Source organism: Pongo pygmaeus, chromosome 13, assembly GCF_028885625.2.
Source record: "Pongo pygmaeus isolate AG05252 chromosome 13, NHGRI_mPonPyg2-v2.0_pri, whole genome shotgun sequence".
Lineage (NCBI taxonomy): Eukaryota > Metazoa > Chordata > Mammalia > Primates > Hominidae > Pongo > Pongo pygmaeus.
The window spans coordinates 26,530,648-26,602,736 of NC_072386.2; the positions used below are offsets into that span (position 1 = coordinate 26,530,648).

A 72,089-nucleotide genomic window follows, 5' to 3' on the forward strand; every position below is an offset into this window, starting at 1 on the left:
CAGCAAATTAAGCATAGACATGAACATTTTTAATCTGAAAAACCACATCAACAACAAAAAAACTGTACAACTAAAACATAAGTTACTAGAAAAATATTTAATGCTTTTCCTGTTAAATTGGGTAAAAGTCATATGTGTCCAGTATCAATATTTCTGCTTGTCACAGACCAGAGTCCTATCTAATGCAAGAAGGCAATAAAAAGAAATAGACTATTAATGCAAGAAATGCATGAAGCTGACATTCATAAACAGCTAACATAATTGTTTCATAGAAATCTAAATGATACATTATTAACAAACTAATTTAGAAAATTTGACCTGTACATAATGAATATAGAGTAGTCCCCCGCTTATTCATGGGGGATGCTTTCCAAGATCCCCAGTGAATGCCTGAAACCTTGTATAGTACTAAAACCTATATATACAATGCTTTCCTCCTATACAAATATACCTACTATAAAGTTTAATGTATAAGTTAGGAAGAGTACAAGATTAACAACAATAAATAACAATAGAACTCACAATAATACAGAAGAATTATAACAATATGCCAACATCACTACTCTTGTGCTTTGGGTCATTATTAAGTAAGATACAGGTTTCTGGAACATAAGCATTGTGATAGCGCAACAGTTAACAGATAACCAAGAAGGCTACTTAAGTGACTAAGGGGTGGTGGGTGGCTTCTACAGCATGAATATGCTGAACACAGGAAGGATTCACATCCTAGGCAGGAGGGAGCTGGATGACTTGAGAATTCATCACTCCACTCTAACAGTGTGTAATTTTAAACTTATGAGTTGTTTGCCTGCAATCTTTCATTTAATATTTTCAGACAATGGTTGCCTGTGGGTTACTGAAAACTACAACCATGAAAAGCATAACTGTGGATAAGGGGAGACTACTGTAGAAATAAATCATTGTTATATTTTTTGAGACTTTTATACTGACAAATTTAATTCCAGGCTGGATTAGAAGTTGTTGGGATTTTGGGCATGTAAACCATCAATTGATGTCCCATATGTTTACAGACTGGAAAAAAGAAAGTCAGAAGTTCTGCTACCCTCTAGGAATGCAGGTTTACCATCATCCTCTTGGGACAGTCACAAGAAGGCTAATGAGAAACAATATATTTCAGATGGAAAAACAAAGAGCCCCAACAATATTTGTATGGGGTTACTTCTCTCAGAAATTAATTTGAGCATAACAAAGAAATGTTCTCTTCCTTCAGAATAAGGGCTGTCTGGCTTTGGAATTGTTATGAACCAATGACACCTGTCTGCTTCCCTTTCTTTCCCTTTCTGAATGCAGATGCTTACTGTGATTATCCTTTGTCCTGTTGATGTGCATTGGCTGTGTGTGTAGGAAAATAATTTCTCTTTTTAGTCCATATTTCTCCATATTTAGATAAACCACATTTGTAACTTCTGTGCAGATGGTCATGACCTCTGACTTTGAGCCTGATAAGCTGATGGCAAAAGAATGTGATGGTGCCTTCTTTGGGGGGAGGTGAGGAAAACATATATTTTGAATATGAAAAGGAGGAAAATGAATATTTGTCTCCAGGAGTGTGGAAAGTGTTCTGTTGCATTCTTGACAATTTTTGACTCCATTTTTTTCAGTAATAGAATTATATAATACACTCATTGCCATGTGAGATCTTTGCCTCTCTAACTTCGGGCTTAGCCACATAATTTGCTTTGTTTATGGAACATGAGCTAAAGTGACACATTCAAGAAGAAACTTGAAGTTACATTTTGTGATTGCGCTCAGCCCTGCTTTCTTCCTTTTTGCTATGGTAATTGGCATGTTCACAATAGGGCTGCCCTCTTTCCAGAGATAAAATTCACTGGGAGCTGTGCCAAGCACTACCTGCAAAAGCTACAAGGGCAGCAGTTATAGTTGAACTGCAGATGGTGACATGTGAATTGAGCAAGAAATGACCATAATTGCAACTAGCTAAGCTTTGGGGGTTACTTATTACAAAGCAATGCTGACAAGTACATAAATCTGCCTCACAAAATGAACCATTAAATATTATCTATTCTAAACTGAGTCAGACACTCTGAGAAAGAGTTGAATATCAACAGAGAAAATGAAGCCTCTGGACTTCCAGGTTCATATAATTTACAAATATTCATTGAGTTTTAATTTTAACTAAGGAGGCATGCTGGGATATACAAATACAAATGTGATCCATTTGTGTCTTCAAATAATGTAAAATTTTAGTGTGGTGAAAATTCAGAAATATAACTGCTGCAAGATGTGATTTTGTAGTTAAAACAACGGAAGCACAATTCTGGTTGTAAGAATACTAAGAAGTGAGGAGAAGACTACCTCCAAACTTACTATCAGGTGGTGATCTCATGAAATAAAAAGGGTTTAAGAAGTGCATGAGAAAAGGTAAGAAATGCTACATGTGATGCATTTCCCTCTACTCTGTTGACTTAATTCCTTCCTTTGCTTTCTAACATTAAGCTTTACTTCCCTAATTTTTTTTGTTGTTTGTCTTTTGCCTTAGGAAACTTGTTAATAAGAAAAAGGAGACTGCTATCAGATGGAAAGAAATACTGAAGGCCAAATTGGGACTTAAACTCAAATCTTATATTGCCATTGAAAAATCATATTACACATGTCTTGAAATTCCACAGCAACTAAAACATATAAAGTAAGCTCCAAACTATTCATTATACCTAGGCACAGTTTGTTTTTTATCAGTTTAATAGTTAGTAGGGAAAAGCAAAGAAGCAAAAAAAAAAAAACTAAAACTTGATTCAGAGAAAACGTCTTTTCTTCTCAAGTTACAAAACTATATCAAATTAAAGCTCCCTGAATTGTTGAAATAATTTATAAAATATATAAATAGTTACATATTTGTATAATGTGTCAATGTAATACTGGAAATATTTAATACTGTGAAATCTATGCCCATTTCAAACAATGATACAATGTGTAACTCAACTCTCAACATCTCAGCTGAGTGTATATATCAATTTTTAAAATCGCCAAAGTCAGAACATGATTGCTTGCTTGAGTTAAACAAGTCCCTGGAATAAAACTGTGCTCAGCATAATAACTTCTTCGGGTTTATTTGGATATGTCAGGGGTTGACAAGCTAATTTACAGATTTGAAGAGTTGGAGGGTTTATTATAGACAATCTTTTACAACCACATCTCATTAGTAGTTAGGAAATTGAAGACCAGGGAGATTAAATTACTTTCTCAGAGATAGAGGTAATTAGTAATATAGCCAGGCTTCTATCTTCTAATATCATTCTCTATTCACTATACCTCAAGTGTAGATATACATACAGGCTAAGTGTTATTTTCCCTTTTTTTAAATTGTAAACCTGATAGGTCAACTCCAGCAGGTGGATGCTGACCAGGATGGCCCTGGGGAAGTTCTGTCTTTTTATATTGCTCCAAGAACCACTAGATCATGTCTGTCCTGTTCCATCTCTAGGGTAGAAGATAATTCTCCCAAAATGCTTCTGTATTCCTCTGAAAAAAAAAAAGCAGTGTGCTGTAGGAAAGCAATCTCAAAATCAGCAAATGCAATTGAATTAAAATGTTCTGTGCCCATTTATTTAAAAACAACACAATTACAGATTGTAGCTTCCCAAGAATATGTGTACACTTTCATGTATGAGTCATTGGTGTGGTAAATACCAACTTAAAGACCTTGGTTTTCTGAAGTGAAAGAAAATTTGGGGCTTTTTGGGAGTAATCAGGAATTGATATATTCAGAATACGGATATATGACTACAGTATTCATCCTCCATCACTAGGCTGTGTCTTGGTCACTGTGATAACAAATGAAATAGTGTTAGTTTGGCTCTTTAGTATTTTAGGAAACAAAAACCTCTTTCCTTTAGGTTATAAGGGCTAATTGCGAGGATATAACAGTTTGGTAAGCTGACAAGTAAATTAATTATAATTTATTTATTTCAGAGTTGAATAATAAATCTACAATATGTTTGGTTACACACATTGTTTTGTCATCCCCTCTGAACTACTCTCCTGACTCCTCCGATGTGTACTTCAGCTTCTCTCTGGGTCTTATTTTCTTCCTGCTTGTATAATTCTTTCTAAATTTGCTGCATTTCCTATGTGAATTTTATACTCAGAAATTCTTGGGAATCTGAGGCTGACTGGAAAGTCACTACATATTGGGAAGATTTACTTCACTAGACGCCTTAGTAAAAGAAGTGTATCAGTTCCCTAATCTGTCAATGGTAGTCTTTAGATAACAAGCTGATTTTGGTTTTCAATCCAATGTGGCAAGGATAACAAGGCCAGGTGATTAAATCATGTTGACAGAAATATAATTATGATAATAATAATAGGTAAACTTTTGTAAGTGCTTAATATGTGTCAGGCACATTTCAAAGCACTTTGCATATATTTGCCTATTCAATCTTAATTGCAAATCCATGAAGTTACAACCATTACTACTCCCAATTCATAAATGAAGTTCTGAAGAGTTTAGCTGTTTGTCCAAGAGAGCATAAATACTAAGGCATTACTTTTGATTTTTTTAAGACGGGAACTTTAAACTTTGCACCACCATATATTTAGCACTCTCCTGAATTCACAGGGATACAAAACTAATTAAATCACTTTGAAAACTATTACGTGATATTTGTATGTACATTATTGTTAGTAATATAGTACTCTACTACCTATGTTTGCCTTCCTAAATTGTGTAATGTCTGTGTCCACACAACTGGGATTGTTTGAAACTTCTAATAGATAAAACTAATAACAACATTTGAAGACATAATTGCTCTCTCCTGAAGATTATCTTGTCATCTCTTTTCTATGTGTAGCAGTCCTGCTTCTTTTATGAAATAATCCATTCACCACCTAGTATGGTTTTTGTTACACTGGAGGTCACATCACCACAGTGACAAGCTTGTGATTAATTCCTGGACAATCGTGTGACCTCTGGTTACACATATTGAGCTAGGAATGGACAATAAGTCCAACTTGGACCAGTCAGAGCTTTTCCCTTTGATGTTAGATATAAATAGTAGGAGAAAAGTATCTGTCATTCCTTTGAAGCAAGTATGTTAAGACAGTGCAACCTGGAGCTCCCTCTAAGCACAATCTCACATGATGCTATTATGAGAAAAACCAAGGAATGTAGCATCTCCCCAAGCAAGGACCCCCAAACTAGAGAGAAACCAAGAAAAAAAGGAATGACTCAGACAAGGCTGGCTTGCTGAGTACATGAGTTAGTTACAACTTACATACAGGGCATTACTGGGTAGCAGCAGGACAACTCCAGAGATCTGTCTCACTATCTGCCCCTAAGTTGCTTTTAAGATAATTTTTCAGCTATTCATCTGCTGTGTGTAATGAAACTATTTTTATTTTTGTTATGTTCTCAAATATGTTCTGGGATGTTTAAGTTTTTAGGGACATCTATCCCTCCTCTAGGCACCATGGCTTAGAAGGTACATTTCTCATAACTCACCATAAAAAAGAAGTGAGTCTATGGCTCTGATAATCAGCTTGATTTAATTATTACATATTATACACCTATATGGAAACATCATATTGAGTCACACAGGTATGTAAAATTATGAATTATTAATTAATATTAATAAAAAGAAAAATTAAAATTAATTCTAAAATTCTTATAGGGAGGAAAAGTTTCTATGCAGTGTATAGAATAACACAATACCTTGGAAACCAAGAAAATGAAAGTTTAATTTTGTGCTACCAGCTTACCCTGTGAGGTATTTGATGCTTGCTTGTTTTCAAGGGTACAATTCATAATTCAAATTACAGAGTAAAAAATCATTAATTAATCCATTCTTTTATTTAGATGCCTAGTTCAGTGTCCAATGTAGTAGTGAAAAACAGAATCCTAAACAAATAAGCTTTAAAATAAACTATTATAAAGAAAGCATAACTAGTGTACATCAATCAGTTAAGTAATAATACATAAAAAAATAGGAAAATGCATATGCACCTTTATTAGTTCTTCATTCAGGGATTTGTGAAGCATAAGTACAAAATAATGCAATGTATAATATCCTTTTCTGGTCCTCAATGAAGCATGCAAATATTACTTTTTTCCCTCAAGCTATTGTTTTACCACAAGGAACAATCTTATCTAATTAGTGTTCATTACTATCTAAAAGTCAATAACTATCCACGGAACTGGGACTAAAAGAATCCCCAGATTCATTTCTAGAGAATATAATCAATGAATGCAAAGATGGGAATTTGAGAATTCATCTTTCTGGCAAATAAAATTTTATCACATGTAACTCATCCACCACAAGCTTGTATAGCTAAACCCTTGACAGATTAAATGTTTATTGTCAAAAATTGATTGGGTCTGCTTTGAAAATTTAGTTGAAATCATCTCTTAATTTGATTTTAGAAATATTTGTTTTTGTTATATTCTTTCTTAATGTCATCCTATGGCACATTTAATTCCCAGTTGTATTTTTCAGATTGTCAATAATCACTATAGAATAGAATACGTTAGGCCTGATCTTAAGTTAGAATGAACTATATCTATTTCTTTTTTAATTATGTTAACTCTTTTATATTAATAAGAAATGGGTTTTATTGAAAAAATACATTAACAAAATCAGTGTTACAATACAAAATCAATGAACGTCAACTGAAAATCTTGATCTCAGACACGCTGTAGCATTTGGAGTTTTATTTCAACAAACTCTCTTACTTGTAAAAATCTAGAGGAAAACCACTGATTACCAATGTCAGTGGCTTTCTTATTCAAATGAACAGTGAAAAAAATATGCAGCCATTATTTACACAGAGCTTTCTGTCAATTAAACCATTTGCTAATTTGTTTCCTTTGAAATGGGTTTCACATTTACTCCTATGCTTAAATGTTTGCCATAAATCCTTTTTTGTTCATGCTAATTTAGGTTACCTCTCATTTTGCTTTCTTAACATCAATACCAATCAATACTGCAACTCTTGATCATTTATATTGATGAATAATATTAACACAGGCAATCTAAACCAGTGGAAAATATCATATATGGTGCTTTGGAAGACTGTCCCCACAACAATTCTCTTATGGATGCTATTTTACACAGGTGATTAAATAAATTAAGCTGCATTCCTGTGACACAGAACAGTAATATATATTGTTAAAGCAGATATGTCTCTTCGATTAGGATAGCTATTATAAAATTAAAATGGCTTGCATATGAAATACTTTTACAAAATAAAGCACTGAAAAACCTCATTCATATATGACAAACCTTGGCATAACACATAAATTTCTGAAAATACATGGTGCAAAGGAAAGAGGATATCACTTAGACCACTGAACATCTTGACATTTGCAACAGCGCTTTGTCATTCTTGTGAACTTCTAGGGAAAAGTCATATTTGATGTATCGACTCACTCCTAAATGTTCTCCTGCAGTGTTGCAGATTTCATTAAACATCATCGTAATATACATAATCCTCTGCTATAAAATAACTCTTTTTATTTTACTAAAACTCGACACTCTCAGCAGGTCTGCAATTAGGAAGGAATACAGAAATGATGTTTATGTAAATGTATCTGATTGTATCTCTACCATACTTATGACAGGTTATAAAAATTATAAGAATGATTTAAAAAATTACAAAATTATGTTATTTTTAACAGTACTGCACTGAACATTCTTATAGGTAAATATTTTTGTGTGCACTTTTTTTCTTAAAGTAACTATCTAAAGATTAATTAGATGGTTCAGATAACATAGTTTTTTTAAACTGTCTGTAATGATTATGTTCTTTTAATCCACTGGCTGGACATAAATAATTGGAATCTATCCTGACATATGGATAAACTGGCCCCTAGCGTTCTGTCAAAATAAGATTTTTGAGTTATTTTTAAATGTACAAGTTATTGTTGACCATAATCACCCTGATGGGATTATTATGCATTGTATACCTATATCAAAATATTGCATGTATTTCATAAATATATATACTACTATGTACATATAATTTTTAAATAAGATTTTTGAGACTATAGAATTTAAGATGTTGGCAAAATTATTACATTAATTCAACGGTGAGGGTAACTAGTGAGCTGATTGTCTTTTTCCAGTTAATATCTCTCTAATCTATTACATACTTTAACTGCTGAGTCTCTGTATTTGTTTGAAATGTTATATAAATTAATCATGTTATTATTAATTCTATTTTGTAGAGAGAATGTTATAAAATATCAAGGTATTTAAAATTAATTTCTCTTAAAATTATACTAGAATTTGTCATTTGCCCTCTTTGCATTTTGATTAACCTTCTACAAGTAACTCAGAGGCTTAAGTTTTTGAGGATTTACAGGATTCAAAATTACTTTACAACCTATTAATTAGAGTATAAATTAGTATTATCATTTCCGATAGCTTAAAATATATATATGCCATCTGACCCATTAATTTAATCTTTAGATAGTGATTTTAAGAAAAAAAGTGCATACAAAAATATTTACCTATAAGAATGTTCAGTACAGTACTGTTAAAAATAGGAAAATTTTAAGGAAAAAGTTCAACCAAAAAGAGTAGGTTTAAATAAATTATGACCCAAGGGACTATTTTTCAATGATAAAAGGTAAAACTATATTAATGAACTTGGATATATGAAAACATATTTTATATTTAATATTTTGTAATAATTCTAAAAAAGTAATTTTTGAAACACTATAAATATTATGAACTGGTTTAATATAAAATGTGAATATATCAATATTGGAATGTTTACTAATGTAAAGAGGAATAATTTCTAGAAGATATGTCTCCTTTTAATTATCTAATTTTTCTATAATAATTATAATTTGTTCACCATGGAATTATGCCATACCTATATTTAAATTGTACAAGTTTACTATAACTAGCTTATTCTTCAGAGATGATGGTTTTCACGTGCCTATCACAGTGAAGCATCTTACCAATGTTGGCTTGATAAATCTATCAGCCCTGATACCCCCTTTATCATTGGAATGCTAGTTATATGAAGTAACATATCCTGAGGTCTGTAGAGTTTGATGCAATTATCCAGGAAAAGAATCAAAGAAGTGTTAGGTCAGTGAGATGGTAAGGAAGATGATTCTTTGAGCAGTTAGAAGCATACAGCTGTAGCACATTAAACAAGGCAAGAAGCAGGGAAACATTTATAAAGGGCTCGATTATACAGGACTACAGAAACTAACTGAATAAATTCAGATTTCATCCAAAAAGAACCCAAAACTTCTAAAAGATTGTCAGCAAGGAAACAAAACCAAGCTGCATTAATTGACTTCTTTGTAGTGAACAATCTGGAAATCAGGACATATACAGTAGGAGTCATGTCCTGTCGTACAAGAAGAAGATATTAGGTCAGAGAAAAAAATAAAAATAAATACATATAAAAATATTAGGTTAGAGAAACTGGAAGCCATGGTGATTTAAATGCATAACTGAATTTTCAGATATATATAGAAAGAATAATCACAATGATAGATGTCTTTATTTTAGTATTTCGATAATATTTTGAAGTTTATATATTCAAAAAATTATGGTTCAATTAAATGTCAATAAAAAAGAGCATTCATTATTAGAATCCTTGAGTTCTTAATTTTGTGTTAGGGTTGAAGACAGATTTTACTTTATAATTCATTGATTAAGAATTTACTAATAAATAGGCCTAAGGACACAGAAGCAGTAATCTAGTAAATTCAAAGCTTCATGATATTTTCTTAAATAATGAGTTGCATGTTTTTTTTAATTCATTAGGTCTATTGGTATGTGAGATTGTGCATTTAATGCAGACAATTTCTGCTGCATAATGAAGGTATTTGTATTCATTTACTTTTCCTACTTCAAAAGGTAGATTGATGAGATTTTTCAATGTGATTATCATTTAATTTTTCTTCCACATCTGTGAAAATAAAAATTGAAGTTCCTACAGAACTTTAAAATAGAATTCTAGGTCACATTCTTTTCAGAGTTTTGCTTAGATTATGACATAGGATAAATGTCTAAGGCATAAATGTTTGTATAAATTAGATTTCAATGTGTTATTCTATCAAATGGTACACTAGACATTTTTTCAGCAGACTATTAACATTATTGGAATGTTGGATAAAAATATATGTATGAACGGTGTGGCAGGCTGATTGTAAAGGTAGATGCCATTATCCGAACTCCTGATGTTCGTGTTGTTGTGTGATCGTCTCCTTTTAAGGTGTGTACTTTCTGTGATGTGCTTCTAACCAATAGAATGCAGCAGAGGTATCTGATTATGCATACATAGTTATTGGTGGCATCTTGGTAGAGTGTCTTCCTTTCCTTTTGTGGCTTTAAGGAAACAAGTGGCCATGTTGAGTGATTGCTCATGTCAAGAAAATTTGGACAGCTTCTAGAAGCTGAAAGTAGCCTTCTGTTGAAAGCCAGCAAAAACCAAACAGTAACAACAACAACAACAAAAAACAAAACAAAACAAAACAAAACAAAACCAAAAAAAAGAAAACAAGCAAAAAACTAAGAAACCTTCAACACCCACAAAGAAATGAATTCTGCCAACCACCTGAGTGAACTTACAAATCTTACCATGGTGAACCTCAGCTAAGACTTCAGCCCTAGCCAACACTCAGCTACGTGGTACTCAGATTTCAAGTCACAGAAGCAGTGGGACAATGAATACCTGCTGTTTTAAGCAGGTATGTTTGGAGCAATGCTTTTGTACAGCAATAGAAACTAATAGGGATGGTTTGTGAGTATACTCAAGGGCAAATAAATGATCAGAATTCATCCTCCAAAACAGTGACTCCAACTTAATAAGGTTCCTTTGGGCTGCCAGTCTGCAGAATGTTAACAGACAAAACAAAGTTATTTTACATATGCTCCTTACATTTTCAGTTGTAATAATGAGCACTCCAAAATAGCAGGTTTGATTTCGATTGAAGTGATCCTTCCAGAAACAACTCTTTTTATTTAGCATTCTCTGGAATGAGTGGCAGTAGAAATATATTTACTTAAAGATCATTAATAAATTATTTAGATCCTATTGACAGAAACAATAGTTCTTCAAAAATGTTGGCAAATTTGTCTCTTACTACAACTATGTAAAGACAAAAATGATGTAATCAAAGTCAGAATACTTGAAGACTTATGAGAGTACTTTTTATTTGGTAACATTTCAGCTTGCACTGAGAAGAAAGGTAAATTTAGAATATAGAAGCACTGGCAGATTATCTGCCATGTGTTATTTGAGGCTTGATAATGTCTGTGTACCCCAAATATCTTCCTTCTTCCCTTGATTTTCTTTTCTCTTAAGTTAATAAAAACGTAGATAATCAGTGTGTTACCAACACTTCTTGAGATCAGTATTCACTCCATCTCTTAATTCCACTGAAATTGAGCCTTTTATCTGATCATTAATATCTAAAAGTGACGATGAACATAGAACTGGTGTCATTACATAGTCAGACCAGGGAGCCAGTCTGTGCCCTTTCCTGCAGTACAGAAGGCAGCATATTTAAGATATATATATTTTTTAATACTTCACTACACACACACGTTTTGGTATATATTGCAATTTATAATTTGAAAGCCAAACAGTCATGTAAGTTCCACCCCTCCTCGCATTGGCTTTCTACCTTTTAAGACTGTTTCCCGACTGGGTGCGGTGGCTCACGCCTGTAATCCCAGCACTTTGGGAGGCCGAGGTGGGCGGATTACCTGAGTTCAGGAGTTCGAGACCAGCCTGGGCAACACGGTGAAACCCTGTCTCTACTAAAATACAAAAAGTTGGCTGGGCATGGCAGCGTGCACCTGTAATCCCAGCTACTCGGGATGCTGAGGCAGGAGAATGGCCTGAACCCGGGAGGCGGAGCTTGCAGTGAGCCCAGATCGCACCACTGCACTCCAGCCTGGGCGACAGAGCGAGACTCCATCTCAAAAAAAAGAAAAAAGAAAAGAAAAAAAAAACGGAATGTTTTCTTACTTATGTGTTTTCTGACAATGAAAATGAACATTGTATTTTTGAAAAATACTAAAAAGGTCATTAACAAGTAAAGAAAAACAAGTTCTCTATTACTAAATTTTGGTTATCAAATCAAAGACTTGGGTAGGTAAATCAAGATAGTAAACCACTACTGTTTACAAAATCTTCTCAAGGACAAGAAAAATATTAATACCTATTATGCATCTGAAAACAAATTTAGATCTCTGTAGCCTTGTATGTAGTGTGTAATTGCAGATCTAGTTACCAATCCTAAAATACGGTTTCTTTATAATTTTAAAGTAAATTTTTATGTAACATTATAATATATCCTGAACATTTCCATATCTTTGAATTGACACATTATATTTACATATAAAATGTTTTCCAGATATTATTTGTATAAAATGTATTTAAATGTTTGTTTTTTGTCTCAGAAATTTATTTTATCTTTTTAAAATATCTAATCTTTTTATAATTTATAATGATGAATATACATACATGCACAAAGTATCGAAATTATATATTATGAGTAACTTTGTGGGAAAATGCACACATATATGTTTTGTTAATTTTGACCATTTTATGTATTTTAAAAAGTGATAATAATGAATGTACACAAAACTGTAAAGTATATTGCCAAATTTTCATGGCCTAAAGTTTTTTTTTCTTTTCTGATCATATAAATTCCTAGTCAGTTTGTGTTCTATTTAATTTATAATAAAAAATATAAAGAATTGTTTTCCTTTAATAACTAATTCTTAGTTTACTCTGACAAAATTGATTCATATTGAAACATTATTTTTAAGCTATCTTCTTTTGATTTATATGAATTTTGTATATTCAGTGACAAATTGTTCTGGTTTGCCTGGGATTGAGGAGATTCTGTTTTAAAATTAGAACAGTCTTGGGCAAAATGAGAGAATTGATCAACTTATTTCTATATGATTTTTTTTTCTCAGTATTTTGTGGCAGAAACTTCTCCCTGTTCTCTAACTTTCGGTTCCCTCTTTTTCTTGGACATACACCTGGATTATATTTTCTAGCACCTTATAGAGTTAAATGAAGCCATGTATGCATAATAAGTGAAAGTAATGTGTCCTCATCCAGGCCTTATGCATTGAAATAGCTCACACATGTTCCTTCAGGTCCTGCTTCCCTTTTGACTGACCAGGATGAAGAAAGCCAGAGTAATTGTAGAAGTCACATGTTGGGTGGCATCTTGGGCAGCCTAGATTCCTGAATGACTGTGTGGAGCTTCCCTTCTGACAAGGAACACAACTTTGGAGTGCTGTGCAAAAATAAACTTCTATTTTATTTGAACTAGTATGAATTCTGAATTAATTTGTCATAGTTACTAGAGTTAAAATGCCCAATACATTGTTTCAATATTTAACAATGTTTGCTTAGTTACAAAGGTCATCACTAAACTGCTTATGAGGTTTATGTATGTGGAGGAATGATCTGAGATTGTCATAGCTATTTTTGGAATTACATATTTTATTGAATAAAGCAAATTAAAAATATTAGGTAAAATTGGGGGGAAAAAAAAAGCTACTGAGATAATTGGAATTAGTCCAGATTTCCAAGGTTAAAAGAAGTTTTATTTTATGTGAGAGAGATTAAAAAATCACAAGGGAACTTTTGTTAGTAGTGGTGATGTTGAGAGTAATTTAATAAACTGAAATTATTGGCATCTCAGTTTTATATATTTAATATATTTATTTTTAGGATTATCCTTCACAATTCTAACTGGATCTTTTATAACTTGACTGTAAAATTAGATTTAAATTTAGTCATTCAAAACTCAAAAACAGTACCTTATTCATTTCTAAAAATAAAATTGATAAAAAGTAAAATGTGTTCTCAAAGTCTCCTGCTGAATGTCCCAGACACACCATAGCCACGGAAATTTAAAATTTAGAAAAAAAAATTCAGTGAACAAAGGAGTATCTAAAATGAATCAGAAAGTTTGTTTTGTCATTATGTGAGGAGAAAAAGGGGAAATTCATGGGTTAAAAATTAATAAAGATTATGCCGGTATACTTAACTTATGCTAGACAAAATGAAGGTATTTGTGGAGGGAATTGGCTATATTAATCTTTCAGCTTCAATTTTAATTAAATAAAAGATGTGAAATAATACAACTGTCCAAAATTAAATACAGTTGGCTGTGCTTCCAAATAATAATCAATGTTTGAACTTATTTATTAAACTTTAGGTTTAAAGTTATTATTATAAATGCAGTATTTTCCTGCTGGAAATCAGTTTAGTTTTTTTCTCCCAGATTTCTTAAGGTATAATTGACAAATAAAAATTGTATATATTTACAATGTACAAAATGATGTTTGAAAATACGTATATATTGTGAAAAGCTAACGTATACATTGTGAAAAGGTAACATATACATCATATCACATAATTACCTATTTTTTGTTTTTGAAAACACATTTAAGATCTACTGTTTTAGCAAATTCCCCATATAAGTTACAGTATTATTAACTAAATTAACCAGGCTGAATATTAGATCTCCAGAACTTATCCATTCTGCACAGCAGAAATATTAAACCCTTTATACCTCTGTACACACATACACACACACATACACACACACACTTTTTTTATTCGATCATTCATTGACGAACACATGTGTGGTTTTCATGTCTTGGCTACTGTGAATAATGCTGAAACAGATACTAATAAAAATGGGAGTGCAGCTATAAATTTGACATATTGGATTTATTTCTTTTAGAAATATATCCACCAGTGGGATCGCTGTAGCATGTAGTAGTTCTATTTTTAATTCTTTTGAGGGACATCCATACTGTTTCCATTCCCACCAACAGTGTACAAAGTTTCCTTTTAATCCACGTCCTTGTCTACATTTGTTATCATTTTTCTTTTGGATATTAACTATTCTAATAGTGTGTGGTAATATCTAGTTGTGATTTTGATTTACATTTCCATGACTATTAGTGATGTTTAGTATTTTTCATATACCAGCTGGCATTTCTGTGCCTTCTTTGGAGAAATGTCTATTCAGACTTGCCCATTTTTAAATTGGGTTATTTGCCCATTTTTAAATTGGGTTATTTGTTTTCTTACTATTGAATTGTGTGGGTTCCTTACATATTTTAAATATCAACCCCTCATTAGATGTATGGTATGCAAATGCTTTCTTTCATTCCATATGTTGTCTCTTCACTCTGTTGACTGATTCTATCGCTGTGCAGAAGCTTTTTAGTTTGATGCAGTCCCATTTGTCTATTATACCTTTTGTAGTCTGTGCTTTTGGGGTCATATCCCAAATTTATCGCCCAGCTATTGGCAAGAGGCTTTTCCACAACATTTTTTCTTTCCAGTAGTTTTACAATTTCAAGTTTTACATTTAAGTCTTTAATCCATTTTGAGTTGATTTTTGCATATGGTGTGAAACAAGTGTCCAATTTTATTCTTCTGCATATGGATATCCATTTTTCTCAATACCATTAGTTAAAGACACTACCCTTTTTCCACTGTGTCTTCTTAGCATCTTTGTCAAAGATCAGTTAACTCTAAATGCATGGATTTATTACTAGTCTCTCTGTTCTGTTACACTGGTTTACATGTCTGTTTTTATGCCAGTATCATGCTGTTTTGATTACTATAGGTTTGTAGTATATTTTGAAACCAGGCAGTGGGATGATCCCACCTTTATTCTTCTTGCTCCAGATTGCTTTGGCTATTTGGCATGTTTTGTAATTCCATGGGAATTTCAGAATTTTTTTCTACTTCTATGAAAAATGCTATCAGTATTTTGATAGGTATTTCATTGAATCTATAGATAGCTTTGGTAGAATAGAAATTTTCACAATATTACTTCTTCCAATATATGAACACAAAATATCTTTTCATTTATTTGTTTCTTATTCAATTTCTTTTATTGATGTTTAATTAATTTTAACAGTGGTTCAATTATTTAATTAACTTGATATTTCAATACTATATTTTCAACGGTTTTACATTTCTAATGTCATTAATGTGATGATCTATTTATAATTAAGAAAGAGATACAGATTCAACTTCTTTTACTTTTTAATACCCTCAGAAAGTAGAGCATTTGCTCTTCTATAGGTCTGAATTTTAGAATGCCAGGGTTCCATGGTTTCAGAACACATCTCTACTTTTATTTTTTATATTTCTTATTCCTAGTGTGTTGCCCCTTTTTCCAAGATGGTTCATCATCAAAACTTTATTCCAATGCCTTTGGAAAATCTAGGGAAATATTATTAAAAAATCGAATCAGAAAATTCCTTTAACTTTTATACTTGGTATGTAAGAACTTTAATACTTAACACTTCTTTTAACCATAAATTAGCAACACTAATAAAATACAAAGCAAAACAATACATACTGCTAGAGTTAGTGATGTTGGGGGAGAACCACTGGCAGTAAAAGTCAAAGAAATTAATACCCCTGAATAATAGCTGAGTTAGAAAATAAAAGTTTTAGAAAAAGATTCGCTTTGAATTCTCAATGAGGTACAATGTGATATTGCTCTTACAAAATAGAAGTCTAACATAAGAAGAAAGCAAGCAGGAATGCAAAGACATAAATCTGAGAAGCAGATTGCAAAAGAAAATAACTTGCTTAATTAAAAATACAATACAGAGAAATTAAAAATGCAAGAATGACTATACTTCCCATTGACAACCATAAAATCTTAAAAGGAAACTGAAGAAATGGAAATAGAAATTTTAGAAGGTAATCTTTATTAATTCCCTCAGAATTATTGCAGTAAAAGACAAATAGAAAAAGGGAAACTAATCAAAACCAAGGATTACTGAGAAGAGGACCTAACTACAAATAAAATTGTCCAATAAATACACAAAACAAACAGATAACACAAAATAAATCAAAGCTAAGACAAAACAATAATATCTCTATGCTAAAGATGACTTGAAGTTCTAAGGCAAATGCATTCATCTTATTTCTGGCAAAATTAATGCAGAACTAATGGAGCCTGGCAAGATGCTTGAATTCTGAAGATTTGAGAAATAATCCCCCATAATCACTCAAGCAGTTAAAGAGATTTAACAAACAAACAAAAGTAACAGAAGTAGAATTAATTTCCTTTTTTCTGGTAAATAGTATATTCCAGCCAGCAGTATTTACCAAAGTTTATTTTAATAGTTATAAACAAGAGACAGATAGCCTTATGTCAGTATGCAGCTACTGTTTCTACTATATCTCTGAATGTTTTCCACAAACTCTCTCAGTATGGCAATACTGGCCTTCTTGCAATGAACATGGCAAGTTTAAACATGTCAAGAGTCTTACTGCATCATGATCTTTGTATTATTTTCTTTAACTGAATCATTCTTTATACAAACAGACACATTGCTCATTCATAGCAACCATTTAGATCTTAGCACAACCAACACCTTTTGAAGACTTTCATGAACATCCATCAAAAGAGCATCACCTGTTACTCACTCATTTCTTTGTTTTATTTTTCTTCTTAGGACTTATCAATAACTAATAGCTTATTAATATTTATTTTCTGTTTTTCATAGAAGACAAATTTTGAATGTTCACAGTTACATCACCAGTTTACATAGTACTTGGGAAATAGTAAGACTCAATTAATCTTTGCTAAATAAATAAATGAACAGGAAATATATGGATGGGAGAATCCACCAAATGAATTTGAATACAGACTGATTCAGACTTCTATTTTACATAAAAAGTAAATAGATGGCCTGAAATTAAGACAGTATTCAGAACTGATACTGCTAAAGACCCTCATGATAAAAGTAAGTAAATTTGAGAATAAAATAAAGATTTATCAAATAAACCACTGACTTAGCATTGGGATATGAATCATTAAAGGCTACAATTAAGTGAATATAGGAACATTAGAAGTTAAAAACTCATCAACGAATTTTCTTCTTTTTTTTTTTTTTTGACCTTTGAACTTTTTATTGGCCTCCTGCTCCCCAAAGAGAACCTGCTTCTGCTGGCTTAATGTCTCAGAACTTTGGTGTCCTTGGTGTCCTTGGTTTCAGACATCACTTTACAATCCACTTTACAATCCAGCGGGTGGCAGTCTTTCGGATGGTTTGTATGGAGTTAGTTGTTGCTGTCCAGGGCATCACCAAGGTTAAAATCCTCGCCGTCTTCCAGCAGGGGGCGGTAGGTGGCGATCTCAGCCCCCAAATTGACCTCGATGTTCCACAGGGCCTCTTACTCCTGGGCCTGGCGCTACTCCTCTGCGCGTGTCTGTGCCAGCTCTGACTCCAGGTGCAGCAGGATCCTGTTGAGCTGCTCCTTCTGCAGGGCTTAGCGGGCTTCCACCTCCCTCGGGCTGTTGCCCCAGCTGGCCTTCGTGTTTCTCATAGAGTCCAGGTCGATCTCCAAGGACTGGACTGTATGTCTCAGTTCCATGAGCGTCACCTCGGCAGCTCCAACCTCAGCGGACTGCATGGTGACCACTGTGGTGCTCTCCTCAATCTGCTGATACCTGTACTTTTCTAGATCCTCTCGGTTCTTCTGAGCCAGCTCATCGTTATTGGGCCCGGATGTCTGCCATGATCTTAGCGAGATCCTGAGATTTCGGGCCATCTACCTCCACGGTTAACCCAGAGCTGCACTCTGGACTTGCAGGTCTTTTACTTCCTCTTCATGGTTCTTCTTCATGAAGAGCAGCTCCTCCTTGAAAGCCTCGATCTGTGTCTTCAGCTGCAGCCAAGTGACATTGGTGTCATCAATGATCTTGTGGAGCCCATTGATTTCTCTCTCCACAGACTGGTGCATGACTGTCTCTGTCTCATACTTGACTCTAAAGTCATCAGCAGTAAGACCAGCATTGTCAACCTGCAGAACAACGTGGGCATTGTCCACAGTATTTGTGAAGATCTGAGCCCTCAGGTCCTGAATGGTCTTGAAGTAATGGCCCCAGTCTCTGACTTAGGGTCTCTTCTTCTCCAGGTGCACCCCAAGTTTGCTCTCCACCCTCCGGTTCTTGGTCTCGAGGCTCCTCGCTCTGTCCAGGTAGGAGGCCAGGTGGTGGTTCAGGCTTTGCATGGTCTCCTTCTCCTTCTGGAAGCCTCCCATTCCTGCCAGATCCCCCCGGCCATCCACATGGCCAGGCCCCCGGGTCCCAAGCCACCCTGGAAGCTGGTGGAGCGGGACACAGAGTTCTGGGAACCAGTGGCCCCAGCACCTGCATAGACGCTGAGCGCCTTAGCTGGGTGCCTGGACAGAACCCAGGGATGGGTAGTTGGTGAAAGTGGAGCAAGTGGTGAAGCTCATGTTGCCTGGGGAGGAGAGCGACGGACCCCAGGCTTTGCTGATGACCAAATTTCCTGTCTTTTTTTAGTATGCGAGTTTTGTTGTTGTTTAGTGAAAGGATGTTGAATTACATCAAATTGCTTTTTGCATTTAAGTTGGTTATATAATTTTTCATCCTCACATTGTGCATTAAATGTCTTTATTTTCTGTTTTTAAACTGTTTTAGTTACCTTGTAAAGCTGGACATGCGATTCAGTAATAACATTATTAAGTGTATTCTGTATTCTGGAAAAATGATTGTCTATGTGCCCCTGGCAATGTGCACAGTAATGTTCACTAACGTTTATACATAATCACTTCTCTGCAAAAGTGTGGAAAACAGTTTGCACATTTATCAAACGTGAAATGGAAAAACACAATTTTGTTATTGTTACACAATGAAACACTAAATCTGTACGAACTACAGTTACATGTGTAGAAGTGGAGAAATTGCAAACATATTATTAAGCACATCTAGCTAATTGCTGAATAACACATATACTATGATTTATCTTTATAATTTTTAAAGTTAGTGATGCTAAGCAAGTAGGTAGCAAAATTATAAAGAGTTGTAATAAGATTATAAAAATATTTGCAATAACATTTAACTTTGGGAAGGGAAAGGAGGTAATACTCGAAGGGCAGGGCAGAGAGGGCTGAAGGCATGTACTGGTGATCTTCTAATTCTTAAGCTGGATATAAGTGATAATTTTATTGTCTTTGAACCATTCCTATACACTTATACACTTTTAAAAATTAAAGATATATATCACAATTAAATACTTTAAAGAATAAATGTATATATAGTTGACTACACTAAAGCAAAATTGTATTTCCATTAGGAAAGAAAAAATGCAGATACTGTAGAAAACTAACATTTTAAAAATATATAGACACTTTTTTTGCAGGAATAATCCATTCTAACTTTTTCTTTGACATTTTATTATGGGGCTATTATATATCATTTATTTATTACTTGCTTTTGCCAGTCTCCTTCAACACAGTATACTCAGCCCACAGTATATTGCCTGCTAAATAGTATTTGCTCAATAAATATTTGTACATTAATGAATGGGATAATGCACGAAAAATGGTGAAATGCAGGTGGAAAATGGAGAACTTACATAATATCTTCAATTTACCCTTACTTTGAGCCTCACACAACATTATTTAGGAATATTTAATTTTTTCTAACCAAGGACATATGTGATACAAGCAAACTGCATTGCATCCTGTAGTCACAAAATGAGCAACACCAACAAAAATCAAAAATATTTTGGGAATAAACTGAAAGAATAAGCTTACTTATTTGGCTGACTCTTTGCAGATGCATTTCATAGTTCTCTTTGAATTATAGCCCAATTTAAAGGAGACATTAGCTTTCTGCAATGTCTGCAAAAATGTCTTTCTGCCATAAAACATTAAAACATCCCACATTTTCCTGGGGGAAATATTATTTCTCAATTTGTTACTGCAATAACAGAGACCATAGCTATGAGTGATAATCTCAGAATGGGGAATAAAATTACTGATACTTTTTTAAAATTTCCTGTGATGATAAATGCCTTGCCAGTAGAGTGGTTTTATCCCCTTTCAACAGAAGCATCAACTTGTTGCACTGCTTATCTTTGTCAGAAATATTCAAATGGCATCTGCACATATACTATACTTTCAGTTTGGAATCTCAATGAAAAACATAGCTTCATTTAGTTCTGGCAATGGTTAAATAGCTATGATACAATTTCAGAAAGGTTATTCCATAATGCATTCTTTAGTTTTGTATTAAGGGTTCTTCACTCTCTCTAAACCGGTAAAGAAGAAACCACAGCTTAAGTATACTTTTCAACCTTCCTCTCTGCCTTACAGCAAATAATGAACTAAAGTACTGTGAATTGAACTGCCAAGAATTTGAAAGCCGCTTGCAACTGCCACATTAACATCAATATTACCAGGAATGAAAAGGCAAATATAAATAAACCTGGCCACATTATGCTAATTACATATTTTCTAAATATACCAAAGCATTAGTGTCATGTTACTTTTATATATCACAAGGCACTTATCCCATCTTCAAGAAGGCTTGCTGACTTATATAATGTAGATGAGAGATATGACCATAGATTCTGGTATTGAGTATTGATGGCTAACCTAAGCTAGCCTACATGAGGAGGTAGAAAATGAATATCTAGTGAACTGGTAGTGAACATGCTCTTCTCCCTCTGGTCATTCCCTTGTTTGAGTTTATGCAATATGTAGGCTGGTGCAAAAGTAATTGCGGTGTTTGTCACTAAAAGTAATTGCAAAAACTGCAATTACTTTTGCACCAATCTAATAAATTTTCAAATATTTATTTAGAGGGCAGCCAGGGAGAACATGATGGTGTCTCTTTCTAAGCAACTCCATCAAATAGATTTGACTCTTTGTAGGGAAGACTTTAAATAAAGGCTGAGAGAAGTATTTTAATAAAAAGCATTCTAAGACTCCAGGAATCCAAAGGAGTGTTTCAGAGTCTAACAGAAGAACCAAGAACATTAAGTAACAACCCAGCATTTTGAGGCTTTTCTAATTCTTGACCTGCCTAACCCAATGGTTCTACCCATAGCCTTGCAGACATCTCACAGTGAAAATAAAGCTAGAGGACAAGAGCATACTTGAGCCCCTGAGCTTATAGGAAACCAATACGGGCCTCCCACAAAAAAATAGCTAAAGAGGAAGAAGTAATATATGTTTGATTAGAACTGAGGTCTCACATAAATGCAGACAAAAGTTACTGGTAAACTTGGGCTGCTGTGGCATGAGGGAATTTGTGTTGCACTTACATTATTATGTATAACCATATTCATATTCAAATGCTATTAAACCAGGCTACAGTAATTAAAAGTTTATAATAATTGGTTATACTTGAATTTTACTACAGTTTAAATATATATTTTTTATCTGAAAATAATGCAAATTCATGCAACACATTAAACATTGGAGATTTGTAGACTTTAAGCAAATTTTCTTCATCATACATAAGGATTTTCTTTACACTTTTGGAGGATTCAAGAATATTTCAAACATACAGAAAAGGATATAAAATAATATAAAAACATCTTTGTACTCACAGCTAAAATTTTTCAAATATGTATGTATTAACTTCAGATCTATTTTGTAAAACAATAAAAATACAGGGATTCCATTAAAATATATGGAACCTTTTTCTCCATCCTTTCTCCCCAGAGTTAACTATCATTTTAAAGTAAGTAAACTTCCTGCAATCTTTTTATGTTATCCATATTCCTATATTTCTGTAAATAATATACAGCATTGGGATACTTGCTTTAAAGTGTTGCCTAGGTGACAGATACCTTGGTCTTTCTGCTTTTATTTGGAAAAGGCATTTTCCGTTCATAGAAAAGGATTGAGCTCATCCATCAGCTGGAAGTCCTGAAGACTTGATACCCCTAGAGCAACCCTAAACAAATGGGAAGTGGGTGTTGGTAGAAAACACAAGGTTTAGTCACTCTTTAGATTTTGAGTCATATTCCACAACAGTTCTGTAGGCACCCAGAGGAAGTGAGTGAGAGTTGGCTACAGCAGTAACACATACACTTAACATACCTCATATTGGTTTTCTTCCCTTTTATTCTTTCTTATATCCCCACTCTTTCTTCTTTCTGTGTGTATCTTTCAAGCAAACTACTTGCCCCCCAATTTTTGTTTGATGGTTTACCTTTGGGGTACCCCTACTCTGAAACGTGAGGTCTAACAGGCCCTTTATGCATTTATTGCCTTGATTTTTTCTAGTACTTGTTTCATCCCAGGGTGAACAAAAGTTCTCTGAGAAGTAATTTGGAGGAAAGACACTATATTCCAGTGAACAATTTGAAAACCAAGAAGACGCAGCCTTTGGTGTAAAATCAAGGTGCATTCTAGAAAAAAAGAAGAGGGCTTGCGTTTTACACCGAAAGTTCCTGCCTAGGTTTCCAATCAACTTCATTTACGGAAAAGAATTGAAACTCACTTAATACTAATTGTTCAGCACAGCTGAGTTCTAATCGGTTGGCTTCCATGGCTCAAACCAAAAGTCTTTGTCAGATTTTTCTTTCAAACAACCCATGTGGATGGGGGAGTTCTGGGCTCAGTTTATCTCGGCACCAACGAAACAGCAACTGATTTGTCTTGATTGTAGAAATGGAGGTCCTGTGATACTTTTACAATGTCCTTCTGAGAACACAAAGTATGTGACCACTTCCTCACTCAGACATGGCCACCTAGGTCTGCTTTTACTTTGAGCACCTTAGTTAGCCAAGAGAAGTCCATTTTGTCTGTTGGCCAGGTGGCACACTTTAACACAAAGACACAAAAATAGCAATCGCACTGACTCATTTGATATTCTGGGATGAGGGATGTTAATTTACATCTCTATGCTTGGTCTGATCTCACATATACTCTCTGTCGCCTTCCTCCATGACGTGTACTTTATCAGACATGGCATGCTCTCACCCCCATGCCTTTGCCCATGCTGTTGCTGTTACCTCTTGCCCGGAATGATCTTTACTACTGTCACTGCAGTCCTACTCCTCTTTCAAGATTCTGTTCAAAAGTTAACTCCTGAGACTTTCCTTGATAACCTACTCTCAAATCTGAATTATAATCTCTTCAAAATTTCCGTAATACTTTTTCAACTATTAGGACTGACCAGAATGTTTGGTTTGAAATACTACCACTTGATTACATATCTATGCTTAGTTTATCAATTAATTGATAGCATAAGCTGTGCCTTGGTGATACTTGTCTGTATAATTATTGTCTATGTTATATAAATGTTTGTATAATAAACCAGTAATAATCAAATAAAATTAAATCTATTTTTAAAGTTTGTAAATCAATTTTGTAAACTAGAATTAACTAAGTAGACTTGATAGATAAATTGTGATCAAAGCTTTGGAATTGTATACAGTACTTTTTAGTTATTCTGAAAAAGTGACATGGTAAAATGTAAATCATATTGTTTGCACAACAGATAAATATGGTAGATTGTAAAACTGTCTGCAATTGCTCATCTTTTCCAATAGCCACACTCCACACCCCTGTTTTTGCTTTGTCAGGTGCACAGAGTGCATCCTCATTCCTAGATCATAGATTTAGCTAAGTTATTGGCTTTGGACAAAGGCATCTGTGTAAAAATGACAATGAACTAGTTAAGCAGCAAGGCCATAAGAGGACACACGTAATTCTGGTGTGTTTGTGTATGTATGTGTTTGTGTGTGCTTGTGCATGTGCACTTTTGCCATTACCACCAAAACAGTCCCCTTTGGATAATTGCCATTCCAGGCCCTGAAGGAGACACATGGAAAAGACAAAAGGTATTTAGACCCGTATTCTGGAGAAGAGAAACCCCAGCTAAGAGCAGGCTGTCAAGCTTCATCTCCAGGAGAAATCCTAGTAGTAGTTCCTATCATGTAAAAAAATGTGAGTCCAAAAATATAGCATGATACAAGAATAAGTTAATTGTTAATACTATTTTCCTAATTTTATTTTTTTTCAATTTTACATTATAATTTAAATTGTCTGTAGGTTCGAAGCTGTCAGCCAGGTTGTATTTTCACTGTTTTGACACAGACCCTCAAAAATGATGAATTATGAGCTTCAATGACTTCCACCTACAGTTGAATTCAATGAAAACAATAATTTTTTAAAAATCCAGGTACTAGGGGAAAGGAAAAGTATCAATTATTTCCCGTTGACCTACAATTATGAGCTTATCAAAAAACCAGCTGCATTCCACTCAAATAATTTAGACATGCCTCTGGCACTAAAAACTAATTACCCTTTTTTTACACTTAATAAATCACATAAATCATAATGTTTAATTTTGCAGCAGAATATTTCATCTCATACTTGGTAAAAAAAATGTAACTTTCCTCAGCAGGAAAATAACAGAACTAGTATTAGTAAATAAGAAGTCACTCATCTCTACATTCACAATATTAGATTATTTTATTGTTTTGGTCACTTGAGTTTTATGTTTACAAACTCTACATCTTTCTTTCAGGTACACTTCTTTATTAAAAGCAGGATGTAACTATACTTCAAAAATGAAAGCATAGAAACATTTAAGACATATACTCAATTCAAGCCAAAAAATACTGTTCAACTTGGTCTCTGTAGACTCATTTCTGCATTTCAAAATAAGGCAACCATAGACCTTTAAAACATAGTTTTGAGAAACTGGCAGTCAGGCTTTTAAAATCCTCTATGAAGGAAGCTGAGTCTATAGTTTTTGCTACTTGGGTTTCATATGAGTTTGAAAGATATACCATCATGTAAGGTTATTGTGAAATTTCAAACTATTTTTACTAAAAATCTAGAAATACTTCAGTTTGGGTTGTCTTCTTCTTATTGTTTATATTCACTATTTTAGAAAATATTTATAATTACTCAAAATAAAATTTGTTATTGCTGAAAGACTATATACGATCCTAGCATCTTGGGGCTGCAGAACATGTAACAGGTTATATTATGAAGTTTTAACACATTTTTCTATCCCAGTGGTCAGCAAACTACAGCCTGCAGACCAAATCTAGGCCACTCCCTGTTTTAGTCAAGTATTAAGGGAATACAACCATAACTATTAAGTTATGCGTTTTCTACGGCTGCTTTTGTACTTCAGTGGCTCAGATGAGTGGCTGCAACAGAGACTGAATGTCCTGCAAAACCTACAGTATTATTGTCTGGCCTTTTACAGAACACATTTACTGAGCCCTGTTATATTTAATAATACTTAATATGCATACTTGCTGTATAGTAGAAGAGAGGTGGGGGAGGTGCTACACACTTTTAAACAACCAGGTCTCATGAGAACTCACTCACTATAAAGACACTATCATGACACAGCACCATGAGGGAAATCTACCCTCATGATCCAATCACCTTACACCAAGCCCCACCTCCAACATTGGGGATTACCACTCCAGATAAGATTCGGGCAGGAACAGAGATTTAAATAATATCAAATCAAATATATAAATTGAGAAAGCATAAATGGAAATTTGGAGAAATACAATTGAAGTGTACATTTTTTAAAAATTTTTCTTTGCTTCTATTATTTTCTTTGTGATCTAAGATGTGTTGTTATCTCTTTAAAATAACCTGCTATATCTGTTATATGCTTTTTGTAAGCCTCATGGTAACTGAAGCATAAGCACCTGTAATAGATTTGCTAAAAATAGAGTAATAAATTAAAATATAGTACCAGAAAACCACTTAACCACAGAAAAAGTCAGCAAAAAAAAGGAAAAAAGAAAGAGTGGAGTTAATACACAAACAGAAAACAGACAACAAAAATGTCTTACTTATTATTAATTACACAGTGTATATGGACTGAGTTTTCTGATTAAAAGACATACAGTGGTTGAATGGATATAAATATGCAAAATTATATGCTGCCTACAAGAAACCCACTGTACCTATAAAGACACAAATTAAATAAAAATGAAGGTGTGGGAAAAGATATTCCAAGCAACTTAAAGCCAAAAAAGAGCAGAATTAGCTATACTTATAGTTGATAAAATAGGTTGCAAATCAATGTGTGATTCACCTTATAAACAGAATTAAAAATAAAAACCATATGATTATCTCAATAGATGCAGAAAAAAGCATTTAATTAAATGCAACATCCCTTCATGATAAAAACCTTCAACAAACTAGGCATTGAAGGAATATACCTCAAAGTAACAAGAGCTATCTATCAAAAACCCACTGCCAATATCATACTTAATGGGAAAAAAAGCATATCCTTTGATGACAGACACAAGACAAGGATGCCCACTCTCACCACTCTTATTCAACATAGTACTGGAAGTTGTAGGCAGAGCATTTAGGGAAGAGAAAGAAATCAAAGACCTGTAAATAGGAAAAAAAATGAGTCAAATGATCTCTTTTTTGCTGACAATGTGATTCCATATCTAGCAATTTTTTGTAGTTTTCTGATGGGAGCAGAAAGTCAGCTGCTTCTAAACCATCACTTTGCAATCAGCCTTTTAAAATAAATCCTGAAGAGCAAATGAGAATTTCTAAATAGAAAACAAAGGATAAAGTATGTGAAGAAAAGTTAGAGAAGGGAATTCTATTCTCAAGAAACAAGCATGTGCAAACTCATGGGGTGTGGTCTATACTGGAAATAAAAGGGTGTCAACAATATTGAATTATGTGGGATGAAGACAGTTGGGAATCAGAGACTCAGACACTAGACTGAGTTCAAAATGATAGAGACATTCTAAATGTCACGGTAAGGTCTTGAGGTGTTATTGTATGGGTGGTGAGGAGGCAGTGAATATTTTAGAGTGGAATACTGACATGATTTATTTTAAATATGTTACTTCAAAAAACATAAGTTCTGTCAGTTATGTATATTATAGAGTACCTTGAGAGACAGAGAGATTGGCTAGAGGAGACATCTGATATGGTTGGAGAACCATAGGTTACAAAGGACAAGACACTGAGTCTGAGGAGTAAGAGACTGGAAAGTCACAGGTGGTGAACATACAGAGCTTGTAGTTTATCAATTCAGCTATCTTGACAAAGCAGAAACCTTTGACTAGAAAGTTCACTGCTCCACCAATATGCCCATTTCCTACTTATTCTTCAAAATGTGGAGGGCTTTTGCTTCTGGGAGGAGGTGTTCTCTGGCAAAACCCACACCCCCAGCCATGAGTCTATATTTGGGCCCAGCTCACTATGTGCTCCTTACAGCAGTATATATGTCTGGTTATCTTTCGTGTTACATTATGCTGTAAGTAATTTGAGTAAAGTGTCTGTGTGTTGTGTTATAATCTCTCCTTATAATACCAAAACCTGCAGTCTGGAGTAGAAGTTAAATTAATGGATAAATAGAAAGAAGGACTGATAAAGTAACGGTGGTAGGAATGAGACACAAGATAGTTAATATAACTGGAATAATTATTTTCTTTTAAATCTTTCCAACTCTGACTGCTTTTCTACTATTTTGCTTCAATAATTTGAGATAACGCTTCCTTTCATGATTAACTTTACAAAATACAATATTAATTTTTATTTATGAAGACACATATTGTGCTTTAAGTACTACATCATCAAAAACCTGATATAGATTCAGTCACAAAAAGTTAATTAAATTTTTTCTCATAAAAGTTATTTCATATTATTCTACACAATATAGCTGTATAATTGGAGAGCACAGTGAAATTGTGGTAGAGATTTTCAGTCAGTTGAAATATAACAAAAAACAAAATGAAAATGTAAAAACACAATTTGTTCAATTATTATTAATTAAAATTAGGAAAAATGTACATTTCACAAACTATTAGCACATAAATCATATCTACATATTTCAGCTTATAGGCTTAAACATCTCAATATATAAAACTATGAAATGATATTTAATTTATTGATTTTTAATCTACCAAATGTTTAACTTTATGAACTTCATCTGCTAAAAGAGGATTAATTATGCCAATTGTTAATAAACCCTCGGCTTGTATCACTATCTGTTCTCCATGGGTCTTTTCCAGTAACACTTAAGTAAGTACCATTTCTAATATATCTAACATATCACTGTTTCATACATCTCTCAGTTCTACCCATCTTGAACACCATATGGTCAATTTAGTAATATTTGTGTTTTCTTAATAATAAAAATTATGCGTATTTTATAACATTTAAAAACTAAATTGTGGGTCAGCAAATAGAAACTCACTCGATTTTTGAGAAAGGATAAATTATTAGTTTTTAGCTAATTTAAAAAATATCTACATCTTTTCATACCAACTGTTGATATAGAGGAGCTGGACTGGTATACTGCTGGTGGAAGTTTAAAATAATACAACCAGTTAAGAAAATGATATTTTAAAAAGTTAGGCTATATATGAAAATATTTGTTTAATTAAAATCAATACAATTTGCACTGCTCTTATATTCATATATAGACAATTTATTATTTATCTGTTTTCATATTGGTTTTATATTTTTATAACACATGAATCATTTGTTTCTTTACATGTTAAAATATATACATAAAAGGTGACCCATTCCACAGCACAGTTTGAGTACAATATCCTCTATGTATGGCAATATTCATGGAAAAAGTCTTAATGATCTGAAAATATTATTTGGTTAACACAATTTTCAATAATAAAAACAATAAATTGTCTAGCATCTAGCCAAATATGAAATAGTAACCACAGATTTGAAATATAATAATTATTAAATGATCTTAAAATTATTAAATGATCTTAAAATGTTAGCCTCAAGCTAGTAAATGAAGTACATAGCAAAGTGACTGTTCTAGTCTCCAAAGAATGTAAAGGGCTCTGCCCTCAATATTACTAAAGAACGCCATTCTAGAGTGGCATAATTCTCATCCAACCCAGCTGTGCCAACATCCGTTTGCCAGTTCTCTGAGGAAGAATAAATGTAGAAGATAAAATGAGAATGAATAGAATGCCTACTCAGAAAATGTGCAAGATAAATGGATATGAGCACCAAAAGAAATCCTTTTTCAATGGGAATTTCAATAGTTTTATCAATTGGTGTTAGTAACTGATTTGAGCTATTTTCTACTGTTTAAAAATATACAAGGCACACATTTTCTTCTTGATTTTACGATGCATATTAAGCTGTCACATTTTTGCTTAACCCAAACTCTACCTTAGTGACAAGTTCTATAATATTAGTGGTATTTTTTAAAAAAAAGACATAAAAATTATTCACAATCAAAATATATTTTGTATACCAAATGGTGGACACTGTATGGGTAGATAACTAGACTTACAAAAATAAAATAATATATATCTAAAATTAGATTTACTTCAAATACACATTGATAGTTTTCAACACATATCATGTTTAATCTTTAAATATATACTGAAACTAAATATAATATTTAATATGAACTTAGCAAGATATGGTTTTAATAAAAATAGCTTACCATCATATAAAACACTATAGCAATAATTAAACCATATAGCAAATGTAAAACTTAATGTCAAGAAGAATTGCATCTTGCTGGCTTAAACATTATCCTACAATTTGAAATTCACAAGAGATAATAACAATGATTATCACTCTTAAAAGCATCATTGCATCACTATATTTAGCATTGCCAATTTATATTTGTCAATACGTAAGACAATGTTATCTGTGAACAACCTATAAAACCAATTCAGAGGTCTGAATTCACTCTATTAGTTTACTAGTTTACCACTTCTCAGCAATAGGGATAAGAATAATACAAAGCAAATGCTGCAGATTTTCATTTTCCTGTGACTTCCTGGCCCGTTGCTGTGATCTATATATAGATGAATAATAGGTCAAGTCTCTCTGATCCACAGCAAAGACCTCAGCATGCTACATCATAAAAAGTGCATAGCTTTCTTACAGCACACTTATTTTAAATTAACATTCATTAGCTTCTGAATATTTGGCACAAAGAAAAAGTGAATGTGAAAGTCAGTTGCAAATAAATGCCATTATATCCTCATTAGCATACTCACATTCACTAATGCAAAATAGATGATGACAAATAGGCCAGATTCTAACCATTCTCAACTGGATACTAGGAGATAAACAACCTGAATTTCATCCTGAGAAATAAGTTAGTTTGTGCAAATAAGGTATAGTTCTTAACCATAAATAGGGAATAAAATATCTTAAGAAATAAAATGTGAATTCATAATCATTCTTGTTCAGTATAGGAAACTGTACTAAAACTCATGCCTCCTAAAGGAACTATTGGTTAGTAATGGTGAAAGCAAAAATTATTATATGAATGCTAAGCACATTAACATTGAATATAACCTTATATTGATATTTTATTTAGGCAAATGTCCTTAGGAAATCTGAACGAATGGAAATACATTTTTATTAACAAATCAAAGATTATATGCAACATTCATAAATAATTTATTTTACATGTATAATGTACATTTTGCTGGCAATTGTTCCTACATGATCATTTAAAATTTGTACAACAGAATAGTTCCTTTAGGAGGCATGAGTTTTAGTACATGAGATTTCAACTTTTTTATAAAATGTCAAACAAAAAAGATTCTAAGCAACTGAAATGTACAATTCTAAAATCTGTATGTGTCTCGGCTGGGAAAAAGGGAAATTTGACAATATAAAATATGCAGTTGTTAGTAATTGTTTAGCCTTAAAATTCTTGAATAAAAAAAATTAATGTCCAAATAACCCTTCTGATCCTTATCTTCCTCACATATGGGAATAATTATACTAGCTTTGTTTTAGGATTTTGAAGATTACAGGATAATATGTATTTAAGTGTTTGGAATCTGGCTTGGTAAATAAAAGGCACTAAACATTACATGATAAATATCATTACTACTGCTAATACAATAATTATTGCTACAAGTAGTAGTAGTAATAGTAGTAGTAACAGTAGTAATATCAGTGGGAAACTCATCATTAATATGTTCTTGGGTTTGGAATGTTAGTAATAAGGTCTGGCTTCATTTGTGATGGTTGACCACTGACCTCTTTTAAAGCCTCACTTCCCCTTTCCCCTTTGGCACTGCATTTGAACAGCTGTTAAGAAAGCCTCTACATTTCTGTGTCTCCTCTTTTGGCACTAATGGATAATTTAAACCTCTTATGCATGGGAGTTTGTCCCCATTCCAACCTACTTGTCACTATAAAAACCCAACTTACACCCTCTAGTTTGGCCCAACCCAGCTCAAACCTGCTTGTACCTGACCAGCTGTCCCCAGGGATCCCTTGTGTGAGGAATAAACTTTCACTCAAATGTTCTTGGTGTGTGAAACATCATCCACCTTGACATCCAAACCAAATTTCAGTTGTGGATCCATTTCTGCTTCCACAGGATAACAACAACAACAACAAAAGTCTGGCAGACCCAGAAAGATGTGCTAATAGATGATCACTACTGCTTTGTCTTGTCTTGCTCTCTGCAAGCTTTCTTGTCTTGCTCTCTGCTTATTAAGTACAAATAACTGCATATAGTGTGTGAGATGGCTGCTCTGTTTGTTAGTAAGTTTGTACTTTCTATCATGCTGCATTGTGCTCTATTTGTGCAGCCTTAATGACCCTGTGTTATAAGTTTTGCTGACCTCAATTGGAAGTTTTGATATTTGACATTTAGGAACAGGGGTATGGAATCAAGGCTCTCTTTAGAGTATTCCTGGGTCATGTGTCTCAGCCCAGACCTATTTGTGTGTCTTTGAATGAATTTTGTATGTAACTAATGCTAGAGTCAGAGGGATAACTCTTAATCTGTGACTTATTGGTTGTTTCAGCCAGAAGTTGACCTCCCTTCTATAGAGTGCTCGGGGAAACACTATCATATTCTCTATGATATATGAGTCCGTCAGGAGGTTAGTCATGAAAAAAAAAAAAAACAAACATGTGAAGAGAGTTAAAGAAAGAAAAAGTGAGAGTGAAAAGAAAAAGCAGCAATTATGTGGTATGGTGAGGTCTGTATTGTAAAAGCAGAATACTTACCTGTCCTTGAATAATTCTGTTACTGCAGCTGCTACCCATGCTCTGTCACAACAAAGATTTTCATTATAAGGGGCAACACCCATCTCATTCTGTGGCAAAAATGCTTATGAAAAGTGACTCCAGATCTTTATCTGACCCTTACTAAATGGCCAGAAGACATCATGATTCTATTGGTTAATAATAAAACAGACTGAAAGTTAAGATGGGCCTCTTAGGTGCTAGAAATATCAAGATACAGAAAGGCTACTCTACTGCTGATTTATGCCTGGAACGCCAGTGTTTGATAAGGAAGCAACGAGGGAGGATTTCCTAAATTCTAAAGATATTGGTTGGGACTCTTTGGTGGAGAAAGCTTACTACCTTGAATTGGGTTAAAAAGACCCTCCTAAAATATCTTCTATAACCATTCTACAACAAAAATACAGAGGCAAAATTTGAAATAGAGGTCTGAGGTTTGACTCTTGGAAATTCAAAACTTCTTTACAAATTTGCGTGATCAGCAGATAGAAAGAGTGCTGATCAGCTCTTGGGCCTATATGACACTAGCTCTGAAATAACTTTAGCTTCAGTGGAGGCATAACAGGTGCCTTGCTTGTCTTGTGTCTTAGTCCTTTTTGTGCTGCTATAACAGAATACCTGAGACTAGGTAACTTATAAAGAACAGAAATGCTTTTCTGTCATAATTCTGGAGCCTGGGACATTTAAGATCAAAGTGCCAGCACCTGGTGTGAATGTTCTTACTGCATCTTCACCTGACAGAAGGGGAGGGCGAAACAGAATGAACACACTCTTGAAAGCTCATTTTATAACAGAATTAACCCCTTGTGAATTAAACACCCACAAAAGGCCACATCTCCCAACAATGTCACATTTGGGATTCAGTGTTCAGCATATAAATTTGGGGAATGAAATCAGACCATGGCATTGTGTAATCCTCAAATTACTAGTTTATTGTGGAATTCACTAAACTTATGGAAATAGATGTGCAACATCTGCTATCCCAAACATTACAAGGCACAGCTTTCCATTGCTCCATTGGATATTCATGGCATAGAAAGTAGACAATCCTACCTATATACACAGTCATTATTCTGCCTTCCCTTACCAATTGGAATACGTTCTAACATATTGAATGGATGCCAATTATTCAGAAAAGTGGGTATGGTTCAATGAACATATTATTTTTCTGAGCATTCTAGTGAACACAATGCTCCAGGCAGTCCTGAGTAGTCTGCCTTTAATAGCAAACTAAGCAGCTATTTATCTGGGAAGCATTCATAAGCTATAGAGTTTTCTCTGCTTCTTTTAATTAGTGAAGAAACTACTGTTAGAGATGCTCTAGATAGTTTAGACTTATTAGCTGCTATAAGGAGTGCCTTAAGGCCCAGGTTTTCGCTTCCCAAGGCAACAGACCAAGGTAAGCCCCTATGTCTGAGTTTTCACAGAGAGCTTCCAAAACTAAAGAATCTTCATCAGAAGACCTGGTATTTGGAATCTGATGAACTGAACATATTCAATTATATGATTTCAAGTAAGACCCACAGGATAGTCTACAAGGCATAGAGTTCATTTAATGTCCTCATCTCTTGAGGTTCCCAAGTTGCAGGACACACTACTCCATTTCTTTACCTAAAGCAATGGCAAACATCCCAGGCTCATTAGGGATACAACATGCTTGGGACCCCAGTAACTACCCAGGGACAATCATCCTTGTATTTCCGTAGCGGTGATTGGTCACTTTATATCAAAAGAGTCTTATAGGCTTCATTTTTTCTAGTTCTCAAATCATGGAGATCCTTGGAGACCCACTAAAACACAGAAATCCCTGAGTATTATCAGACATAAGACTAAAGGCAAGTATATCTCTCTTACTCTGAACATTGACACTATAACTTTGTCTAATTTCCCAGTAGTCATGGTTTTCATCCCCCTCGAATTTCCCATTATTGAAATGGATGCTCTACACAACCACATAGTCCACTGGAATAAAATTGAAACCTTGGTCCTTACTGTTTGTCTTTCCAAATGGGATCCTTTGAATTTGCTATCACATCTCTTAAAATTCTTTTTTTTTTCTTAATATGATCCAAATGAAGTTGAAACTGGATCTTCAATGATCAAAACCTATTTTACATGGTTTATTAAGGGAAGGGGTGGTTATTCTCACTATCTCGTCATTTAACATACCAATTTAGTCCCTTCTTAAACCTGGAAAGAATGAGTGGTGTCTTATAGTGGATTAGCAAAACCTTAATGACATATTGCACCCATTAAGCCTCCTGTGTACCCAAAATGATTGAAATGAGTATCATTCAATCTTCCATTTGCAAATACTTTGTTCAATCTTCCACTTGCAAATACTTTGTTGTTATAAATGTGGCTAATATATTATATTCAGTGCCTATTTCAACAATCTCTCAGCCTCAATTCACATTCAATTTTAAAGGAACACAGTACATCTTTACTTAGTTGACCATAAAATACATCAATAGTCTGGCCATTCTATTCAACACCTCTTAGGAAGACCTTAATTGGAACTAGCTGTTTCCAGACACCTACGTATTACACTACATTAATTGCATGCTCCTGTGAAAATTTACTTGTTACTCTCACAGAGAATATACAAATACTCACCATTTGACTTCCTGAGAGGGTGTGGGCTACGTATGACTACATATGTAATCTATGTCCCATATATGATTTAGTGGCCTCTATCTTAGTAAAATTCTTGGGCATCATATGGTCCACTGAAGGCTGCTCCATTCCTGATGTAGTTAAAAGTCAATTCCTAATATTGTCAGACACCACCACTGTCAAGTAGAACCAACACTTATTAGGTCTCTGGCCCCTGGAAGCAAAATATTTCCCATATTTCATATATACTAAGACCTGTGTATGTGGTCACATGCAAATGAGTCCACTTTGAATGGGGTGCTTTATAACAAAAGGCCCTAGAGTCACTATGGATGATAATACAGCAGGCACTTTCCTTAGTGCCTATTGGAGACTTCTTCAAAAAGGAAGTTCTTGTGACTACTTCCTATGCTTCTTTGAGTCTCTAGAAAACTCTTGATGGCTGTAAGTTGCTTCATACGCAAAAGGATGCCCTCTTCATTTTGCTCCTGAGTGATTGAAATGGCACCTCACAAGTTTGGGACAGCTACTGAGGCCTCCTTGCTCAAATGGAAATTATACCTACAGGATGGAGCCAAATCTGTGCTCTCTGGCATATTTAACCTGCAGAAAGAGATGTTATCTCCTGCCATCAGTCTTTTGCCAAGTGCTAGAGTGCTAGGGAAAGTAACCTCCCTCATAGATTCTTTGGTTACCTGAGAAACCACTTTGGATAAACAGAATGAACACAAAAGGAGTTCATATATTTCAGAACAGAAACACGTAGTCACGTGTGAGAACTTTTGCTTTTCATCTGTGTGGAATATTCCTGATAAAGGAATAACCCAAGGTTAAGTAAATTAGTTAAAGTCCAGACAGATATGTAGGAATTAGAGGATGCCCTGCCCCACCAATGACCCAAATTAAATATCTTCATAGATTTCTGGGCCATTTTCAATTGTATAGTAATTGGTTTGGCCAATGGTAAAATATGTATATATTCAAGGCTGTCCTTTTAGGGGTAACCTAGACTCCTCTAGTGAAGAGTCAAATTAAAATCATTCCTGTGTCTGCCCATACCAAAGTCCAAAGTTCAGGCTGCTGAGGCCCAATTTAATTCTAAACCTGATATAGAAACATAAATTCTTGGTTTAAGATTTTATCCCCTGTTGATTATTGGTCTTACTATCCTTGAATACTACTTTATCACTTTGCCTCAGATTTTTCTTCCTGTTTTGATTTCTACTATCTATATTCATGCCTAAATATACCTCTTGAGCTCCTGCTCCTAAACAAACCACACCAATCTTGTTCCCCAGTGTTCTATATACTTGTCAACCATTCTTACTCTGCTGACTATATTGGAAGTCAATGGTGCTCCTTCAGGAACCCATATTATTATTCAGCAAAATTTCTAAAATGATGCCACTCAGAAAATGTCCAAAATAATATGCAAATATATGATTAAAATCACTGAAGGCCTCAAACCCCTAAATGAGAGGCAAAACTCTCTGGCAAATATGGGTTATGAATCGTGGCCTAGCCTTAGACTATCTACTAGCCAACTAAATTTTGGAAAGAAAAATATTAAAAATAAGATTTCAACTGACTGGTGTATTAGGGTTACCCAGTGGGACAGAACCAATATGATATATTTATTTAGGAGTTGATTAGGGAGAATTGGCTCACAGGATTACAAGGCAAATTCCCACTACAGGCCATCGGCAAGGTGGGGAAAGAGAAAAGGTTGTAGTATGGCTCAGTCCAAGTCCAAAAGCCTCAAAACAGGGAATCTGACAGAGCAGCCCTAGATCTGAGGCCAAAGGCCCAAAAGTTCTCCAAGAGGCCGCTGGTGCAAACCTCAGAGTCCAAAGGCTAACGAACCTGGAGTCTGATGTCCAAGTGATGGCAGTGACGACTCATCTGGACTGGCTGCTGCAAAGACGATGGCTGCAGCAAAGGAAGTGCAGCCGGGGCTGTGCTCTACATCGAGCCGGTGGGGGCCTGGAACAGGCGGGAGCCCCATAGCCTGCCGATTTTGTGGGACGAGTGTAGCTGCAGCCGCTCAGTCGTGGCTGTAGACCCTGGCATCCCTATGCTCTTGGGGGCCCGGGAACCCTCCCCTACCCTGCAGGCTTGAAAGTTCCTGCTACCTCCCCTTGGCCTCTCCTCGCTCCTGGCGGCCATTGCAAGGCAAAGCAAAGTTGTGGCCAAGCCTGAGTGCTGTCTCAACCTGGCCAGGTGTGCTCGCACTCAGGGTGGCACTGACTCGTCATCTCCCTGCTGGCTTAGCCCCCTCCAGACTTTGGTTGCCCATGAACACAGGAGGGAGGCTGAAGTGATGCCAAGGGCAGCTCGGAAGACTTTCAGGTGCCCCTCAGCACAAACAGCCTGGGCTCCGTGGAGGGCATGTTTATGGCGGCAGGAGGCAGACAGCCTCCTGTAAATAAATGGGTGGTCCACGGTGAACCCTACCTTCAAGCCAGGAACAACCTGAAGCCTGGGGGTTGGGCTGCCAGTTCCGGTGGAGTCTGCGGCCCAGAGTGAGAACTTACGGTGCTTTTTCCGGGCCTGCCCACGGCTGCTCATGGACCAAGCTTCATGCAACTGCCTCCCTTCTGAGCTTATAAAAACCCCTGGACTCTGCCAGACTTGGACAAACATCAGGATTAGCAGCTGCAAAAAGAAGCTACCCTCTTTTGGTCTCCTTGACTCATTGGGACAACCTGCCTGCACAAAGGAACTATCCCTGGCAGGTCTCCTCTCCTCTGAGAGCTGGACTTGTCGGGACAACCTGCCTGCGGAAAGGAGCTACCCACTGTGGGTCTCCTCTCCACTGAAAGCTGCACACTCTTCCGGACGACCTGCCTGTGGAAAGGAGGGTCTCCTGAGAACTGTTCTTTCGCTCAATGAAGCTCCTCTCCACCTTACTCAGCCTCCATTTGTCCACGTAACTCATTCTTCCTGGACATGGTACAAAAACTTGAGACCCACTGAATGGCGAGACTGAAAGAGCTGTAACACAAACAGGGCTGAAACATGCTCCCCACCAACCATGTTGCGGTCTACAAAAAGGAGAGAAGAGCTGCAGCCCTTTGGGAAACCCAGACCTATGAGCTCCGGGAGCCAGGGCTGTGACACCCTCTTTGGGGCTCTGCCATTCCTGGAGTCTCCAAACTTCTGGTTGCCACCACATTCCCCTTGTCGAGACACAGGTGCCCTCAGTGGAAGCTGAAGGCGGTATACCTGGTCCAGCACAGACTCCCATGGAGCCGGCACGTGTGCTTGGCCCTGGAGCTTCCCACCTACGCCACAGCTGCTGGCATGCCTTGCTGTGCACAGTAGAAGGGTCCCACGCTCACTCGCCTACACACCCCTCCTGCTCTGCGCCTGGCTCACCCTTGGCAGTTGTGGGATCTGGGCCGGTAGCATGAGTTGAGCACAGCCTGCCAGGTGGGGTGGGCAGAACGAGCCCAGCAAGCACTAGCAACATTTAGGCAGAAGGCACTGCCAGCTGGTGAAGAGACACCCTAAGTATCCTGTGACACAAGGGTAGAAGAAAAGGAAGCCAAGTGTCTGGCACAGGAAGAGAGAGAGAGATAGTGGGTGAACTCAGCAAACTGCTAATCCCCCTTTTTCTGCCTGCTTTGTTCTAGCTTCACTGGCAGCTGATTGAATGGTGAGTTTTCCTATTTCATTCTGCTAACTCAAATGTCAATCTTGTCTGGCAACACCCCATCATGGAAACACCCAGAAATAATATGTTACCAGCCATCTAGGCATCCCTCAATCCAGTCAAGTTGACACCTAATATTAACCGCCACAGTTGGGTATATAGCATTTTGGTGAACTAAACTTTTTACTGCATGTGGATAAACAGCACAGGCAAAGTTGCTCAGGCGGCCCAGCAAAAGATTCAACAGGTTAAATTTAAGAATATCACTTGGGTATTTGAGCAAATACCCTGAACACCCACAGAGGTCTCTCAGATGTCCTCATCTATCTAGAGTAAATCAATGTATATATTCATTGAAAGACTTTTCATTTTCATTATAGATGGTTGCATAGGCATATAGTTCTAAGATTTATATTTACACTCAACTTCAATGAAATGAGACATGGCATATTTCAGTCTTCAACCAAACATCAGAGGTCAATAATAAGAAGGAGTCTAACTCCATTGCTGATGTTTTATCATTGATTTCTTTTTATGCCTCACCTTCCTTTCTCCTTTCTTGGCCCCATATCTGGGCAAGATTATAATAAAGCTCAAGCACAAGAGCCTCCTTTGTTGGTGTAAACAAAACAATTAAGCCTCCTGCATTTGGGGAATTTTCCCCAATTCCAACTCTTGTTCCTACAAAAGCTCAACCCACAGTCTCTGCTTTGCCCAAGCCAGCACAGATTTTCTTGTTTCTGTCCAGGTATATTCAGAAATTCTTCATGTAACAAATTTTATCTCAAATGCTTTTAGAGTGTGGAGTGTCATCAATCTTGGCATCTGAACAAAGTTTCAGGTGATGACCATCTTGATTCCGCTAAATGACTACAAAACATAGGTAGACCCATTGAAGCTGAGAAATATATTATCATTCAATGGAAACATTCTAGATTAGTAATTACCAAAGAATATTTCTTAGCGCATATATTAAAAAAAATTACAGCACAAAGATATTGCCAAGTAAAATATTTTTCAGAAATACAGAAGTAAACATAATTAAACATCATATAAATTCAGGTCTTTCCAGAACCTTTAGTACTCTAATGTTACTTATAAATTACTAATAGGCTTATATAATGCAAGATTGAACAAATGCATTGGTTTAAAAAATTGGAACTGCTATTCAAATAAATCATTTTACAGCCTTAAGATTGTTATGGCAATGTCTGTTTTGATTGGTAGTGGCCATGCTATACTAATGGTTTTTATATATACAGCTATATTCATAAATATATAATCATACTACATATATGGTATGTATATTGTAGCCATACACATGTATAAACGTACAACACATATGCAACACATTTATTGCATATGTAGCACATGTATTATATAACACTATCATATCATACTATATATTATATATATAAAATATGTATATCATATATAATATATATAATATATATAATATATATATTATATATTATATAACACTATCATATCATATATATAACTGGATATGTCATATCATATCCAGTTATATAAATATATATATATATTCCTTCAATAGAACTATATTGAATGGAGCATGGGCTCAACTAAATCTATTCAAACATGTTTTTAGCAATGCTGTTTTATGATTGTCTATCCTATATACTAATATTTTTCTCAACTACAAAAGACTCTAGTTGTCAGAAGATTATATTTTCTTTGAACTGAATTTGTCCATTTGGCAACTTTTAGCCATTTTTACTTTCTTATTTAGTGTTGCATAATAAATGTGTTTTCACAACAGCCTTTCCTAATGTCTGTAGCTAGGACTTTACACCAATCAAGACATAATCCCAGATAATAACAATGCCCAACATAATAATGGAGAGTCTCTTTTTAATGAGTTAAAGCATTCCACTACATTAGAGACCTTGAGAAACTTTAAAATATACAATTTTCCACAGAAACTCATTTTCTGTAAATTCCTTTTTTTATTCTCTGTAATTTGATAATATCAGGGACAAATATTTAATAAAATGCAGAAATTCTATGTGAATTGCTACACAATGTTTGCTGCACATACTTTCTACGTCATAGCCTTATATTTTCACATTAACCTTCTCCCTAGTAAGAAATAGGGTCTCAGTAGAGTTACCCTATTTGGCATTCTCTTTTGAATGTTGGGAAGAAGACTTAAACAATTTCCAGAATCTCAGTCCTTAGATTTAGTCAGTGAGAGACATTTAATCAAATTTTGGAAAGTGGAAGAAAAATAAAAGCCAATATTCTGGGATGGCAAATGAAGACAGACAGCTTAGAATTTCAGTTGCAGCTTTCCTTGTTTTTGGAGTCCTACTGAGAAACACCTGTTGCAGGCAGACACTTGAAATCACAACTACTGTGAGCAGGCAGTTCAGAACACCTCTTGGATTCCAGGGCTTTTCATGAAAATTACTGACTTTGCTGCTGTACACATCTGGGTTTATTGGCGGTAGAAACTAGATATTCTCACTTTGGTAATATCTGAAAGCAGTTTGCTGTTCTTTTCTTTCTAATTCTTCCTCAGTTTATGTAAATCTCTAATTTCCTAGAATAAATCATTATTTATTTTAAAAGATTTTATTTTTCCTGACTAAACTCTGACTGAATAAGTTGTAGTCATTTCCTAATTGTGAAATAAAATTGACTTCCCGGGCTGAATCTCTTCTCTAATCTTCCCAGAATTTAATATAATTGACAAAATCATTCTCTTGAACCTCCCTATGTTCTCCCATTTTATTCTATGACCACTTACACTTCTGATAGCCTACCTCTCTTTCAAATAGTCTTTATCACTTACCACCATATTTCTAATAGGATCAGTGAAATATTTATTCCTATACTATGAATGTATGTTTCCTAAAAACAGCACTGTGTTTTGACTCCCTTCCTTCTATAATAAAGTATGGGATTACTAGCAATTTAGGTTAAAGTCTGTTTTCAAATGTTTCAGTTGGGTGATCTTATACACAGTTTAATAAAAAATAGGCTTTAGATACAAATATGTATAGATTCTAGCCATAAATTTTGTAGCTATATGAACTTTTAGAGAAATTACAGCAACTTTATTGAAAATACAAATTGGGAATACTACTACTTACTTCATAAGCTTGTTAAATAATTAAATAAAAAGTAGTATGTTTACATTACTTCTAAATTGTCTGGCATGTACTGTTTTTAATAAAATGAACCTCTTCTATTTAGATTTAGAAGCATTAAAATAACCTTCTTCTTATAATTTTGTGAATATTTATATTTAAATTAAGAAAGAACAAATTGTGCTTTTGTAAAATACCATTTTATAAATGTCTTTCTTTTTTATATTGAAATCTTTAAAAGTCTTCCTATGCCTATTGATTTACCATCCATAGAGAAATGTGACACACATATGTACTAGTAGCTTTGTAGCTGTAATCCTAAAGTTAAAGTTAAATAGGCATTTGCAATAGACTTTAATTAACTGTTTATAATTTCTTGTGAAATTTTCAAAGATATATCATAGAAATATCATATTTTTCACTGTAACAATTTATAAATTTAGCAAAAGTCTTTAAAAGCAGTTTTTTTCTGAATTTCAGAAATTTTAATAAACCTTTCTATTGTATTTAGGGGATTTCTAAATTGGATTTGGAGCTATAAATCACATGGGGACATGTGACTCTAAGGTGCATCACTTCTGGTTTGGCCCTCAAAAACAGTTAATGCCTCCTTCATCATTCTCTTTTTTGATTTTCTCCCATCATACAATGAATGTGGATGCTTCAAGCTTAACTAATATTAAAAAATGGAGACAGCGTGGATCCTAAGTGACAGGATACAGAGCCTCTACTGACCCACATTGAAAGTTCAGAAAATATGAAATAAGTGTCTATTGTTTTGAGTCTCTGATAGTTTTGCATTTTGTGGCAATAAGTGCATATTTTCCTCAATATATACAGTTAAAATGAGGTATAAATATATACCTATTAATACAATCCAGACCATATATTTATAAAAATAAATCAAAAGTTTTCTTACTAACTTGAAGCTCTTAAGAAGCTGAAACCAGTCTGAAGCAAAAATAGTCATAATATTAACATAAACATTCAGCAGCGTTTGTTGGCCAAATACAGCATGTACTGCTTGTGTTACATTTAGATCTAGTGTGTCTTTGTTTGTTTTAGATATAATGAAGGGGAAATTATCTCAACTGAAAGTTCTTTCAGAAATGTGGGCATACTGACATTAGGCTTTAATTGTTATAAATATTCCTGAAAAACAAAAGAAGAGGTAGAATTTTTGAAGTGGCATCCCATATAATTATAGAAGCAGTTTCAGTTTTATTTGTACTCTAGTACTTTAATGAAAAAAAAACTATATAAAGTTGTTAGGTCTAGTCTAGCACACACATTATATATTAGTACTCAAATTAAAGAAAATAAAAAGACTATAGTGTGAGTAGAATCCTATGAAGTTTTACAATGTGGCCTGCATAGTGATCATATATATATAGAGATAAGTATATATATATGTATATATACATACATAAGTATATATACACATATATATACATAAGTATATATGTATATGTAAGTATATATATGTATATATGTGTATATATATGTATATATATGTGTATATATATATATATATTTTTTTAACTCGAAGTTCCTAGCAGTAGTGCTACTGAAGAAAATCTGTCTGCTTAGTGGAAATCATTAGGCCAATGATTTAATTGGTCTAATTCTCTTATCAAAACAGGATTAGTGTCCCCAGAGTTTCTATAACTTCATTCTTTTACTTTATTATCTGGGTGAATCCATTCTCATCTATAACTTTAGCGACTATGCTAATGACTTAAAAGCCTCTATGATAAACTAGACGTGTCTGTAAACTCTAATTTTTCCAAATGCATTCTGGATAGTTCCAGTAGATTGTACTATTCGACATAAAACTCACACTTAAACACTCAGCCAGTTAGATCTATATCATCAGCATAAAGCTCTTGCCAATGGCATAAGTTATTAGCTTCCATTAGTCAGTTGGTTATGGAATAGTTTCAAAATAATTCTCACATACCACTTAGCCATTTAGCCAAGGTCTTCTGCTCTATCATCCTCTAATATAAAGACTTTAAATAAATGTTTCTAGCCTCTTAGCAGATATCAGCAAAGAGTTTATAAGCAAGGTCTAAGTTTCAAGGATGGATGCTCTCAAAAAGCATCACTTTAGCAGTAATTAAAATTTTTATTTGACTACAAAAACAATTATAAGACTTTTAGCTTGGACAGAGACACAGAAATTTGTAAATTACCAATCAACCTAAGAAATACAATGCTTGTGAGTGTGGTTCTAGTAAATTTTCTTTTTAAAAAAAAATACTATGAATCAATAAACGAATGATATATAAAACACAGAATCAGTAAGAGAAAGTAGGCAGATAGTCTATGAATAAGTGGGTATACGGTAAAGCTGGTGTGTTGCCTGAGATGGAGCTAAAGAATATAAACCAAATATGTTGTCTGTTTCAAAAGTATTATTTTAAATTTATTTATTGGTGAAATGCCTTTTTCAGCCTGCATCCAACAATGTGATTTTCATTAGTAAGTATATTAAACAAAATTTTATATTTCTGGTTCATTCTATCAAAACGTTATTGGGACTCTTGCTAACATTTCTTTTATCTGTAAAAACCTTATATTTACACATCATTTTTGAAGTTTATAACATTTACATATTTATCTCAGTTCTTTGAATTTTTATAAAGATAACAATACAACATATAAGAATGCCGCGTATTAAATTATAATATACTATTGTTAAATTACAAAATGCTGCTTATTTATATTCTAGCTGTACGTATTTTAGAAATCTTAATAATAAGGGTTGGGTGCAGTGGCTCATGCCTGTAATCCCAACAGTTTGGGAGGCCAAGGTGGGCAGATCACTTGAGGTCAGGAGTTCGAGACCAGCCTGGCCAACATGATGAAACCCTGTCTCTACTAAAAATTCAAAAAACAGCTGGGCGTGGTGGCACATGTCTGTAATCCCAGCTACTCGGGAAGCTGAGGAGGGAGGATCACTTGAATTCTGGGAGGTGGAGATTGCAGTGAGTCGAGATTGTGCCACTGCACTCCAGCCTGGGCAAAAAGGATAGACTTTGTCAAAAAAAAGAAAGAAAGAGAGAAAGAGAAAGAAAAGAATAGAAAAGAAAAGAAAAAAGAAAAGGAAGGAAGGAAGGAAGGCAGAAAACTTTGTCTGGAAAGGACTGTTAGTCTTTTCTCACTGTTACATCCCTAGCACCTAGAAAAGTATCTGTCATTTAGTTAAAGTGTTTAATGAACAATTTATAAATGTGTGAGAAACAAATAATTTTTTTCAATGTAAAATTTTATCTCTTATTTTAAAGAAGAAATTGTATTAAACTTTCAAAAGAAAATATAAACTCCTATAATTGTGACAGATGATTGTGCATATAATTAGAAAATAAACAATAGTTGTCTCTTACACTGTTTTCTGTAAACCAAATAAAAAACAACACTGGTACTTATTTGAACCATCTTGTTGGATAAATCAAGTACAAAAACCATAAAGAGGAGATCATTTGAGGGCTGCACTTCACTCAGAGGGAAAGATTTTTTTTCAAGAAAATTAATATGTTTTCGTTTTATTCAGGTTGCTTTTTGGTGAAAAACACTTGCAGGAAGACTTACACAATATCCATTGCAACTACTTCTTCACTTATCTTCCTTTACCAGAACTTAGAAACAGAATACTGAAATTTTCAGTCTGCCTGCAGCTGGGTTGGCCATATGACTCCGCTGTGGCTAAATGTATGAAGGCAGTAATCAGTTGAATTCATCTATTCCCCTTCTTGCTTCTTGCAACATGAATTTAACATCAAGACACATAATGGTGGATATATATACATGCAGATAGATAGATAGATAATACACACACATATACATACATAAACACACACGTATATATACATATATATTATATATATATATTTTATATATATATATATATAAAATTTATGACCATGGATACAAACACCACATGCTGTGGTGCTGATAGAGCAGAAAGGTAGAAGAAGTATTATTTTGATGACTTCAGAAGCTACATCATCATTATGCCTCCTGACTTCAGACTTACTAAATAAAAATAATAATATCTATATAACAACTGTCATATTTTCCATAATTTTCAGCTTAATGGTAACCTAAATAATTGATTATCTTTTCCACACTGAACATAACGTGCATTTTTTAACATTTATTTTTATTAGAATATAATCGCAAAGTACTAAATGTGTATTATATTATAGACAATATATTTGTATCAGGAATTTATGAAATTTCTGAGTACTGTCTAACCTAACTACATGTAAGCAGTATTTGAACAAAGATATCATTCTTAGCCCTAATGATTGACTTTTTTCCTCAGTTTTCCACTTATAAAATAATATCCATGAAATAGGAAGTATTCAATAGTATGCAATACAACAAAAAGGACCCAACATTACAGTGTGAAACTTTGATGAGGTTAACAGGCAACGGTGCACTCATGAGCTTCATGAGAAACAATAATAACGTACTGCTATGTACAATACATGAGCAGATTCCCCTTACTAAGTAAATGGATGTCTTGTTTATTCCCAGACGTTTTGGGATAAAACTTAAACCTGTGATCTGGCCCCGGAGCTGACAGAAAGGCAATCCGTTTATCCTTCTTCCCTGCTCATAACCAGCAGTTGCTCCACGAATAGGGAAAATGTGCAGAAGGCTACATGCCAACCCACTGATATAAGTTAACTTAAAGGCATAAAATTGTTTTTCTGTGTGTTGAAAAAGTAGAAAAATAAATTTTTGATTAAACAAATAGTAATTTCCCCAATGGCCACAGGCTGCCAAGGCAGAAATGGAGAAAAAATTGATTTTTCTTTTGTTTCAGATTATTCTTTATATGACACAGAAAAACTAGATTCTTTAAACTGCCTACCTCACCCAAAAAATCATGCAACCACTTTAAACATATTCCTTCACAATTTTTCTGGGTTTAAAACCTGATAAGCATCCTAAGTATTGGCCCTAATAATCAGGTACTGATAGTGTAGCACGGGAATTTTCTCTAATAAGAACGAGCAAATGTTTATTGAAATGATCAAATAGTTGTTTTCTTCCACTCTGTAAATGTCATGTATTGTATTTAACGATTTATAAATATATGTTAAATTATCCTTATATTCCTGAAGTGAATCCCACTTGATAATGGCAAATAATTTTTTTGATGTACTGTTGAATTTGGTTTGTTAGTATTTTCTGAGAATATTTGCATCTATGTTCATCAGTAATATTGGACTAATTTTCATTTGTTGTAATGTTCTTGTCTGGATTTATAATCTTTCTTGAAAAATGCTAATAGAGTGCATGTAAAGTGCTCTCACCACAAAAAAATAACTATGTCAGGTAATGCATATATTAATAAGCTAGTTTTAGTCATTCCACAATGTATCTGAAATTCAAAACATCATGTACAGATTTATTGTACACAATAAATACACGCATTTTTATTCTGTTGATTAAAAAATGATAAAAAAGAAAATGATTATTAGACACAGGCAAATATCAAACAGGCCTTAATTTGGAAAAAAAATTCAATAGAAGGCAAATCAAAGCCCTTCTGGTTTCATACAAGATCCCCAAATTGTCATATTGCAAATAAATTTGCTTGCTGACTGCCAGATAGAATTCTCTCTCTGGTGAGATTAAGAAAAAGCAAATGGATGCCTAAAATTTTCAAAATTCACTAATCTAGAAACAGATTCCTCAATAACTGCCAGATTTTTTTTCCTAAATCCTAGAAAACAAATGATAGATTCTACTCTAAGGGCTATATGGTTGCTATGTCGCAAGTATAATTACACAGCTGTGGATTATATGATGGTGATGGTGATGATGATGATGATGACAATAGAAACATTACATGTCAGTGACTCAGCCTATATATTTGTCATATATAGAATTTGATTCCAATTTATTCTGAAATCAAGGCTTCTGTTGTTTATCACTACAGCATTATGCCTCCTGTCTTTTCAACTCTAGGAATCAGTTTTGAACTTTTTCATATAATAGTCAGATAGCTGTAGGTTTATCTTCTCCATCATTTTACTAAACACTAATATGTAATTTTTAATACAGAAAGAGAAAATAATTTAAAAATGAAATGTGTAATTGTAAAATATGAGTGCCTCTATGTTTAAGCAAAGTAAACAAATTTGACTTATGAAGGCCACATAGTAATCAGCTATCAAGTATAGAATCTCATACCTCGTTAAATAATTCAGACAAAATTCAAGGCAATGAAACAAAATATCTTCCTTCCCTTCCCAGCATGCCTCCTACCACCACCCTTTTCCCCAGAGAGGCAAGGAAACTTCCTGGGAAATCAGCCTGGATTTCAGGCTCCTACAATCTGTCTTGACAAAATATGTTCAGAAACAAGGTCTTCCATTATTTATAGTTTCTGAAAGAGCCTACTTTTTCCAACTTCTAAATTTCCCTGCATAAGTCTGTGCCAACATCCAGCCCTCCAAGAAAAACTTAAGAATTGTACTGTGTAACTAGAATAGTCTCTGTCTTTGACCTCTAAGTGCTACTGATTTAGAGTAATAGTTAGGAGGAGATTTGTCCCTGTGAACATAAGATTTATTTAAGAATAGCAGGCACCCAGCTCCTAATGTATCAGATAAATCTGTTTGCTGGTGAAATGTTCAGTCTTGAAAGATTCAAACAAAGAAATGTAAAAACTTCTGAGATGTTACAAGATCCAGGTCCTCTATGATCTTGCTTTTGAAGACATCTCCTTATCAATGATGGGAGATGGGATAAGAGCATTACCTCTTTTTCTTGTGTTTTTCTTTTCTCATCACACTGATTTCTCAAACAGTCTAAATACATACAATCTCTGAGAAACTTTCAAATAATATGCATTTTTTAAAAACCCAGGAATTGGATACTTTATGGAGAATTTGAAGAATCTATAAGTCATATAAAGCTGCAAGTTGATTTGATTAACAGATGTGGAAAATCACTGTCTTATAAATTCTAAGGTTCTGATTTATACTGTCCCAAGTGTAGCCCACCACCTTCCTACCCAACCAAGGAGAGAACTCTTCTTAGATTCAAATAGTTATAACCAATTGGGAAACAATAAACTTTTCCATGGCTTCATCTTAGAAGATTTTGTACCTGAAGTTTTCCAGAAAATGGTATCAAAGAAGGGAAGCAAAAGAAAAGAGACAAAGATCATTATAACTTGTTACAAAGTGCAGGTTTTGGTTCATACAAAGTACCTCTCCCTCTGTCTCAGGCCTCTGAGCTCCTTTACAATTTATCATTCTGTTTGAACTTTTATATTCTGTTTACAAGAAGACTAATCTCAATAGCTATAACCTTGTTAGGAATATTCTCTTACTGACCATAGAATTTGGTTCTCTGGACATTTGACTCTAGAGTCAATGCCTGGAGTAAGCTGGGGCTTTACTTAGATCATCAATCTTATTCTTAATTTTCTCTTAAAGGGACAGATGCTAGTGTGTTCTGTTTTACTTTGAGAAATATGTAAAATAACTTATCGAATGGTTTCAGCCTCAAGGAGAGACATTGTCTGCCTTGAAATTTCTTGCCCCTTAGAAATAGAAACTTATTTCAAATATGTTATCCAAACTTATGTTTCAGATTTACTATCCAAGCTATTAATGCTGTTTTGAAAGATTTATCAAAAAAATAGAAAATACAGAAATAACTGAAAATATAATGTGAAAATTTTAATATTAATATAATAAATAATTATTTGGAAACTTTGCAGTAATAGAATAAGAGATAATTTTTAGGTAGCTGTTTAATTCACAAACATTTAGAAAATATGATGACAAATTTCATTCAATATAATAATGAAAAATTAAGATACATAACAAAAAGTTAGAGAATGTTTAAGACTTATGAATATAATGAAACGACATAGAAGTTCAAAAGATATCTTGAATAAATGAAAATACATAAAATGTTCGTATATGAGAAGTTGCATTACAAAATGTAAATTCAACCCAGCTGGATGGATAGTATAGCAAAAATCCAAACACAATTCTAAAAATAATAAATGATTCTAACATTATCTAAATGGATAAAAAAAACTCAGAGTAACTATAAATATTCCAAAAAAGAGTAATGAGAAAAAATTTTGTCTTATCAAACAGTAAGATTTACTATAATTTCATTTTAAGTTTATAAATATTGTGCTGACTCAGTAATATATAAAAATGTATTATTTATAAATATTGCATCTTAGAATATTGGAAAAATTTGGACTTGGATAGAAAATTAAAGTCATCTTTCTAGCTTCCTGAACACAAAAGTAAATTTAACTCACAAAGACCAAAAAAAAGAATACCATCACTACCAATTACAACTATAGTAAAATTAGAATCAAATGAAAATGATGGATTACAAGTGTGAAATAAATTCATCTACATCATCTGTAATAGACAGTATTTAGTTTATGAAATAATTTAAAATATTAATTAGGACAACTATATTGAAACATGACACAAAGATATAGGCAAGCAGCTTATGAAAGCATTCAAATTAGAATAAAAAAGGAATTAAAATTTTAAGTAAAATAAAAAAGAGAAAAAGATAATACATGGTGTTAATGCCAATGTGGAGAAACAATTACTTTCATAAGCCTAGTGGTACAACTAATTTAAGGGGCAATTTCATAATGGTGCTTTGCAGAAATATTTTTTATCATAGTCTTATTTTAAAAAGAAATGACAGAAAATAATTTAAATATCCTCCAACTGGATAAATACATTACAACAGAAACCATCATTATGCTGATATTCTTTAATCACTATGAATTGGTTCACAATATAGTAAGTTTACAAAGAACACTTCAAAGTATAATATAGTTAATAGTATAATCCCTTTTATATTTTTGGTAAGGAATGGGAGAGAATTAGAGATACAGAGAAAGCAATCAATTGTTTATCTACTTATCTATCTATGAATCTGGAGGATACAAAGTCAAATTTTTTAAAGTATTCTGTGTGATGAGGTAACCAAAATATGTTATTGTTCTCCACTCTTTATTTCCTAAATTTTACATAATGAACACACTCTTATTACATAAATTCAATACATTTAATTCTATTTTTAAAGGAAATTATTTTATATGCATCTGTGAATGCTACAGATTTTTGTAACCCAAATGAAATTAAAGGTTGTACAACAAAACTAAAGTTTCATTTAAGGACTTTTGCCCAATGAGAAAAAAATGATAAAATTTATACATAAATATTGATTCATCTAGCTTGTTTTCAATACATTTTTTAAGTGAATGAGGGAAATGGAAAGAGATACCAGTCTTTATACCTTAAATAAATGTAAAAAACTATTTTATTTTTTGTTCCTTCTTCTCATTTTATATTCTTCTCCTTTTCTTATTTGAGAAAACATAATTGTCACATGAACATATTCTTTAATATAACGTCTTTTGAGAGATGGGAATATTAATTTATTTGTGCTCATAGAGTTCAAATATAATTTTAGGTAAATGATGTCAGGTAATCAAACTGTCTAAAATATTATAGATTACAAATTAATTTATATATTTGGTGCTTCTACCATTGCATATTGTTACTACAATTATTACTATATGATCTGGATATTTATCAGCTTCAGTTTAAAAAATTATGAAATGCCTGATAGCAAATTCAAACTTATAATATTAAGTAAGCTCAGTGAGATAGAAGAGAACACAGATGAATAATACGAAAAAAGGTAAGTAAACAATTCAGGATATAGATAAGAAACTCGTCAAATAAATATATATCATAAAAAAGAACCAAGTAGAAATCTTGGATTTGCAGAATTCAATGGATGAAAACAAAAAACAACAAAAACAAAAAAACAAGAACTTCAACAATAAACTAGGTCAAGCAGAAGAAAAAACATCAGGACTTGAAAATGTTTCTTTTGAAATAATGCCATAAGAGACAACAAAATAAGACAAATCATAATTTTTAAAAGCTTATGTGATATATGTGACACAATAAAGTGACCAAAAATCTGAATTTTGTCTCTTCCAGAAGGTAAAGAGAAGATAAATGGCTAAAAAACCTATTTAACAAAATAATAGCTAGAAATATGCCAACTATTTTGCCTAACAAGAGGTTTAGATATCCAGATACTGGAAGTCAGTTATACCAAGACACAAATCACAAAATTCTTTTCCAAGGCACATTATAGTCAACCTGTCATATGGAAAAAATAAAGAGAGAATTCTAAAAACAGCAAAAGTATCTAGCCACATATAAGGGAAACCTTATCAGAATAACAAAACAATTCTCAGTAGAAACCTTACAGACCAGGAGAGAATGGGATGATATATTCAAAGTACTGAGAGAAAAACAAACAAACAAACAAAAACAAAGAAAACTATCAGCTAAAAATACTTTTCCCAATAAAGTTATCATCACCACTAGACCTACCCTACAAGAAGTGTTTAAGGGAGTTTTACAGCTAGAAGCAAAAGAATGCTATCTACCATGATAAAAACAAGTGAAAATATAAAACTCATTGGTAGAGCAAACACACAAATGAGGAAGAAAAAGGACTCAAATATTACCACTGCAGAAAACCACCAGAACACAATAATAAACAATAAGAGAGAAAGAAAGGAATAAAAGATATATAAAACAACCAGAAAAACAATTAACAAAATGGCAAGAATAAGTCTTCATATATCAATAATTACATTCAATGTCAATAAATTAAATTTTCTACTTAAAAGAGTTAGACTCAATGAATTAATAAAACATGATCAAAATTCTGCCTACAAGAAAATAGTTTCAACTGTAAAGACATATAGACATTTAAAAGAGGGTAAAAAAAAAAATCCCATATAAATAGAAGTCACAGTGAGCAGGAGTAGCTATGCTTATTTCAGATAAAATATATTTTAAGTCAAAAACAGTAAAAAGAGACAAAGAAGGTCATTAAATAAAGGGATTAACTCAGCAAAAGGATATGGCAATTCCAAATATATATGCTCCCAATACCACAGTGCCCAGATATATAAAGCAAATACCATTAGATCTAAAGGTAGTGATGACTCTCATAAAATAATTGTTGGGGATTTTACACCCACTCTTAGCTTTAGATAGAACATCTTGACCGAAAATCAAAAAAAGAAACCTTAGATGTAAACTGAACTTTAGACCAAATGAACCTAACAGACATTAACAGAACTTTCTATCCAGCAGCTGCAGAATACACATCATTCTCATCAGCCCATGAAAAATTCTCCAAGATAGACCATATGTAAAAACACAAAACAAATCTCAACACATTTTTAAAAATCAAAACCATATCAAATATATTCTCAGACTGCAGTGGAATAAAACTAAAAATCAAAAGCAAGAGGAGCTTTTGAAACTGTACATACATATGGAAATTAAACAACATGCCCCTGAATAATATTTTGTTCAATGAAGAAATTGAGAAAAAAATAAAAATTATTTTAATAAAAATGAAAGTGGAAACAGCATACCAAAATCTATAATATACACCAAAAGCAGTTCTAAGAAGGAAACTTATAGCAACAAATGCCTACAACAAAAAAGTAGAAAGGCTTCAAGAAAGCAACTAAATGAACCTCAAGGAATTAGAAAACAAGAACAAACTAATCCCAAAATTAGTAGAAACACAGAAGAAAAAAGTGGAAATAGTGACTGAATGTAATGAAAGAGAGACTGAAAGAACAATACCAAGGATCAGTGAAACAAAAAGTTGCTTTTTTAAAAATACAAACAACATTGATAAATGACTAGCTTAACTAACCAAGAAGAAAGAGAGATAATCCAAATATACGCAATTAAAAATGAAAAAGGAGACATTACAACTGATTCCACAAAACTCCAAAATATCATCAGAGAATATAATGAACAGTAACAACCTGAAAAACCTAGAAGAAATGGAGAAATTTCAGGAAATATACAACTACTGAGATTGAATCAAGATAAATAGAAAACTTCCATGGACTAGTAATAAATAACAAGATTTAATTAATAGTAAAAGTCTTCCAGTAAACAAAAACCAAAATCAGATGGCTTCACTGCTGAATTCTACCAAACTTATACGTATATCTATAAGCTTATGTAAATGTTTATAGAAATATATGTGTTTTTATATATAAATATTTATATATATTTAGACACATATATATAAGTTTATATATCTCATATATATATATGTACATGATCAGGCATGACCCAGGGAAGCAGACAGGGACAAGGGCCTAAACAAGCAAGACTGGGCACAAGGCCCCAAACTCAGCTACTTTTCTGCTTTTCCTCCTGTCAGTCTGATTATATATGTATATATATGAATCTTTCAATCTTGGCTGCTCTTGAATTCTTTCCTGAGTGAAGCCAAAATCTCTCCAGAGCTGAGCCCCAACTTGGGGGTTCACCTGCATCATTTCTATACAACAATTTCTATAAAACATTTGTATACAACAATATATATTGTGAGGTATATATATATATACCTCAAACATATATATATATGTTTATATATTGTATTTGTTTTCATACTGCTGATAAATATATATGCAAGACTTCATAATTTATAAAGAAAAAGAGGTTTAATGGACTCACAGTTCCACGTGGCTGAAGAGGCCTCATAATCATGGTGGAAGGCAAAAGGCACATCTTACATGGCAGCAGACAGAACAGAATGAGAGCTAAGTGAAAGGGGAAACCCCTTATAAAATCATCAGATCTCCTGAGATTTATTCACTACCATTAGAACAGCATGGGGGAAACCACCGCCATGATTCAATTATCTCCCACTGGTTCCCTCCCACAACACGTGGGAATTATAGGAGCTACAATTCAAGATGAAATTTGGGTGGTGACACAGCCAAATCATATTTTATATACATATATATTTATATAGATAAGTTTTATATTTATATATAAGTATATATATATAGATTGACTTACTATGTAAACTTATATATATTTACTTGTAATATAATAAATATTTATGTATATATTTATATTTATCTATATATATACACACATACATAAAACTAACAACAATCTCCTCAAATTATTAAAATATTGAAGAGGAGGAAATTCTCCCTAACTCATTCTATAAGGCCAGCACTGTGTTGATACCAAACCTGGAAAAGATGCAACAACAGCAACAACAATAAACTATAAGCCAATAATTCTATAAGCATAGATACAAAAATTCTCAACATAATGCTAGCTAATAGAATCCAACAATATATCCAAAAGATACTCCCCCACAATTAAGTGGAATTTCTTCCAGGGATGCAAGGATAGGTCAACATAAGCAATTGAATAAACATGACACATTGTAGCAACAGAACAAAGGACAAAAACAATGTGATCATCTCAATAGATACCTGAAAAGCATTTGAAAAATTCAACATCCCTTCATGATAAAAACTCACAATAAGCTAGACATAGAAGGAACATACCTAGATATAATAAAGATCATATATGACAAACCCACAGCTAATAACATACTGAGCAGGGAAAAGCTAAAAGCCTTTAATCTAACATCTGGAACAAGATAAAGATTTCCACTTTCAAATTCCTACTCAGTGTAGTAGTGGAAGCCCTAGTTAGGACAATCAGGCAAGAGAAAAATTAAAAGGCCTACAGATTGGAAAAGAAGAAGCCAAATTTTTCCTCTTTGCAGATGACACGATGCTATATTTAGAAAAACCTAAAGCCTCCACATAAACCTCTTAAATCTCATAAACAATTTAGCGGTTGCAGGATACAAAATCATCATAAAAAGATCAATAGTGTTTCTGAGATAGGAGATCAGCAGGACTTGTTTCCACCACACTGCTGATCAAAACAAGATGTAGCAAAGAAACCGGCCAAAACCAGTTAGGGCTAGGAATTAATGCATTTACATGAGACACTCCAACCAATGCCATGACAGTTTAGAAATGCTATGGCAGCAATCTGGAATTTACTTTATTTGGTTCCAGGAACTCCCTTCCCTGTTTCCAGAAAGTTTGTAAATAATTTGACTCCCCCACCTTTTTTTTAGCATATCATTAGGATTACATGTAAATATAGCTAGTTGGCAATCCACAGGGCTTCCTCTGGGATAGCCCAGCACCATAGGAACTACTCTCCCTATGGAATAGCCCTGTTGTGTCTAAGGAGCAGCCATATTGCTGTACACTTTTACTCAAAAAAAAAAAAATTGCTTTCTTTCACTGCCGGCTTGCTCTTGAATTCTTTCCTGAGTGAAGCCAAAATCTCTCCAGAGTTGGGTCCCAATTTTGGGGTTCACCTGCATCATTCCTATACAACAATAATGAACTAGCTAAAAAATAAATCAAGAATATTTACATATTTGCCAAAAAAAAAAACAAAAAACATGGAGTAAATATAACCAAAGAGATGGAAGAACTTTACAAAGAAAGCTACTACTGATGAAAGAAGTTAACGAGGGCACAAACAAATGGAAAGACAGCACAAGTTCATGGACTGGAAGAATTAACATCATTTCAAAGCAATATACAGATTCAATGCAATCCCTTATCAAAATACTAATGACATTTTTTTCACAGAAATAGGAAAAACAATTAGAAAATTTGTATGGAACCAAAAAATAACCTGAATAGCCAATGCAATAAAAAAAAAAAAGCTGAAGGCATCATATTATCTGACTTCAAAATATTTGACAAAGCTATAGTAATCAAAATAGGATGGTATTGGTATTGGCATAAAAACAGATACATAAACCAATGGAACAGAATAGAGAACCCAGAAATAAATCCACATTTGTATAGTCAACTGATTTTTGACATGGCACCAAGAATATACATTGAAGAATGGACTCCTTATTCAATAAATAGTAATGAAAAAACTGGATATTCACATGCAAAAGTATGATAATAGACTCTTGTCTCTCATTGTATATATATATTAAAAATCAACTCAAAGTGGATTAAATAATTAAATTTAAGACCCCAAACTATAAAACAACTAGAAAAGAATATAGGAAAGCACTCCAGGGCATTGTTCTAGGCAAAGATTGTATAGTTACGACTTCAAAAACATAAGCAACAAAAGAAAAAATTTTCAAAAATGAATTATATTCAACTAAAAGAATCTACACAGTAAAAGAAACAATTAGCAGAGTGAAGAGAGAACCTGGTAAACAGAAGAAAACATTTGTTAGCTATTAATTTCACATGGATCTAATATCCAGAATATACAAGGAATTTAATGAAATAGCATGAAAAGAAATAATAACAAAAATTGGGAAAAGTGTCTAAATAGCCATTTATCATAAGAAGGTATAAAAATGGCCAGCAGAAGTATAAATAAATGCTCAACCCCATGAGCTATCATCTTACTCCAGTTAGAATGACTATTATTTAAAAAGACAAAAAAAATTAACATATGCTGGCAAGTCTGTGAAGAGAGAACTTTTTTACACTCCTGGTGGGAATGTAAATCAGTAGAGCCATTATGAAAAATAGTATAGATGGTTTTTCAAAAAACTAAAAATAGTACTGCCATATGTTCCAGCAATCCCACTACTGGGTCTTTATTCAAAAGAAAAAATAAGTACATCAAAGAGATACCTGCACTTACATGTTTATTGCAGGACTATTCACAATAGCAAGGATATAGAACCAGACTAAGTGTCCTACATTGGATGACTGGATAATGAAAATGTGGGATATTTACACAATTGAATACTACTTAGCCATAAAAAATTCAAATCCTGTCACTTGCAGCAATATAGATGGAGCTGGAGGTCCTTATGTTAGATGAAGTAAGCCAAATCCGTAAAGACAAATACCACAATTTCTCAGTCATATGCAGGAGTTAAAAAATCTAATCTCACGAAAGTAAAACGTAGGATGATAGTTACTAGAGACTAGGAAGGCTGTGGGGTGAGTTGGGGGAAGGGTGAAGAAAGATTGGTTAATACATGCAAACACACAGCTAGCTAGAAAGAATAAGTGTTAATATTTGTTAAGAGATTAGGATGAGTATAGTTAACAGTAATATATTGTGTATTTGAATATAGCTAGAATAAAGATATTCAAATCTTCCTAACACATAAAATGATACATGTTAAGATGATGGATATCTTAAATACCCTGATTGATTCATTACACATTCTATGCTTGTAACAAAATATCACATGTACCTCATAAATATGCATAAAATCAAGTATCAATAATAAAACAAACACATATGTTTACATATACACATACACACAAATTGTAATATTATGGCATTTTATATTTCATTAGAGTAGTTGATTGCAATTGCTATATTGAGAGTAAACAGCAAGAGGAAGTATGAAGAAAAATAATGACTCATGAAACACTAAAACATTATTAATTTGTGGTTCTGGTATATACACAGAATGCAAAAAGTAAATTTTCATGACTTTAATGTTGTCGTATTTAGGGGCATGACCTTTAGGATGATATTCTTGGAAAGCATTTTTTCCTTATTTGTGAAAACCTTAAGTATGATATTTTGTAGATATACAATGAAGGATGAGATCCATTGATCTATTTATCAATATCTTCGTTGATTCATTGCTCAATAGAATCATTAGTTTACTCATGCGTAATAAAGAAAAATCTTGTTACTTTTGGCAGCCAGGATAAGCAAAATGAAATTAAACAAAAAATCTAACTTTCATATCAAACATTATATCGATTATAAATTTTTTATATCTTGTGGTATGGTAACTTCTTCACAGAGCTCACCCATCTCTCTTGGAAGACTCATAAATACAGCCATATTTAAGCATATGATATGCTTAATGAACAAATCTGCTAGGTAGCAAAAGTTACAACTGTTGACATGAAACATTTTAGATGTAATTTCTATTCTCCTATCTTACTCAACAAAGAATGTATGGTGAGCCTGTATGTATAATGTTAATAAATTTTTGTAATGAATTTGTAGTAAGTGAAGTGTGTTATTAAATATATAATCATTAGTAAAATGTAAACAATTATTGCTATCTTACAAGTTATTCATTCCTACTAAATTAAATTAGGTAAAAAATATATTCCATAGAATATCTGACTATCCAGTTATGGAAATTAGTCCTTTACACCTCTGTATTTAACTTAGGCAAGTCAGATAATATTTTTGCCATTTTTGCTGTTTCTGCTGTTTCTTAATTTACAAAAGAGTGAATGAGCCTTTCTGAGTTTTAGTATTTCCCAAGTTATCTTGTAATGTGCAGAAACACAATTGTAGCTGATTATTTTAAATACCAATCTAGTCTAGTTCCCTTTTAATTCCAATAACTTAAGAGAAAGAAAGAATTTTTTCCATAATACTACGTTTTAGCTTTACACTTAGTAATTTGACATTAAATAAATATACATAAGGTTCTTTATCTATCTATCTATCTATATGTAAATGTATTTTTTCTTAGTTATTTTATTCTTCTCAGAAAAATAAACTTTGGACTTATTCTATAGCTTTGGTTCATTCTGCTTTTGTTAGCATGTAGCCCTGGTTTAATTTCAATTCTAATCATCTCCTTCTCAGTGAAATGAGATACCTTTTATCACTGCTATGATTTTTGAGTGTTCCACCCCCCCAGATATTTGTACTTTCATATGAATGGAAAGCAGTTTTCAATATAATAATGTAAATAACACCACACACACAAAGGAATATTGATCTGTTAGTCATTCATCAAAGAGTAACTTGTCTGGCTGATGACATTTTTGTTATAAGGTCCTTAATAATTTCTAACAAACACACAGAAATAATGTATAATAAAAACTCATAAAATTATGATATACTAAGTATTCATTTATTCATTTAATATATGTATTGAACTCTTGTATATGTCAGGCACTCTGCTTGAGGATGGAGAGACACAAAGGAAAACACAAGAACCCTGCATTAAGAAAGTCACAGAAATAAAGAAGAAGGCATCGAATTCTGCCAAGCTGTATTAAAATAACAAAATAGCTATTTCATACAATTCATAAAATAATAATTAGGAGCAACTAAATCTTAATGGCTCCAAATTAGTTTATGTTAACTAAATAATTTTTTTAAATGTTAATTGGAAAATGATTCAACTGATTATGGTGTAAGTTGACATAAGCGAGGCCTGAATTACAAAATTTTAATCAGAATATAAGGAGTATAGTTATTTGTCAAGAGAAAATTACATTAGGTATTTTTAAGAGTTAACAAAATAATGTTTAGATATTAAAAACCATCTATATCTTAGAGTTAAATTTTGCCATGATCGTCTTGCAGATTGGCAGACAGTAACAAAGTAAATATAGCACTTGATTCAGAGTATAAACTACAAGTAAAATTATTTTCTAAAATTATAGTTTTATTAGCTTCAAAATACATGTTGAGAACATAATAAAACTGGTCTGTAACATGTTTACACAAGTTTTAAAAGTTAGAGTTTATGAGGTCAGTTGTTAAATATACCATAGCATTAAAGTACATCGTTCTTAATTAGAATGGTTATTCTCTTAAAGCCCTAGAACTTATTTTTCACTATTAAATATTTACTTATAAGTTTACAAATAAAACAATAAATGTATTTGGGTAGACCTTGTATTTAAATTTTCCTTTTCCAGTGACTTTCTTATTTGGATTTTCAAAACATATGATATTACCTTTATATAAGCATATCAGTAATAAATTGAACTTTCCATGTTACTTGAACACAAAGTAATAATTATAAACTTTTATATTTGATAGATGCCGATACATAAAACTGGAGTATTTAAATTTTTTCCAAAAAAAGATCAAATAATTGACCCTTAATCAAATAACTGATATAATATCTTGGTTTTCTTCTATTTAAAAAAATTCATGTGAGCACTATGCAATGTAGACATATTTTTAACTAAATAATACTTATTTTATTTACTAGTGCTTTTTAAAATATTTTAAATTTTTATTGGTTACCAAGTAGATTGGTATAATTAATTTTACTGTAACGGAGCCTCACTTAACATTATTTCAATCATGTTAAACACTGAAAAAGGAAGATTTAAATACAATGCCTACCCAAATACATTTCAATCATGAGATAATGTTGATAATTTAATATCATCTGTAATTATTTCATACAATATTTATGATTCCTTGGCTTCCTTATGATGGAAAATCAACTCAAACTGGTTTAAGGAAAAATGTGATATTATAGCCTTATGAAACATAAAATTTCATGTTCAGTTTGGCATTTTCATTTGGGTTAAACCAGAGGCCCAAATAACACCATCAATTGAATCTCTCATACATCTCCTGCTTCATAATTCCTCTGAATGGATTCATTGTCATGTAAGTCTTTTTACCCAATAGCCCTCAGCAACTCCAAATATATATTACTTTTATAGTTACCAGTTCCAAAGGAAATAAAGATTTTCTGTCACAATGATTCCAGCCAAATTCTTTTATTAAGTCTTTTTCATTTATCTTGGGTCAAGTAATTACCCCTCAACCAACAAAAGCGAGCAAGGGCTTATAAATCTCTGAATGTCTGTGATAGCCAAGAAGGGTATTGGTATCCACTTCTGTAGCTGCGGGATAGACTCAATTCCACTCAAAACACTTGAGTCACAAATGATATTAGATTATATTTTTAGCTACGTGTGGTCAATAGAGGTCAGCACTAACACAGAACTCTACGCCTGTATCAATGAATGTAGGAAATAAGAAGAAAGGAGTGGAGGCTTGGTAGTGCCCTAAAGAAAAATTGGAATTACCAAAGAATGAATGACTGCAGTCAGGGCACAACATGTCCACCCAAGCAGGGATAAACATTTTGTATGACACTGATAGGGAGGGACAGGAGACAGGGAAATAACTGGGTAGAAGAGGGTGGTTCCCCGGCAAAGTCTCCTCCCTCAAGCCTGAAGACCTGTGGCCCTAAATGAGGACAGGTATTTCTGTTTTCATGCCCAAAAAGTTGCCTTTTGGCCCACCACGTCACCTATCCTGTCCCCAAATAAACCTGAGACCTGACCGGGTGCGGTGGCTCACGCCTGTAATCCCAGCACTTTGGCAGGCCGGGGCGGGCGGATCACAAGGTTAAGAGATCAAGATAATCCTGACCAACATGGTGAAACCCCGTCTCTACTAAAAATACAAAAATTAGCTGAGCGTGGTGGCGCATGCCTGTAATCCCAGCTACTCGGGAGCCTGAGGCAGGAGAATCACTTGAACCCAGAAGGCGGAGGTTGCAGTGAGCCGAGATCGCGCCACTGCACTCCAGCCTGGTGACAAAGTGCGAATCCACCTCAAAATAAATAAATAAATAAATAAATAAATAAATAAATAAATAAATAAATAAAATCATAAAATAAAATACAAACTGGGACCTTAGCGGGGACACACACAAGCAGCTGAACGTCGGGACCAGCTGACCAGTGACAGTGAAACAATGCTGCAGAGAAACAGAGAAGAGGCGGGACATCTGGATGAGGTGAGTTCAGCCAGGCTAGGTAGGGGAAAAGTCCAGCCGCTGGGCCGCCGGCCTCCAGCGGATTACCACCTTCCCACTCCATTCCCCACTCCCAGCTCCCCATTCATTTCACTGAGAGTCACCTCCACTACAATAAAAACTTGCACTCATCCTTCCAGCCCACGTGTGATCTAACTCTTCCGGTACACTGGGCAAGGTCTAGGTTTACAGAAGGCTGTCATACTGGCCCCCTGCCTTTGCAATAAGGCAGAGGGTCTACTGAGCTGATTAACACACACGCTGTCTGCAGACAGCAGATCTGACAGTTTGGTAACACACACCCACTTGGGCTTCCGGAGTAGCAGACACCCACCCCTAGATGCTGCTGTGGGGCGAGAGCCCCAAAGCGCTCACGGCAGCCTCTGCACCTGCCTGTCTGCTGGCTCCCCGCTAGGAGTTTGAGCCACTAGGGGACCAAGTAGGTCACACCTGTTGCACATCTTGTGAGGGGAATCAAGGAACTCTCCCATTTCGACACCTAACCATATGCGTGAATTATATATGAACTAGGACTTGGCAGGAATGGAGTAATGGTGTCCCTACTTTTCTGGCTAAGTACTTCTGCCAACTCATTTTCCAGATTCACAGTCCCTTTTCCATCCCTACACTTTTTAATTAATATGAATTTCCCTGATCATCATGTTTTGCATCTTTCTTTTTAACTTTTAATGTTTAAAGATTAAATTGCTGAAATTAAAAATAGAGTTATTACTCATTAAATGGGCACAGAAGAAACAGAGATGTGTGAGCAGACACTTAAGCTTTAATATCAGAGAGACATGAAACAGATAACCTAGAAGCAGGACCTAGCTACCAGCATGAATTGAAACACTGAGTGGTGGGGGATGGAGTGCAAATGTACTGTCTTTTGATCGACTTCCTCATGTGCCTCACGTTCATGTTTCCATGATGTTCATCATCTTTTAAATCTCATTTTATTATTAATTTGTTACCTTAAACACATTTTGAAACTGCTGTCCTCTCCCACTTTGGCCAAATAAATTTAAATGTAGCAGAGTGACTAATTCTCCTCTCACTCCACACTCTTCACCAAAACAGCTTGTCTGGAACTAAATTTTTTCCCATCTTCAAAAAGTTGAATAAAAACCAAAATTGATAATTCCCAGTGTGTTTTCAGATTTGGTCTATGTACTCTCCACCGTATAATAAACTGAATTAAATTCTCAAGTTCAATAAAACAAAAAAAAACACTATTAAATCACTAATTGGACTATTGATAATTATTCTGTTCAATTTATGACCTTCATGTATGCTTATATATTGAAAGTGCCAAAATAACATTGCCTTATTGACAAGTTTTAAGTTTAGATACAGAATAGCAATATTTTACATTAGATGTAAGCAGACACACCTTTTCTTCTCAGTGAAGAAAGGATGTGTGTGCGTTGGGAATTGATCAAATGAGGTTCTTGTTTTTGTCATTTCAATAATGCCCCTATTTCACTTTTTCCCTGGCAGTGAATAAGCATACAGAGAAAAGGTCTGTGTCTCTTTAATTTGATATGATTAATTCCACAAAACTGAATTGTTCAAATTATTTTCTCAAAAAATCCAGCTCCTTAGTGCAATAATAAAAGGCAGGTGGGAATTTTGCCTCCTTGAAACATCAAAAACTTATCTTAAGTGTTTTATATATTGACTCACTATTTTATTCTCATCATTCATCCTGGATTCACTACTGCTAAAGGATAGCAGTGTTCCTTAGAGGAGAAAATATTGATCCAGTTTCTAGAGCAACAAAGAAACTCAAGGGAATTTGATAGAGTCCTAAGACCATGCAGGATATTAAGTCAAGCTGTAATGTATACAAGTTTTCTCTGAAAAGTATTTCTTTTAAATCAATTTAATTTTATTATTATTATACTTTAAGTTTTAGGGTATATGTGCACAATGTGCAATTTAGTTACATATGTATACATGTGCCATGCTGGTGTGCTGCCCCCATTAACTTGTCATTTAGCATTAGGTATATCTCCTAAAGCTATCCCTCCCCCCTTCCCCCACCCCACAACAGTCCCCAGAGTGTGATGTTCCCCTTCCTGTGTCCATGTGTTCTCATTGTTCAATTCCCACCTATGAGTGAGAATATACGGTGTTTGGTTTTTTGTTCTTGCGATAATTTACTGAGAATGATGATTTCCAATTTCATCCATGTCCCTACAAAGGACATGAACTCATCATTTTTTATGGCTGCATAGTATTCCATGGTGTATATGTGCCACATTTTCTTAATCCAGTCTATCATTGTTGGACATTTGGGTTGGTTCCAAGTCTTTGCTATTGTGAATAGTGCCGCAACAAACATACATGTTCATGGTTCTTTATAGCAGCATGATTTATAGTCCTTTGGGTATATACCCAGTAATGTGATGGCTGGGTCAAATGGTATTTCTAGTTCTAGATCCCTGAGGAATCGCCACACTGACTTCCACAATGGTTGAACTAGTTTACAGTCCCACCAACAGTGTAAAAGTGTTCCTATTTCTCCACATCCCCTCCAGCACCTGTTGTTTCCTGACTTTTTAATGATTGCCATTCTAACTGGTGTGAGAAATGTATTCTATCAAATAATATCCTATTTATATTCATAATCTCCTTTCAGTAAAATGAACTTAAACAATCCTAGCTTCAAGCCTATGTAAATTTCACTATGTTTCTACTAAATTATAATTTTTCCTATAAAAAGATATATTTTACTGAAAGCATGATCATATTATCTTGAATATGTGACTTCAAGATTTAATATTAATTTTAAATATATTTAATTTTTTCCAATATTCATTTGTATACATTAAGATACAAATATATCAATAATATATAATAACACTCATATAAGAACAGCCTTGACAATGATTAATAATCATTAATAATGATTTTTAATAATCAATAATAATGCTCATTTTTGTTCCCAATGAGATAATATTTTCATACGTGTTTGTTGATGAGATTGAACATCATTCTCATGTAGCAGTCAGGTGCACTGGGTGTTCTTGCTCTCCTTTTCCTGTTCCTGTGCTGACAAAGGCTAAAGATTTTCTTGGGGTTTGGGGTGGAAATCAGATTATTATGCCTGACAAGTCAGAATTCTGCCAAGTGGACCAGGAAGCTGGGGACCTAAGGAACAGCTGATGTTGCATGTTTGGTCTGATGGAAGTATGGAGACAGAATTCCTTCTTACACATAAGACCTCAGTTTTACTTTGTTTTTGTTTCTTAAGGCATTCAACTAATTGGATTTAGTCCACCCCCATTACATACAATAATCTGCTATTCTCAAAATTTACTGATTTAAATTTTAATTTCATCTAAACACACACACACACATACACACACCCCTTCTAGTGACCTCTCTACTGGTATTTGACCAAACATTTTAATATTGTGGCTTACCAAGTTGATATATAAATTAATCATATGACACCCAAGATTTTTTTAAATCATTGCTATAGCTTCTATCTTATATTTTTGTTGATCATATCAATGAAATTTAGAGAAGGAAATAAAATGAAAGTATTCACAACATTCTATAATTTTTAAAATGAAAGCTATCACTTCCTACATGTTTGACTATTCATTTGCATTGTTTTCAGTTAATTGATTCTATAAGAAAAATAGAATCCCTTGTTATTTTTTAAATATGAAGATATTTTATTATTCACATACTATTGATTAAACATTTTAGTTATTTATGAATTATAGTTTGAATGAAATTGAAGTATGGTAACATGATTGATGAGTTTGCAGAGGCACCCTTTGAATCCAATCAGTAATGAATTTTTCTTTCTCACACTGCCTGTTCAAACTCCCTCTGCAGGGGCTATTTATTTTTAGCCACTGAATTCCATAATTTTGGGGGGCAGATTCCATAATTGTGAGTTCAAGCTTAGATAATATGTCATCTTTGTTCATGTCAAAATTATAATTAATATATCAATTCAGTATAAAAATTAAAACTATAAAATAGATTATTAATAGTATGCCCTTTCTTTTCCTAGACAACATCTGCATTTCCCCAGACTGACCTGGGGACAGACAGAAGTAAGGGAAATGAAAGATATTACCTTTACAAATATGATTGTTCATACTTCCCTTTGGTTGTGACAGATGTCTAAAATATCTTTCTTTCATGTGTTCATGGACATTTTCCTGGCTAGTCTTCTGACCATACCTCTCTTGAGATGGGCAGTACATATGTGTGCTAACATACCTTATGACACATGTATAGATTTTGCATCCAGAATATTAATATTGACACCTATTCTCAAACCCAGTATGTATAAGAAACAACTCATAATCACGGTGGCTTAAATTTACAATTATTTATTATTTATTATTGCTTACAGTCTGTGGGTAGGCTGTAATTCAGCTGATATTGGTTTAATTTGACTGGGTACCTCTTCCTGAAGTTCCAGTGGGTAGGGTGGCTCTGCCTATAAGTACATATCTACAGATTGGTGAGGGCATTTCACCATACATATTATTCCCCTGCTATTGGACTAGTGGGCTAAATGGGACGAGAAAGGAGCATAAAGGTGAGAAGAGATATGTGAGGAGGCCTCTGAAAGGTAAGATTTAGAACTGACACACTGTTGCTTCTGCCACATGCCGTTGGCCAAACTCTAGAGTAAAGTTTAGCAGAAAGGCAAAAGATGGAGATTGGAATCATTCGTGCCCTAGATAACGCCAAGACAATAGATGTGAATATATTATGAGGGCTGAAGAATTCAGAGCAACAAGTCATTCTAAGAGAGGTACATCTCCAGGCTTTTTCTACTTAGATGACCTAGGTTTCTTGGGTAGAGTACTTTTAAAACAATCCAGATATACATCTTTCAAGTAGAATGTAGAAGATAAGTTCACACTATCACATGCTGTAACAATTTAGAAATCAAAAAGCAATGTATTTTCAATATCATGGAGATCTTAAAAACACTGAAGACACTAAGAAAGAGAGAGAAGTTTTCCCTAGGTGAGGACGGATTGCAGGTTACTTTCTTCCCTGGTTGTCTTGATCAAATATGACAATAAGTAAACATTTTTAGGGTGAGAAAAACTTAGGAGAGCTGATAAGAGCTATGAGGAATGGTATAATAAATTAGAATCTGTAGGCAACTCCAACATACAGGTTATTCTCTCTGTCATCTAATTTTCATTTGATGGGTTATTGGTAAGTTCAGAGCTGTGATGAATAGTGTTTGCATGACTGGAAGCTTGGATGGGATAGAGAGAGAGAGATTGCATACTCAAGTTACTTAGTGTCAAAAGTCCTTATAGAAGAAGGAGCCTATTATACAGACAGGATTGATTCAACACATAAACCATGTGAAATTAAAAAATAATTGAAATTGATAAAATATGTAATCCAGCCCTGATTTTGCTTTACCTGTGGTTGGATCAAAGTGATCGGCTTTTCAGTCTCAGTGGTTGACAGGAAAAGCATGCCCATCTGTGGAAAATTATATTTATATGTCTTCTTTTTTATTTTTAAAAACACAATGCCCTGCTTTTACTGACTAATATGAGACACATATGGAAACAGAAAAATGTGTTTCATATTTAAGAGAGAAAATAGTATACAAAACCACATATGCTCCAGATGTGAAATAACAAGAAGAACTGTATGTACATGTTAAAAAACAGAAAGTATGGAGAAATTTGATTTTAAAATAGATAATTTAACAAAATGACAGGCTCACTGAAAAAAGAAAAACATTGGTATTCTAGAACAAAAAAGAAACATCTAAGTTAAGAATATAACAGATGGACTTACCAGCACATGGACACATCAGGAGAGATGATTTAAAAACCATAAGGTATGTCAATTAAAAAATATATAAACTGAAAAATTAGTTTAAAAAGTTGACATGAGCAGAATATGAGATACATATGGGACAATATTAAATTGATTACCATTTCTAATTCAGTCTTAACAGAAAAGTAGTAAATGAGACAGGAGAATAATCTGACCCACCAGATCTGAATAGTGATATGAATTTAAAATATCAATGCTCATTATCTCACCTGTCAGAAATATAAACAATGCTAAGCTAGATATATGGTAGCTTCTCCTCAAAGAGGACAGCCACTCCAGCGCTTGGTGGCAAGATGGTTATATTGGACCAATTCCATCTGCAAAGAGAAAAAATAAATCCTAAATAGGATTAAAACATTTTTGCAAGTATAGATTTATATTTCCTGGCCACACTCTTCACTAATATATAAAGATTTAGATAGTATTTTCTCTACTAATATGAAATCTCATGTAATATAACTTTGGACCAAATAACCAAGTTTACAGCAAAGGTGGTGTCAGAGTAGACACATGACCAGTATAGGAAATGAAGATAATGTGCCATCATAAATTATTTTAACCATAAATCTTATGAAGTTTAAAGAATAATACAGTTGGGAAGATAAAATTTTAAAATTCATGCTTTTGGGGGCACGATTGAGACATCTGAAATGCATGGTTTTTTTTTAAATGGAATAATCCAAATCTCTGGTTACCTAAATTGTTAAGATTAAGTAACACATGAGAAAACTGAAGAGAAGTTAAACATATGGCTGTTAACCCAGTAGGAAATGTACTCCTGGGAAATGTACACTGCTGGGAAGAAAGTGGGCTACCATAAACCTATATTCCTTACAAGTTTGCAAGAACTGCAGTCAGGCAGAGGAAAATAGTCATTTAGAAGCAGTGACAGTCATAACTTACAAATTTTCTCAATGTCATTATTTAATTGGAAGGCCTGTGAAGGGCAGACTTGGAGTGCATACCAGCAGACAGATTATATCTTAATACTTTACATATAACATTTCCAAAACGTACCCAGATTTTATCTTTTAACAGTCTAAAATTTAGTATTAAAAAGTGTATATGTAAAATAGATATGTATCATATATATGTAATATATATGTATTATATATTATACATATGTACTATATTATAATATGCATTATGTATGTATTACATATAATACATATGTGTGTATATATACACAGTTACATGTATATATACACATACATTTGTATGTATGTATACATTAGTAGCTATAATTCATACTTCTTGTAAGTACAAGGTATAATTACAAATATGTTTTAGAACATTCCTGAGAGTCAGGATAAATTATTTTATGCTTCTTGGCACAAGAATGAGAACCAAACTCTCTTAAAGAGGGCTCAGGAAGCTACTGTTTTATATGACTGTCATTTGGTTGAATGCCCATTTTGTTACTGAAGTACAATTATTTGTTGGTGCTATCAATAATTATTTCATGGGAAAACAATGGGTCTTCTTTGCAGCTGTATACAACAAAACTATGGATCAACCATAATTTCTGCATTTTGTTGTATTTCCTAAATTAGCTTAAGGATGAGTTGTTGGAACAGTTGGATAGAAGATCCCAGATTGCTTTCTTCTAGGAGGCTATGCATTAGCTTAATACTAGTTTCTCTCATTGTCAGTTGCATCGACGGGCTAATAAAGTAAGCATTATTATCCTGGAATCAGAAGGAAATATTTGTGAGACCCATTAGTTTTTAGTGAGGAAATAGTAGACATTTGGGTAACTACTAATTCCACAATTTTACAAGTTAAAAATATTTCTTAGTTTTAGCTTGAAAGTTTTGGAGGTTGTTATTTGCATTCCTGAGGTATAATGTCAAACATATTATTTTTACTTTTTTATTTTTAATTTTTGTGAGTACATAGTAGGCACATATATTTATAGGTTACATGAGATATTTTGATACAGCCATGCAAGGTATAAAAATCATGGTAAATGGGTTATCCAGCCCCTCACACATTTATCCTTTGTGTTTCAAAAAGTTGATTATCCTCTTTTAGTAAATGTACATAAAATTAAATTAATTTTTTTACTATTACTATTGTTATCCCGTTGTGGTAGCAAATACTAGCTCTTATTTCTTCTTTATAGTATTCTTTTGTACTCATTAACCATCACTTTCCCCTCACCTCCCACTACTCTTCTCAGCCGCTGTTAACCATCCTTCTAGTCTCTATCTCCATGAGTTTAATTGTTTTAATATTTAGCTCCCATATATAAGTGAGAACACATGAAGTTTTGTCTTTCTGTGCTTGACTTATTTCACTTAACATAATGACTTCCAGTTCCACATACGTTGTTGCAAATGATAGGATGTCATTCTCTTTTACGGCTGAATAGTATTACATTTTGTGTACATACCACATTTTCTTTATCTATTCATCTGTTGTTGTACAATTAGGTTGCTTCCAAATATTGGCTATTGTGAACAATGCTGCAATTAACATTTTTTGTACTTACCATCGCCAGTGAATTTTTTACTTTCAGATGTCTTTCTGATTGACAGACTCCCTTTAGTATTTCTTGTAGGACAGGCCTGGTGTTGAGAAGATTTTCAGCTTCTGTTTTCTGGGAAAGCATTAATTTCTTCCTCATGTTTGAAGGATAATTTAGCCACATATACTATTTTTTGGTGAGTTTCTTTCTTCGGGGTTTTAAATATGTCATGCCATTCTCTTCTGTCCTGTATGTTTTCTACTGAAAATCCTACTGCCAGACATATTGGAGCTCTATTGTAATTTTTTTTTTTTTTTGTCTTTTCTCTTGCTGATTTTAGGATCCTTTCTTTTTTTTCTTCTCCTGTGGGAGTTTGATGATTGAATGCCTTGAAGTAGTCTTCTTCAAGTTAAATTAGCTTGTTGTTCTATAACATTGACATTAATACCTTTCTTTAGGTTTGATATGTTCTATGTGATTATCACTTTAAATAATCTTTCTACTGCTACCTCTTTTTCTATCTCCTCTTTAAGGTCAATAACTCTTAAATTGCCCCTTTTAAGATTATTTTCAAGAACTTGCAGGTGTGCTTCATTGTTATTTATTCTTTTTTTTCTTTTGCCCCTTCTGACTATGTATTTTCAAATATCCTGTCTTCAAGCTCACTAATTCTTCCCTTTGCTTGATCAACTCTGTCATTAAAGAATTCTGATGTGTTCTTCAGTATGCCAATTTTATTTTTTTCTATTTATTTATTTATTTTTATTATTATACTTTAGGTTTTAGGGTACATGTGCACAATGTGCAGGTTAGTTACATATGTATACATGTGCCATGCTGGTGCGCTGCACCCACTAACTCGTCATCTAGCATTAGGTATATCTCCCAATGCTATCCCTCCCCCCTTCCCCCACCCCACAACAGTCCCCAGAGTGTGATGTTCCCCTTCCTGTGTCCATGTGTTCTCATTGTTCAATTCCCACCTATGAGTGAGAATATGCGGTGTTTGGTTTTTTGTTCTTGCGATAGTTTACTGAGAATGATGATTTCCAATTTCATCCATGCCCTACAAAGGACATGAACTCATCATTTT

General features: G+C 33.7%; 1 pseudogene; it reads right to left on the reverse strand.

Moving 5' to 3' along the window:
* Positions 1-18,084: 18,084 nt before the first annotated feature.
* Positions 18,085-19,038, reverse strand: LOC129044480 (keratin, type I cytoskeletal 18-like; annotated as a pseudogene).
* Between the last annotated feature and the right edge of the window lie 53,051 nt (positions 19,039-72,089).